The sequence below is a fragment of the Hyperolius riggenbachi genome, chromosome 9 (genome assembly GCF_040937935.1).
Source record: "Hyperolius riggenbachi isolate aHypRig1 chromosome 9, aHypRig1.pri, whole genome shotgun sequence".
Lineage (NCBI taxonomy): Eukaryota > Metazoa > Chordata > Amphibia > Anura > Hyperoliidae > Hyperolius > Hyperolius riggenbachi.
This window is the reverse complement of record NC_090654.1, coordinates 292,962,395-293,013,013: the sequence shown is the minus strand read 5'-3', so window position 1 is coordinate 293,013,013 and position 50,619 is coordinate 292,962,395. Positions and strand designations below refer to the sequence as shown.

Genomic DNA, 50,619 nt, shown 5'->3' with positions numbered 1-50,619 from the left:
CGCAAGGAAAAATGCTGCCAGAATGGGACATACACATCAAACAGCTACCGGTACAATTCCCAGCTTGTCCGATCTCCTTTCCATTAAAGGGGCACTATTGCAAAAATGGTAAAATGTAAAATACATGTAACACAAACAAATGAGAAGTACATTTCTTCCAGAGTAAAATGAGCCATAAATTACTTTTCTCCTATGTTGCTGTCACTTACAGTAGGTAGTAAAGATCTCACATTACCAACAGGTTTTGGACAAGCCCATTTACTCATGGGGTATTCTCCGGGTTGTTTTTTTTTAAAAGCACTTAGGGCTCAGCCAACTATAAGAGCTTTTCTGAGTGCTTTGTGATTAGCGCTTTCTGAGCGCTTTTTAAAAATTACTCTTATTCACTTTGATTAAAATCGCGGTAAAAATCACTGCAATCGTGCATGTGAAAAATTTAAGCAATTTTTCTGCAATTTTAATGAACGTGAATGGGAGTGGTTTTTAAAAAGCTTTCAGAAAGCGCTAATTAATCACAAGCGCTCAGAAAAGCAGTTTTAGTGTGGCTGAACCCTTAGTGAACGGTAGTTGCTCCATCCAACTGCTAAAAAAAAAGTGAGCAGGGAGGCTGGCCAGCATCTTTACATTAATCTGTTTTAGGGAATGTCTTTATTAAAGAATAAAGGCCTTGCTGAGAATCCCCTATGAAGAGATGGACTAGTCCAAAACCTTTCACTTCTGTCAGGTTTCTACTACCTACTGTAAGTGACAGCAGCATAGGAGAAAAGTAATTTATGGCTCATTTTACTCTGGGAGAAACATGCTTCTTATTTGTATATGTTTACATGTATTTTAAATTGTATAGTTTTTCACGATAGTGGTCCTTTAAGATAGAGATTGGTTTTGAGATTGGGATTGGTCGCTGGCAGTCATTAGGCTGTATATATAGTTTTTGCCTGATCCGATCATTTGCCCGATCAGAAATAAGATGTGGAGTAGAGATTGCATGGTGTGTAGGAGGCATAACGCTCGCTGGTATTTAGGATGGAGAAGCATTCATTTCACACGTCATAACTTACAGGGTATCTAATGAATGCTGTCACCTATGTTTGTTTACAAAACTCACTTTAAGGTCATAAATGGATTGTAACCGCCTGGCTACCATGCAAGCCTCTCCAGGCCACAGAGGGTAACAGAAGTCCCTTCAGGGTCTCCAATAGGGATGATCACAGGTATGCAAATTCTTCCGAGTTGATTCAAATTTGTATGCAAATATTTGTATCTTGAAAATGGACCAATCCATTTAAACCTGGGTTTTAATTGATTGGTACGTTTTCAAACTGCATATATTTGCATAAAAATGTGCATAATTTCAGAAGAATTTGCATCTCATTGATCATCGCTAGTCTTCAATTGTCTTTCTGTTTTAATAATAGGATGCAAATCATTCTCACCTGATGCCGGATTACATACATTTTTTATGCAAATTTAAACAGCTTAAAAATGGACCAATCAATTCCATCTTGGTGAGATTCGATTGGTCTGTGTTCAAGATGCATACATTTGCATACAAATTAGGCATCATCCTGCATCATCTCAGAATTATTTCCATTTCATTGAAGATTCTCAGCTCCTCCTATTCAGTAAGGAGTTATTGGGCAAAACTCCATAATGCTGCTACTGACTATAGAGTGCCCCAGTGGTTTTCCTCGCAAGCGCTTTAAGTCAGCCAAGAAAAAAGCGCAATAAAGTATTTGAATTATTTTTGCAAGTATTAATATAGAAAAAACATTTTACTATGAGATTTTTCTGATTCATATAGACAGTCCATGTAATGGGGGTACTTATCCGTTAGCCGGGCGCATCCGGCAGGTGGCGCTAATTACTAGTCCCCCTCCAGGCCAACATGGATAGTAGGGAAAGATGTAACTCTGGCGGAGTTTTGTCGCCACCTAGAGGATGCGCCCGGCTAACGGATAAGTACCGTAATGGGAAATTCTACTTATATTTTTAAAACTGACATAAATATAGATGAGTGTTGTGCAATTTTTATTTTTGTTATTCCTAAAAATCACTAACCATGGAAACCATGCATTGGAGAACAGATGTCAGGAGAACATCTGGGAGCTGAGAATGAGTGCTATAGTGCCCTATGGAGGAGTTATTGGGCACAAACAGGAGCCATGCAGTGTCTGGAGATCTTATACATTATGCATTTATCTCACCTCATGACTGATTGGTCTTGGCTGCCACCTGCAGGTAACTGGGTGGTACTGCACACACTATGATCGTGTCTTAAAATCACAAGTCTGGCTCCTTTTACAAGTTGCACCGTTGTGTCGCAGTGCACAAATATCGCTACATCCCGTCGCAGAAGCAATGATGGCCCTATGGGGCTATCACATGATCGCAGTGCTGCAGGTTCCAACACTGTAACGCTCTGCGTCTGTAAAAGTACTACGAAGGTGTTTACATTGTCAGACATACCTGGTCGCACAGCAATGTGCACTGTGACATTTTGGGAGCAATGTGGTGCGGTTGTAGAATTGACAGGTGCCTGTGAACTAGTAATTCCTCCCTGCCTCCTCTGCACAAGCGAAGTTAGGCCTCTTTTCCACGAACTGTTGAGCTGTGTGCTCAGCAAGCAGTTGCCAGGCAGCGACAAGCAGTTACCAGGCAGCAGTGAGCAGTTGTGAGAGTTTGAGAGGCATCTCACTGCCTAGAAACAGTTCGTGGAAAAGAGGCCTTACACTATAAATGAGTTGCGCATGCACAGAACGCTCCCAGCTACAGGAGAGCGATTGGGGGTGCACGCTGACGTTTTTGTCTGCAACCCAGAACTATTAGAATCTCATTGACTGTCTAAGGCCTCTTTTCCACGGATTGTTCAACCTTGTGCTCAGCAAGCAGTTACAAGGCAGCAACAAGCGGTTACCAAGCAGCAATGAGCAGTAACTAGGCAGCAGTGAGCAGTTATCAGGCAGCAATAAGCGATTACCAGGCAGCAACAAGCGGTTACCAAGCAGCAGTGAGAAGTAACTAGGCAGCAACAAGCGGTTACCAAGCAGCAGTGAGCAGTTACCAGGCAGCAACAAGCGGTTACCAAGCAGCAGTGAGCAGTTACCAGGCAGCAACAAGCGGTTACCAAGCAGCAGTGAGCAGTTACCAGGCAGCAACAAGCGGTTACCAAGCAGCAGTGAGCAGTTACCAGGCAGCAACAAGCAGTTAACAGGCAGCAGTGAGCAGTTGTGAGAGTTTGAGAGGCATTTCACTGCCTATCAACAGTCCGTGGAAAAGAGGCCTTATACTGAAATATTGAGGAATAAATGAAGACTGTGCATTATTAGATCACTGACATTTTCTACAGCCCTATACAGAATACTTTGCATCATGTCGCCAGGCCCACATTTGCACTGTACAAATTTTGGCATCAGGGTTGCCTAACCATCCCTTTGAATACTGACACCTCTAAGTTATGCAGGTTCTTGGGCTATGTGCACATAAACAGTGTCTAAACTGCATCTACCTGTCCACAAGACCTGTATAATTCATGTGTCAGTAATTCAAGAAAATCTGTAACAAACCTCCCCCCCCAGTGGGATACTTAACTCGGGAGGAGGAAGCCCCTGGATCCCAATGAGGCTTCCCCCATCCTCTTCAGACTCAGGGGATCCAGGGCTGGCAGCCCCCTCCAGGGAAATATATACCTACCTATACAACTGTTTGATAAAAATAATGTGCAACTACCAACAATTGATATATGGTGGAAACATCATTGAAGGGTTTGCACTGAACGACCTCAGGAGATATTGATAAACACGATTCTCTGACATGTTGACCAATCCAGCTTTACAGATATTTTTGGGTGATAATCAGTGTTTGTAGTTTGAAAACAAAGGTATCAGCTGATGACTAATGATCAGTCCACTGAAAACCTTTGTGGGTGACGAGCTATATGCTTCCGGTTCCTTAGTTCTGACCTTCTACAGGTCCCATCCGTAGACCATCATTGTACCATTGTTGACTTCAAATGTGTCACGTTGTCGACTTGTTGTCAGACATTGCATCATCGTTGGGGATCGTTCGTTCTCTAATGACAGTGATCGAGAGACTCAGAGAAGAGTCATAAGGCCGTTTTTTCACTTACCCGGGCTTCCTGCAGCCCCATAGCATGGATGCGTCCCTCGCCGTCCTCCTGCAGTCACCCGTTCAGCTGCAGTGAGCTCCGGTAACAGGCCCAGTCGAAGCCAGTCTGGGTCTTCTGCGCATGCGCAGTAGAGCCGGATTGACATCACTGAGCGTGTTCCTGGGGCTCACTGCAGCTGAAACATTTCTCCGCTTTTCTTTACATTCGAGCAAACAAAAGCGTTCAGTCCAAAATGATTCATACCGTTCAGAAACTGTCACAGTCTGTGGGAAAATCTAAAGTTCTGTACCATTTCAAATAGTTCTAAAGCATCCTAATCACCCTGATTAATTGGGAACAGCTGTTTTAATCAACTCAACAGGTGAAAAACAGCAGCTCTCTACAGTTGGTTTGTGGATAGTCATGGCTAAAGGTGCGTACACACATGCGACTATAGTCGTTTGAAACGATCGTTCCCCAATCGTTTCAAACGACGATCGTTTAAAAAAAAGCAGCCAACGACCATTGAGTCTAACGACGGACGAGCTAGATCGTTAAAAACGAACGATCTAGCTTGGCGGATTTTTTCCAACGACGATCGTTTGCAAAAGTAGCACATCGTTGGGAACGGTCGTTCGTACTAGGCTTGACATGCGCATTTCGCTATTTCTCCATGGAACTTTTCATTTTTGTGCGCAAACGCAATAGTTCCTTTACGTGATGTAATGTTCGTTCTAACGATCTGATCGTTACACACTTTTTAAAACTAACTTTACTTAGCTAGTTCTTTCGTCAATTAAAAGATTGTTCGTCGGTCACAACGAACGATCGTTGTCGCATGTGTGTACGTAGCTTAAGACAAAGGAGCTCAGTGAGGACCTGTGGCTGCACATTGTGGCTGCTCACAAGTCAGGAAAGGGCTACAAGGCCCTTTCTAAATGTTTTGAAGTTCCAGTGGCTACAGTGCAAAGTATTATTAAAAATACAAGATGTTCCGCACTGTGGAAAATCTCAGAGGATGTGGTCGGAAGCCAAAACTGACACCTGTGCTGGCCAGGAGGATAGTGAAAGAGGTGAAAAAGAATCCATGAATCACCACCAAGGCCATCCTGGTGAATCTGGGCTCTGCTGGTGGCAATGTCTCAAGGCAGACAATCCAACAGACACTGCATACTGCTGGATTCCACAAATGCAGAACAAGGAGGATGCCACTTCTCCAGATAAGGCCCACAAAAGCTGGCTTGGCCTTGGCAAATGCTGATCTGGACAAAGAAGACTTCTGTTCTTCTGTGTTATGGTCAGATAAAACAAAACATGAATTGTTTGGTCACAATGATGTTTCCTTCATTTGGCGTAAAAAAAGAGAAGACTTCAACCCAAAGAACACCATCCCCACTGACAAACATGGAGGTGGGAACCTAATGCTTCGGGGGTATTTTTCAGCCAATGGACCAGGGAACCTAATCACAGTAAACAACACCTTGAAAAAAGAGCAATACGGCCCAGTGCACACCAAAACCGCTAGCAGATCTGCAATACGCTAGCGGTTTTGGGAGCTGATTTCAGAGCGATTCTAGGTATGTTTAGAGAGGTTTTCTACACATGCCTAGCGGTTTTGCGTGCGTTTTTGTGTAGCAGATTACACATATTGTTACAGTAAAAGCTGTTACTGAACAGCTACTGTAACAAAAATGCCTGGCAAACCGCTCTGAAGTAGCGTTTTTCAGAGTGGTTTGCGTTTTTCCTATACTTCACATTGAGGATGAAACGCTTCCGAAAACCGCAAACGCGCAGCAGGAAGCGCGTTTGCGGCTTGGCAAAAACCTCAAACCGCCGGTGTGCACCATCCCATTGCAATACATTAGCCAAGCGTTTTTATAGGCGGATGCGGCCGGCGGATCGCTCCAAAAACCGCTCGGTGTGCACTGGGCCTTAATGAGGATTCTCAACGACAACATCAGGCAGTCTGCAGAGAAACTTGGCCTTGGGCACCAGTGGACATTCCAGCATGACAATGACCCAAAACACACAACAAAATGGTGAAGAAATGGTTAGCAGACAACAACATTAACGTTTAGGAGTGGCCCAGCCAGAGTCCTGACTTGGATCCAATTGAAAATCTGTGGAGGGAGCTAAAGATCAGGGTAATGGCAATAAGACCCTCCAACCTGAAAGATTTGGAGCTCATTGCTAAGGATGAACAGGCAAAAATCTGGTCTGCAATTATAGGAAAGATTTGATTGCTGTAGCCAATAAAGGCTTTTCCATTGATTATTGAGAAGGGTATGAATAATTTTGGTCTGGACACTTTTTTTGCTCAAATGTAAATAAAAGCTGAGAATTTTTTCCCCCACAATAATGCCTTTTGTACATTGTCTTATTATCTTTTGGGAGACACCTATGTCATTTCCCATCAAAAAATTACTTGCTGGTGGAATAAAAGTAGCTTTAAACAGAACCAGAGATGAAGCACCCTCTTGTATTGTACCTTATAAATCAGTGGGAACATGACAGTAAACACCTAATCTGCTCTTTGTTTCATTGTTCTCTGTTTAATCTGACTGTTATCACCTCTGATAAGAATCCCCGACTGAGCACTCAGTCTAGCTTTGCTACAGAATTATAGCTGAGTCTGTCTTCTCTGGTGTCTTTTCAAGCCCAAGCCTGCCCCCTTGTGGCTCTGCTATAATGACTCAGCTATAATTATTCCCTGCATAGCCAGACTGAATGCTCAGTCCGGGATTCTTATCACAGCTGATAACAGACACTTTTAGCAGTGAGGATGAAACAGAGAGCATGGTAAGTGTTTTCTCTAATGTTCCCACTGATATATATGGTAAAATACACAAGGGTGCTTCCTCTCTGGTTCCCCTTAAGTCAAAATTTGCTAATGCTGGGCATACACGGCACGTTTTATATTATCAATCGAGCCGCTGATGGCTCAATTGATAATATTCAACCGGTCCAATACCCCGCTGGATCGAGACTGTGCTCGATAACGGCGGGGAGAACAATGGGAAGAAACGAACGGCTGATTAGCAGGGCCAGTGGGGACGAGCAGGAATCGATACGAGCGGTGACGCGCCGGCATCGAGTCGCTGACTCGATATCGGCACATAAACTGTCCGTGTATGCCCAGCATAAAGGTATGAATAATTATGGGCACCACTGTATGTATATGTATGTATGTATGTATATATATATATATATATATATATATATATATATATATATATATATATATATATATATATATATATATATATATAGTTTAATACACACACACACCACACACATATGTGTAGTACATACAGTACATATACTGTTAGGCAATTGCTACCGCAAGATCACAAATATTATTATTTCAGTATTTATAAACCGCCAATGTCTTCCGCAGCGCTGTACAGAGTATATTTGTTTTGTCACTAACTGTCCCTCAGAGGGGCTCACAATCTAATCCTACCATAGTCCTATGTCTATGTACTGTATGTATTGTGAAGTGTAAGTATCGTAGTCTAGGGTCAATTTAGGGGGAAGCCAATTAACTTATCTGTATGTTTTGGGATGTGGGAGGAAACCAGAGTGCCTGGAGGAAACCCATGCAGACACGGGGAGAACATACAAACTCTCTGCAGATGTTGACCTGTCTGGGATACGAACCAGGGACTCAGCGCTGCAAGGTGAGAGCGCTGACCACTACACCACCGTACTAAATAACTACAGTAGCAATTGTGTTAAATGCCAGACAACAAATATAGCAATCATTACTCCTCAACTAACAACTGCAGCAATCATATTCCGTGTATCAGGGGCGTCTCTAGTCATTTTGTCACTCCAGGCGAGAAATCCTGTGGCGCCCCCCCCCCCATGAACCCCACCCCCAAGACCCCCAAAAATCATAATGCAGCAGCGTTTCACCAGAAAATACACTTATTGCGGCATGGGTTCACCAGAAAATAGTTGTAATGCAGCAGAGCATTTCACCATAAAATATACTTATTGCAGCATGCACTCACACACACCACACACACTATACACACACGCACACACACACTATACACACACGCACATAGTACACACACACTATACACGCACACACACACCGCACACAACATACACACTATACACACACGCACATAGTACACACACACTATACACACACACGCACATAGTACACATACACTATACACGCACACACACACCGCACACAACATACACACTATACACACACGCACATAGTACACACACACTATACACGCACACACACACCGCACACAACATACACACTATACACAGTACACACACACTATACACACGCACATAGTACACATACACTATACACGCACACACACCACACACACACTATACACACACGCACATAGTACACACACACTATACACGCACACACACACCGCACACAACATACACACTATACACAGTACACACACACACACTATACACACGCACATAGTACACATACACTATACACGCACACACACACACCGCACACAACATACACACTGTACACAGTACACACACACACACACTACACTACACTACACTACACTACACACACACCCCATGTCGTATATGCCAGTAATCACGTGGAGCGCCAATGCGGAAATACAGCAAGGACACTCTGTGAACAGTGTGACAGGTAAAGTACAGGCATCAGGGGGCACAATACATTTTGAGGGACAACGGCCGGGGTTTCCGTCTTGTCTATAATTTGTGGTTATCGCACTCCATGATTATCGCACCTGACAACCACAGTGGCCCAAGATTTCCCAACATCTCAGATTGATACATTCAACCAATTTCCACCGCAAATTTTTTATCCGATTTGCTAATATCAACACGGTTGGTCGATCGGCTGTCAAGTCAACAGAAGTATGGCCACTGTAATTCCCTCAAGGCCAATCCTCCCCCCCCCCCCCCCCCCACACACACACACACACACACACATACACCTACCTATGTCCTCCCCTTCACCACCATCTCTACTAATCCCGGTTTTCGCTACCTTATAGTGTGTCTGAGCCCTTATGCAGAGAAATAATGAGGAGAGAAAAGCTGAAAGAGAGGGAAGAAGAAATTTGCCTCACCAGGATTGCACTTTTATTTAGCTTTCCTGTATGACAAGAAGACACAGCCAGCCAGCACTAGGGGAAGAGGGAAACAAAGGTGAATGAAGGAGGCTGGTGCACACCAAGAGGGCTTCTGTGCACTTTTCAAATTTACAGCGATTTGAAAAGCGCTTGGCTAATGTTACCCTATGAGGGTGTTCCCACAGCAGCGTTGGGATTTTTTTTAAAATCGCAAACATGCTGCAGGTAGCATTTATTGGAGCGATTCTTTCAAAAATCGCTTCACAAAGTCGCATTCGAGAATTGCTAGCGATTGCTATTGCGATTTTGTCGTGCACTAGCCCAGAGAGAGGAGGAGTGGAGTGAGACTGAGAATAGCCTGGGGGGCAGTCCATGTCTGGCTGCTACAGTCTCTACATCCACGCAGTTACCAGTAGAAGAGAGAGAGGGACTGAATGAATCTCAGGACTCAGGAGCTGATGCTGTACTCAGATCCCTGACTAGGATGAGTGCCTTCTCTCACTGGCTCATTCATTACTGTGGTTCTTTGAATCATTGAGCTGAAGGAAATGAATGAATCAGTGAATCAGTTATGAGTCGAGTCAGGCGCTGCTGTTAGCTGCTTCTGTGTAAACTGATACCTGAGTGAGCTGAGAGGCATTTTTTCTCTCACTACTCAGTGCAGCAGTGCCTTTCCCTCCTCCTGTCGCCCTTCCCTCCTCCTGTCACTCTAGGCAAGAATTTATACCTGCCTGATGGCTCAGACGCCTCTGCCGTGTATAAAAAAAATAAAATATGTGACGCCTTGTGTCCCACTTATTAGTTTCCCTTCTGTCCCATTTATGAATAAGTATGGTCCCTGGTGTCCTTTCTAACAAGCATGAGGTGAGGTTTACAGTAGGACATTTCATTGTAAAGTTGCAACGCAGATTAGCGCTGCATTACTGTCACATACAGTAGGTACAGTACAGCATACAGGCAATGAAAAGTATGTTTCTTGCACCTGGTAACGCATGCGCTTAGATGTAATGCACTGCAGCAGTGTTACCATAACGCTACACGTTACCATGCAATGCTGAATGTCCCATAGAATTAGTATTGCAGTGCGATAAGCTGCTTTATAAGATTTTATCATGCAGCACCGCAATGTCCCACTGTATTGTCCCTTCTGTCCCCTTTATTAACAACAGTGGGCTCATTATTAGCAAGTGTTCCTCCAATATTAGGAAGTATAATGGTCAGAAATGCCAATTTCCGCTTTCGCGGAATGTGCAGCTGGCCGCGCCCCCGCAGTAGTGTGTAGGTGCAGAACGCTTCTGGCCACTGGAGCGTGAGAAATATGTGTGCAGGGCGACTGGCCAAATTACCGGGCCTTACCGCGAGATGGGCATTACTAGCCCCAAAGATCGGTGGCACGTGCCGTATCTATTCTGGGGTGCCCCGCATGTCCCCCAGGCAGAGTCAGCTGTGGTGCCTTAATGGCGGGCATGCTGGGAGCTGTGGTGCATCAATCGGAGGTATGCTGGGTGCCTCTATGTGGGCATACTGGGTGCTGTGATGCCTTTATGGGAGCATGCAGGGAGTTGTACTTGTTCTATGTGGCATGCTGGTGCCTCAATGGGAGACCTGTGGGAGCATGGGAGGGGGTTCACTAGGAGGTCAGAGAATGCTATGGGGGAAATGCCAGATAACCTGGAATCAGGCCAACCCAACAAGCAGAAAGCCAAACTAGCCAGTACACAAGACAGGTAACTCTGCCTAGTTCATACCTCCCAACTTTTTGAGATGAGAAACCGGGACACTTAAGCCACGCCCCCGACCACGCCCCCAACCACACCCCCTGACACACCCCTAGTCCAAAAAATTATATATATATATATATATATATATATATATATATATATATGTAGTGGGGAGAAGGGTGAGGGTGCCCATGGGTGTGGAGGTAAACCGTAAAAAGAAGGATCGAGGCGCCAGCCGCGGCTGTGGTGTGCGGGATGCGGGCCAAGCTTGTCCCCCCTCCCTCCGAATGTGCCCCCCAGTGTCCCCTGTATGGCGAGATACGAGCGCAGCAGAGCGGAAGTCTTACCATTCCTCTTCGCATACGGGCATCTCGTCTTCTCCGCTTCCTGTGACGTCACAGGAAGTAGTTGGAAGACGAGATGCCAGTACGCGAGGAAGATGGTAAGACTGCCGCTCTGCTGCGCTCGTATCTCGCCATACAGGGGGACACTGGGGGGCACATTCGGAGGGAGGGGGGACAAGCTTGGCCCGCATCCCGCACACCACAGCCGCGGCTGGCGCCTCGATCCTTCTTTTTCCTCCGCTGCCTCCTCTGCTGCCTGCCGGGACACAAGGGGGGGCCATCCCGGGACAGCGGGACCCCTCCCCCAACCCGTGACGGTCCCGGCGAAATCGGGACAGTTGGGGCCTCTGGCCTAGTTATGTGTAAGTGGCACTGCCTATTTATGTGATATCTATGCTGCATTTATTTTCCATAATAATGGAGAAGGGGATTCATCCAACATTTTGCTGAGCACACATACTTAGACTGCTATGAAGTTCATGTAAATTTGGCTCCATCCATGACCATTCTGGTGCACGGCCATGCCCATTTTCTGGCTGGAGTACCTAAAAGTGCGCCGCATCTCTTATGATCCTATCCGTGGTGCGAGACAACAGAGTAGCCCAGGAGGACAGCAAGGGAGCCAACGTTGTGCATTGGGCTGGAGGAAGCCCAGGTAAATGTCTCACTTCACTCTGTGTTGGTATGTAATATAATATGCCACACCCACCTCCTGACAGTGGGCTGCCCGCCCCCTTTATTCTGCCGCCCAAGGTTGTGCCCTGGTCATTGCATATTATTGCTACTTGGCCCTGCTCTCCAGCATGTAGCATATAAAACCTCTACCTGCCCTCTCCCACCCTCAACCTGCCTCAATGTGTCAGCGCTTATTACATGGCAGCAGCTCACTCATTCCTTGCCCACAACAAAAATGGCTGACAGCTGCCTAAACCTGGCAAACCGCAATGGGAGCGGAGTCTGCTGACAGACGCGGTGACGTCCCATGACGCTGCCCTTCCTTCCCTGCTGCGTGCCGAGAAACAAAGGCCTCAGACGCCGCGCGGCACCTCCCGCTCCTGATTGGTCAGCGTGTCGCTCGGGGCACGATTGGCTGACTGCCGTGAAGCTCTCTGATTGGCCGAGCCGGCGGGAGAGCCCTGTGATTGGCCGGGAGCTCTCTGATTGGCCGTAGCGTTCTCCGGCTGTCCTCTGCCATTGGCTGCTGTAGGTCCCGCCTCACGCGGTGATTGGCGGAGCCGGCAGCAGAGCCCTGTGATTGGCGGGGAGCTGCGGCTGCGCAGTGACGGCTTGTGGAGAGCTGTCTTCCAGCAGGTGCGCTGCTCGGAGCCGGGGAGACACATCGCCATGTTCCGCAGGAAGCTGCAGGCTCTGGACTACCACAACCCCTCCGGCTTCAGCTGCAAAGGTGAGACTCCTCTTCCCACCCCCCGTGTGTGTGGCTGCCTCCAGCATCCCCTCACTGCTGCCATTCATGTCACAGCCGCCAGATCCTGTACATGTGCTAAAGGGGACCTGAACTCAGGACTTCCCCTCTAATCTAAGAGATAAACAACAGCATAATATCCTTTACAGGGAAACATTTCTTTGTTACCGCTGATACAAATCCTGTAATAATATTCAGTCTGACTGCTTCCTGCTTTCATGGAAGCAGACAAAGGGTTAACATCCTGTGCTTACAAATTAGCTATTCTGCCGAGGCAGATGTGATTCCTGAGCTGAGACATGAAATTACAATGCACACATGAGGGGTGATTAGACTGGCTACACTCTCTAATGCATACAGGTTGCATTTCTCTTTGTTGAGTTGGTGTGTAGAGTATTTAATTCTGTATTATTATTTAGTATTTATATAGCGCCGACATATTACGCAGCGCTGTACAGTGTGTGTGTGTGTATATATATATATATATATATATATATATATATATATATATATATATATATATATATATATATATATATATATATATATATATATATATATATATATATATATATATATATATATATATAATCTTGTAACTATCTGTCCCTCAAAGGAGCTCACAATCTAATCCCTACCATTGCCATATGTCTATATTATGTAGTGTAAGTACTGTAGTCTAGGGCCAATTTTTTTTTAGGTGGAGCCAATTAATTAACTTATCCGTACGTTTTTGGAATGTGGGAGGAAACCGGAGTGCCCGGAGGAAACCCACGCAGACACGGAGAGAACATACAAACTCTTAGCAGATAGTGCCCTGGCTGGGATTTGAACCAGGGACCCAGCGCTGCAAGGCGAGAGAGCTAACCACTACGCCACCGTGCTTCCCATTGTATTAAATCAATAAAAGCAAGAAGTTTTGGATTTGGATGATACCATTTATTGGCTAACTTAAATGTGAAGTTTTTGAGAAAATAGATCTTAAATATGCAAAGGATTTTTTTTGACTCAAATACAGTTTAAAAAACCTTTTTTTTCCTTTTGCATTTATTATTTTTTTTTCTCCCTCAAAACTACAAGGTGTTTTTTGACTTGTTCCCAATATTGCCCTTAAAATGTACACGAGCCGGAGCTCTGATACAAAATCAGATACTTACCTTAAGGATACATCCAGGCATATTAAAACATGTGCACAGCGGGAGAGATGGCAGCGCTTTCAGACAGAAGCTTTACCTGAGTGATTTATCTGCATGGATGCACAGAGCTCCAGTATATGGACTAAATTACACACCTAGCACTCAAAACAGGCAAAGGGGGGTGTTCGCTTTAGTAAATAATGTGCATAGATTATTCCCTACTGGATCTAACACTAGTCTAGCGATTAAAAACATAAGATTCCTCAGCTGCTAATCATAAAATGGTATACACATTACATCAGACAGACAAATGACAGCGCTCAAGGCTGCACCAGAGATGTAGACCAACAAAGGCATGCAGAGCCCCTTTGGAGCTAAATACATGCATTGAATGCAAAACTGATGCTGTAGATTTGAAGCAATGAATGCATCTAGCCACTAGTATACTTATGTTCAATTTGCACAGCGGGAGAGATGGCAGCGCTTTTAAACAGCTTTACCTGAGTGATTTATCTGCATGGCTGCGCATAGCTCCAGTATATGAACTAAATTACACACCTAGCACTCAAAAAAACATAAAAGCCACTTACCTGGGGCTTCCTCCAGCACCTGGCTGCCGTCCTGTGCCCTCACCGCAGCTCCGGTGGTTCCCGGTGTCCTCTGCTGCGGAAGCTGACCTCGCTAGGCTTCTTGGTTGGCTTCTTGTATGTTCCACGTGGTCTAGCTGACATCGTCAGGTCTGTACTGCGCAGAACAGACCTGATGACGTCAGCCAGACCATGTGACCCGCGCGGTGGAATGCACAAGAAGCGACCTGGAGGAGGACACCGGGAACCACCGGAGCTGTGGCGAGGGCACAGGATGGCAGCCAGGGGCCGGAGGAAGCCCCAGGTAAGTAGATTTTTTTTTTTTTTTTTTTTTTTTTTTTTTTTGTATATGCCTGGACCATCCCTTAAAGAGAGGGAAGCCTCAGGATCCCAGTGTTTTCCCCAGAATTCTTTTCCAGCTGGGTGGCATGAAAAAGTAGTCGGGTGGGGCGAGTTGAGAGAATGCAGGGCGCAACTGATGACAGCCGGGTGTTCAGCAAAAGTAGCCGGGTGGAGCACCCTGCTAAAAGAGCCTGGGGAGAACACTGGGATCCTATTGAGGCTTCTCTTGCTATTCCGTGGTCCCCCGTTGCTGACAGTCAGAGAACTGTTGTGACTTCCTAGCAGCAATCCCACAAATCCTAATTCATAAACCTGCATTATGGAACCCGTTGGTTATACAGATAATGCAGACCCAGCAAAGAAGCCGAAACATTAGAAAGAAAGGCACGGGAAAAGGATAGAGTCAATGAGAAAGACAAGGACAAACAAGAAAGAGGGACTGGGGGAGCATCGCCGCTACTTTTTTATGCCACCCGGCTGGAAAAAATGGGGAGAACTGACATGTGTAGCAATTTTGATGATGATGGCATGTGTGGGAGCTTTGCTGTTATCCACTCAAGTCAGCATGAAATTGTGCAAAACTACGGTTCCAAATTTACAAACCATTATATTTTGCATTTGGATTTTGCATTGCAATTGTGAACTTCGATGCAAAATTAGGATTATGCAAAATTCATTCCTCACTAGTTGGGACCAATATAATTGATTTATGACGCACCAACATGTTCCGTGGTACTGTACAGAGAAAGCAACAAACATGGGGTGCTTAACCACTTCAGTACCAGCAGCCTCTGGCCCCTTAAAGTGAACCTCCGGACTAAATCGACTCAGCAGCACTGAAAAGGCTTGGTGTTTCTTTAACAGTTTCACAGCATCAGAACTTTGTTTCTCTTATACAAGCCTCATTTTTAGCTGCACAGAGGAAAACGGCCCGGGCTTTTTTTCCCTGCTGCTGTGCAAAGCATGATGGGATTGCTGATGTTGTTGCTCTCGTTCTGCTGTTTTAGTGCAAATATTTTTTATTTTTTTTCTACATTTTGAATTTGACATTTGAAGCCTAGCGTGTGCAGCTGGGAGGGGTTATCAGGACTCAGGACAGTTGGAACTGTCTCTCCTGCTCCTTGTCACCTCCTTTCAACCAAAAAGATGGCTGCCCCCATGAATCACAAACATTTGCCTGTTCTTTTAAAACAGGGTGGGTAAAAAATTATATTACCTATCCTAATTAGCATAACTAATGTAACTTAATGACAGTATGTTTGTTTAGGCTGAAGTTCCCCTTTAAGAACCAGAGGCTGCTGGTACAGTAAAACGCAGCTTCCCAACGAATCGCCGCAAAAATATGCCGGTCACGCTGTTCTGTCCCCGCCGCAGGCTCCCCTCTCTGCCATCGCTATGACGGCAGAGCGCTGTGTGTCGGTCAGGAGCCGCTTTCATTGGCTGCTGACCCTGTCACTCAGTGTAAGCCAATGGGATTGGCTTATAGTAATGACAGGACCAGGAGCCAATGAAAACTGCCCCTGCCCGGCTCACAGTGCTCTGCCGTCATAGAGGCGGCAGGGCAGCTAATTGCGGCGGGGGCAGAGCAGCGTGATCGGCAGGTACGTGCGGTCAATGCGACGTAGAGTTTACGTCCAGTCAGGGGCGCAGCACCACCTGCTGGACGTAGATTCGTACTGCGTCGGTCCGGATTTGGTTAATAGACGGGAGTGTACACATTATATAAACACTGGTGCATAATACAGAATTGGTAGACATAGTCATTATAGTGACACGTGTAAAATGTATAACCGATTCCAAGACACCAAAGGGTGAGAGAACCCTGTCTTTTCCAGCTTACAATTTAATGTAACAGGGAGGAAAGAAGAAGTGTAAGGTAATATGCAATGCTAGGCAATTATGTCCGTTCCAAAAACGGGTGCAAGAATACTGCATACTGCACCCGCTGTGGCTGTCATCAGTTTATGAATCCTCTGACTCCAGGTACCCAACATTTCTCAGACTCCTCCATTCCGGCTCCACAGCCCGGCTATTATCTGAGAAATAGAACCTTTTCATGTTTCTCTCCACACTGCGCGGGGTGTGCAGAGTGTACTACACTTGCCCCGGAGTCTGAGTGGTCCCTGCAAGTCGCAAGCAGGAACTGGTCATACAGTGGCAGTAAAAAAAATGTCCACAAGATGGCCGTATTGCTTTATTATTATTATCATTCTATATTTTAATTGTGCATATCTGTAATTTTTTTGTTTTTCGAAAGGGGGGGGGGGGGTTTATTTATATTCAGAATAGTCCACAGGAAGCATCCCTGGTATGACCAGTCATGGCTGATGTTTGTATCTACTCCTGCAGATGAAACAGAGTTTAGGAACTTCATCGTTTGGTTAGAAGATCAGAAGATAAGACATTACAAAATCGAAGATCGGGGGAATTTAAGAAATATTCACGGTAGCGAGTGGCCCAACCAGTATGAAAAGGTACGTGGATGAATGTTGAATGCCAGGTGCAGGGCTTGCGGCAGTAGGCGCTCGTGTTATGTGTGTGTTTGGAAGATTAGCTGTGGTGATGAGGATTGGATGAAGGGACATCGTTCTCACGAAAGCTTTTCTCTTCAAGAAACTCATTTAAAGGACAACTGAAGAGAGAGGTATATGGAGGCTACCATGTTTATTTCCTTTGAAGCCATACCAGTTGCCTGGCTGTCCTGCTGATCCTCTGCCTCTAATACTTTTAGCCGTAGACCCTGAACAAGCATGCAGCAGATCAGGTGTTTCAGACTTTAAAGAATACCCAAGGTGACATGTGACATGAGATAGACATGTGTATGTACAGTGCCTAGCACACCAATAACTATGCTGTGTTCCTTTTTTCTTTCTCTGCCTGAAAGAGATAAATATCAGGTATGTAAGTGGCTGACTCAGTCCTGACTCAGACAGGAAGTGACTACAGTGTGACACTCACTGATAAGAAATTACCCTTTTAACCTCTTTCCTGCTCTCAGAAGCCATTTTCTGCTAGGAAAGTGTTTTATAGTTGGAATTTCTTATCAGTGAGGGTCACACTGTAGTCACTTCCTGTCCTGAGTCAGGACTGAGTCAGCCACTTACATACCTGATATTTAACTCTTTCAGACAGAGGAAGAAAAAAAAGGAACACAGCCTAGTTATTTGTGTGCTAGGCACTGTACATACCCATGTCTATCTCATCATGTCACATGTTAGTTCGGGTATCCTTTAAAGTCAGATCTGATAAGACTAGCTGCATGCTTGTTTTTCTGGTGTTATTCAGACACTACTGCAGCCAAATAGATCAGCAGGATAGCCAGGCACCTGGTATTGTGTAAAAGGAAATAAAACATGGAACCTCCATAGTCTTCTCACTTCAGTTGTCCTTTTAATGCAAATATGGTGAATCACATAGAGTGCTGACCTTTTTAAACCACACTAAAATTACACTCAGAAAAGGATTCAAATGAAATGGGTCCCTGGGCAAGATAGCAGCTTTTGCCCCCTGCTGTTGGTCACCTGACTTTTTTTTTTTTTACTGAGATTTGGTGGGGGGGGGGGGCAAAGCATCCACATGGCCCCTAGACTCTCTCCAGGCCCTGGGCAGCAGCCTAGGTTTGCCTTGTGGATGATCCGGCTCTGATTTGCACTCATTTGTGACTTGGTATTTTCCTCTGCAGTACTTGAAAGATGTGTCCTGCCCCTTCGAACCAGAGGAGAGGCAAGAAGCCATAGACTGGCTGCTGGGCTTAGCGGTCCGCCTCGAGTATGGAGACAACGGTAAGTAGGCCTGAACTATATTAGGAAAAGATTGAATTGCACAATTTCTCAGAAATTGCGATTTTGATTGACGATTTTCAATACACATTGATGGATCAGCACACCAATGGTGAGTATGATTCTTCCCCCCGTATAGTTTAGCCAGCTGTAGGTGCTGCAGTACAGGTTAGCCATCCAGATCCCCTTTTGTGTATAGATTCCGCCCCCCCCCCCCCCCCCCCACCTTTAGTGTATATGGGCAGTTCGCCCCCCCCCCCTTAATATTTATAGCCAGATCCCCGCCCCCCTTTTAGTGTATATAGTCAGATCCGCCTTTAGTGTAGGCAGAACCCCGCCCCTTTAGCATATATAGGCACATACACTTCCCCTCTTCCCTTTGTATATATGCAGCAGATCCCCCTCACCGCTGATGCATGCTCCTCTCCTGGCCCCCTCCTGCAGTAAGTTCTGATGAGATTCAGCCTCACTGCATTAGATTGTCGCACGGTGAGCCGTGGTGAACAGGCAGCAAGTGTTGCATGGCAACGGTGCCTGCCACCAGGAAGTGATGTCACACTTCCTGGTACAGGCCCTGCGTTACTTGGCAACACTCACTGCCTGTTCATCGCGGCTCACCGTGCGACAATCTAATGCAGTGAGGCTGAATCTCATCAGAACTTACTGCAGGAGGGGGCCAGGAGAGGAGCATGAAACCACCACTTTGACGATCTGAAGATTCTCAAGCCCCTGATCACGATTCTCGGGTTAAAACCGAAAATCGTTCCGCCCTAATGCTAAGTGTTCTGACAGTTTATTAAATCCCGCGATATTTGCAGACTTCTCCTCTGTCAGGAATAGTCAGTAGGTAGCTACCTGCTCGTATCTACTCGTATTGAAAAGTTAAAGGGGAAATGAAGTAAGAGGTATACGGAGGCTGCCATTTTATTTCCTTTTAACCACTTGAGGACCGTGGGCTAGCACCCCCTAGTGACCAGGCAATTTTTATTTATTTTTACAGCTCTGGTCTTTAAAAGGAAATAAATGTCAGCCTTCATATCTCTCTTGCTTCAGTTGTCCTTCAATTACACCATCTTGGGGGGCGGGTGACGGAGGGTTAACTTTCCCAGAAGTCCGCAGGATCCTCTGCGCTCTATTTGCGTCAAAGGCAAAGTGTTGGCTGCATTCCACGGCTCACTACCGCGCTTCCTTTTTATAGCCGGAGGGAGGAAGTGCGGTAGTGAGGTGTGGAACGCGGCCTGTGACTCTGGAATATTGTACATTTTTATAACTATGCATTTTAAACTTCACAATTTTTCACAATAGTGGACATTTAACGCCGATTGTGTAGCGAGAGCGAAGCTTCGTAGTTGAAATGAACACCAAGTAGTTTGTAGCAGACCTGCGTCCAGCTATGTATGGAGTGAGACTCAGACCTGAGCTGTATATTGTGCCCACCCCTTCCTGTCTGATAGCTGCTCCCATTGGCCAGCTGCCACTAGACCACTGCCCACTAGTGCTTTCACCAGTATCGCATGACTAGAGAAGGGACAGTTGGCCAGTGGGGGCAGAGCAAGAAATGGGGGACACTATATACAACTCTGGCCTGAGTCTAACACCATAAACAAACGGACACAGGTTTTCTTTAAATGGACTCCGAGCACCTCTCATGGGCATGCCTTTAAGCCAGACTACTTCCAACAAAGTCGTGCTATGACCCCTCTGGAGGAGCCTCTTGCAATGGCCATGCGTGTCACTTCCTCTTCCTGCTTCATTCAGTGATGCACTTCTCTAACAGAGAAGACAGGGGTGACCCGGAAGTTATAACATAGCCAAGATGGCAGCTGCGATTTTTAAACTGAAATCGAACGAAAACTATGTGATTTAGGACGGCGATTAAAGCATCAAATGAAAAAGGGGAGCACGAGCTACAGCAAGGTATGCATCTCAGTACTTTGCAGTACTGGTCGGAGTCTTGAAGGCATGCCCATGAGAGGTGCTCGGAGTCCCTTTAATTTGGCCTGACTATCTGCAGTGTAGCCCTCTGTTATGCTTAGGAATGGTCAGTCACATGGCCAATCACTTCAGCTGGTTTGTATATTTTATGCAAATTACACACCACTTGGAATTGAGCCAATTAAAAGCACTTCCTGCTTATTTTGAGTAGCCAAATTATAAGTTGCAGGCAATTTGCATTAAATTTTCATGCAAGCTGGGATGATTAGACTCTCATTGGCCATCTCTGGTCGCAGTAAATGACCCTGGTAGAGTGTTTAGGAGGGACGTCTCCTGTGTGTAATCCACATATCTTCTCTACTTCCAGCTGCCAAATACCAGAACGCAAAGCCCATGAATAGCGACGCCAGCAAGAGCGTGGAGCCCCTCGTCAATCTGGATGGTACGTCCCGCCGGCCAGGGTCATGGTTGGGAACTGCCGGATAATCATTTATGAACTGGTGCTAATTTTTGTTGTTTAAAGGGAAGGTCTGAGCACGCTAAGAATAAAAAAAATCAATTTACTTGGGGCTTCCTGCAACCCGTGGCAGCCGTCCTGTGCCCTCGCCGCAGCTCCGGTGGCTCCCGGTCCCCTCCGGTGCAAGTGCCGACCTCGCCAGGTTGGCATCTTAAGGCTCATACACACATCAGACCATAGTCTTTGGAAAATGAAAGATCACGGACCAATTTTACCCCCTTCCATGTAGTATGAGAGCCATACTCTACACAGTCTTTTCTATGGAGCTGAACTCCCCATCAGACAGAAATCTTTGCAAGATGCTGCACACACAGATGCTGTACAGAGACAAAAGATCAGTATCTGCAAAAGATCCGTTCCTGCAAAATGCATTCATAGTCTATGATATCTGCAGATCATAATACACACCTTGTTTAACTGACATCCATCTGCAGATCATACAATCGGCAGATCTGAAAATCCATCCTGGTGGATCTGATCTGCAGAAGAATGTCTGTTAAACAAGGTGTGTATGATGATCTGCAGATCTCATAGACTATGAATGCATTTTGCAGGAACGGATCTTTTGCAGATACTGATCTTTTGTCTCTGTACAGCATCTGTGTGTGCAGCATCTTGCAAAGATTTCTGTCTGATGGGGAGTGCAGCTCCACAGAATAGACTGTGTAGGTGTGGCTCTCATACTACATGGAAGGGGGTAAGATTTCTGTCTGATGGGGAGTGCAGCTCCATAGAATAGACTGTAGGTGTGGCTCTCATACTACATGGAAGGGGGTAAGATTCCTGTCTGATGGGGAGTGCAGCTCCATAGAATAGACTGTGTAGGTGTGGCTCTCATACTACATGGAAGGGGTAAGATTTCTGTCTGATGGGGAGTGCAGCTCCATAGAATAGACTGTGTAGGTGTGGCTCTCATACTACATGAAAGGGGGTAAGATTCCTGTCTGATGGGGAGTGCAGCTCCATAGAATAGACTGTGTAGGTGTGGCTCTCATACTACATGGAAGGAGGTAAGATTTCTGTCTGATGGGGAGTGCAGCTCCATAGAATAGACTGTGTAGAGTATGGCTCTCATACTACATGGAAGGGGGTAAAATTGGTCTGTGATCTTTCATTTTCCAAAGACTATAGTCTGATGTGTGTATGAGCCTTTACTGCGTTCCAATGTGTGGAGTCGCACTGACGTCATCCGTGCTGAACTACTGCGCACAGGCGCAATGGGCATCTTGTGCCAGTGGGGACCTTGGGCCACCTGCAGGGAGCGGAGGTGGAGAAAGCCCCAGGTAAGTTGATTTTTTTTTTTTTTTTTTTACATCTTGCTATCTAAAGTGAGGAAGGGGGCCACATAACACCTGGGGGTACATTTTACTATATATACTTGGGAGGGGGCTACATCTAGCTACCTATACTAGACTGTGTGCCTGATTGTGGTTGTTTTGTCGCCCGTACCATAGGCCTGTTCCCTGCCCAATCCAATTTGCTGAAACACCCCGTCGACTTTTTTTTTTTTTATTTGCTGGCAATCGCTAGCGTTTTGAACTGCTACTGCAGTGTAAAATGTATGGCAGTGTTCAAGCTTTGCAATCGCCAGCGATTTGCTGAAATCACAAAAGCGCTGCATGCCGCATTGCAATGATTGCATTTCAATGTTATGGAATCGCAAATCTCAATTGCTCCAAAATGGCTTTCCTGTAAATCCTGCACAGTGAAAACCTTGCTTTGCAGGTGATTTTGTTGCATTTTGCGATTCCCAGTGTGAAGGACCCTGTTCCTTATCACTCACATTGTATACTACTTCTGCCCTCTGTGACAATCCAGCCCCGTGATCCCGTCGAGATCTGCTCCCGTTAGCGTACGCAGGAAGTACGGGCGCAGACGGACAACGAGACCGGTTGCTGGATCGTCAGAGGAAAGAAAAAAGAAAAAGCAACAGCGTGCCAGTCCCGTCTAATCTGCTCCTGTTCGCATACGCAGGAAGTACGGTGAACCAGACTGACAAAGATTGGTCGCGCAGCTGCCGACAATATGTAATGGGATAAACATCCACCAATCCTGTATTACTAGGCCACTGTTGCCATGCAGGTCTCATGCACTAGAGACTGCTGGAGGCAAATTCACTGTGTACGTAGTAAACGGTTAAGATCGGTTGGAGGTGCTCATACATGTACAATTCTGATTGTATATACAATCGGTAAACTAAAAATATCGATTTCGCGCTGGAAATCGGGTAAATACACTGCCACCACTGCCTGATTGGATGAATGGAGCAGACAGTCTCCAACTAGGGCGAAGAGACCCCAACGCTATCATAATACGGTAGCCAGCCCAATCACGTTCAACACGCTCCAGTCACCGTTCGGGGAATAGTCACTTCCGACGGCTTAAAGACTGTGAGCAATGTGATGTTAAAGAAAGGTTACTGGGTCCCTATATGATGCAATCTCGAATTGTATTTACAATTGAGAAACGAAAGTTATCGATTTTACACAGGAAATCTGGAACTAGCTAATCCTAAAAGGAGGAAACGGTTATTTACAACCTAGCTAGCAAATCAACAAGTTATAAGCAAGTAATAAAACAATGCGGTAGTATGACTGACTCTTCAGAGGGCAGATTCGTTATAGCAGCAATCAGATGACCAGAACAGGCACAAGACTGAACGATAAAAATTGTTAGTTTATTTCTAGACTACATACACACAGCTTTATTTTAGAACAGATTGATTTGACAGAGAGAAGAGATGAAAAGAAACAGAATGTCCGAATATACAGTTTAAATACCGTGATTGGTAGTCCATGCGGCAATCGCAAGTCTTTGGCGTAGAGTCCAAAATGGCGGTTGCCATGCAGCCAACAAGCCTTTGTTAGAAATGGTTCCAAGATGGAGGTTTTGGCCTGTGTCCTTGCGGGCTGCCAGGATGTTACTTGGCATCAGATTGAAGGTAAAGGACCTGGACTTTTGAGTCATGTGAGTTTGTTCCTCACTGTAGGTGGGAGGAGTTATGACACATACAAGTCCAGCTTTGTGCAATTTGAATAAGGCAGTGCCTCCTTAGGCAGGGAGAGGTTTGGGCCAATTCATATTTTGCCCGCTCTCGGCATGCCCGTGGGTAATATCAAGAACCCGAAAAAAAAATTCATAATCAGCGCAAGTGTGTGAATCTGCTGATACCAAACTTGGGGGGTTTAGAGTGAACGGTGATCCCAAAATGCATATCTCTGCTTTGGCAGGGCTTACCGTTAATTCGGTAACATCCAACTGTGTGGTTTGTTCCGAATTTCATAATAAGCGGGTTCTAAAGGCCGTTGCCTATTTGGAAAGTCATCTTTATAATAAAAGGTGGATATCATATTTGTGAGGTCACAGATAGGTTTCCTACTAGTCGCTGAGAAAGCCAGCTGTGGTCTCTAAGTGGCTTCTGCAGGATGTTAGCAGGACCTCCTGTGGCTGCTCTTTTCATGTACGGAGATGAGGAGCCACCAAGTCGGGGTTAGGCAGAGGAGGTGTGAGATTTCCCTCTTTCTGCCTGGTTAGGGGTCCCTGAATGCCCAGGACCCTTTGTCACACGGAGGTGCGAAAAAACTAGGTATTAAGAGTCAGCATTTGCTACATTTGACCAGGGAGAGGAACTGTTAACCCCTGGCTTCCCTGATCTTTTTGTAAATTAAGCCTTTCCCTATCTGTCACTTTTTTTAATAGTGGCGACAGGGAATATTTTATAAGGCTCTAACTACTTTTTTAGGACGAATAAACGTTGATTCGTCACACCCTCCCTTTGCCATCAGTGGGTGGGCAGCGCATGGCTGTTACAGCTGCTGTCACCCCCGGTATGTTGGACAGAAGGGTGCAGTCATGTGGGGTCAGTATGTAGGTTTCTGGGACTCTGCGCTGGGCTGTGGGAGATTTGGGACAGCAGCAGACCGAGGAGGCTGCATGTGGGCCGTCTGTGCAGAGCTGCATCAGAGTGAGGAGGAGGCTGGATGCGGGCTGTCTGTGCAGAGTGAGGAGGAGGCTGGATGCGGGCTGTCTGTGCAGAGCTGCACCAGAGTGAGGATGAGGCTGGATGTTGGCTGTCTGTGCAGAGCAGAGTGAGGAGGAGGCTGGATGTGGGCTGTCTGTGCAGAGCTGCACCAGAGTGAGGAGGAGGCTGGGTGCGGGCTGTCTGTGCAGAGCAGAGTGAGGAGGAGGCTGGAAGTGGGCTGTCTGTGCAGGGCTGCACCAGAGTGAGGAGGAGGCTGGATGTGGGCTGTCTGTGCAGAGCAGAGTGAGGAGGCTGGATGCGGGCTGTCTGTGCAGAGCAGAGTGAGGAGGAGGCTGGATGTGGGCTGTCTGTGCAGAGCAGAGTGAGGAGGAGGCTGGATGTGGGCTGTCTGTGTAGGGCTGCACCAGAGTGAGGAGGAGGAGGCTGGATGTGGGCTGTCTGTGCAGAGCAGAGTGAGGAGGAGGCTGGATGTTGGCTGTCTGTGCAGAGCTGCACCAGAGTGAGGAGGAGGCTGGATGTGGGCTGTCTGTGCAGGGCTGCACCAGAGTGAGGAGGAGGAGGCTGGATGTGGGCTGTCTGTGCAGAGCAGACTGAGGAGGAGGCTGGATGTGGGCTGTCTGTGCAGAGCTGCACCAGACTGAGGAGGAGGCTGGATGTGGGCTGTCTGTGCAGAGCAGAGTGAGGAGGAGGCTGGATGTGGGCTGTCTGTGCAGAGCAGAGTGAGGAGGAGGCTGGATGTGGGCTGTCTGTGCAGAGCTGCACCAGAGTCAGGAGGAGGCTGGATGTGGGCTGTCTGTGCAGAGTGAGGAGGAGGCTGGATGTTGGCTGTCTGTGCAGAGCTGCACCAGAGTGAGGAGGAGGCTGGATGTGGGCTGTCTGTGCAGAGCAGAGTGAGGATGAGGCTGGATGTTAGCTGTCTGTGCAGAGCTGCACCAGAGTGAGGAGGAGGCTGGATGTGGGCTGTCTGTGCAGAGCAGAGTGAGGAGGAGGCTGGATGTGGGCTGTCTGTGTAGGGCTGCACCAGAGTGAGGAGGAGGAGGCTGGATGTGGGCTGTCTGTGCAGAGCAGAGTGAGGAGGAGGCTGGATGTTGGCTGTCTGTGCAGAGCTGCACCAGAGTGAGGAGGAGGCTGGATGTGGGCTGTCTGTGCAGGGCTGCACCAGAGTGAGGAGGAGGAGGCTGGATGTGGGCTGTCTGTGCAGAGCAGACTGAGGAGGAGGCTGGATGTGGGCTGTCTGTGCAGAGCTGCACCAGACTGAGGAGGAGGCTGGATGTGGGCTGTCTGTGCAGAGCAGAGTGAGGAGGAGGCTGGATGTGGGCTGTCTGTGCAGAGCAGAGTGAGGAGGAGGCTGGATGTGGGCTGTCTGTGCAGAGCTGCACCAGAGTCAGGAGGAGGCTGGATGTGGGCTGTCTGTGCAGAGTGAGGAGGAGGCTGGATGTTGGCTGTCTGTGCAGAGCTGCACCAGAGTGAGGAGGAGGCTGGATGTGGGCTGTCTGTGCAGAGCAGAGTGAGGAGGAGGCTGGATGTGGGCTGTCTGTGCAGGGCTGCACCAGAGTGAGGAGGAGGAGGCTGGATGTGGGCTGTCTGTGCAGAGCAGAGTGAGGAGGAGGCTGGATGTGGGCTGTCTGTGCAGAGTGAGGAGGAGGCTGGATGTGGGCTGTCTGTGCAGGGCTGCACCAGAGTGAGAAGGAGGCTGGATGTGGGCTGTCTGTGCAGAGCTGCATTGCCGGAGAGAAGGAAAGAGACACCTTTATTTGGTTCCAATGGACATCACATACAGCAGTAGCACACAGTGGGGGTTAGGTGAGGCCTGACAGCCGTTTCGCGTACTAACGCGTCATCAGAGGCACTATTAGTGCCTCTCTTTCCTTCTCTACGGAAATATTGCTTCTTCATTTGAGCAGCACGTGTCCTCCAGCACCAGCGGCTCCAGCCCACCTGCCGTGTCTAGTGCCAAGCCCTCCGTCTCTGCTTTGAACAGTTCTGTGCAGAGCTGCACCAGAGTGAGCAGGAGGCTGGATGTGGGCTGTCTGTGCAGAGCTGCACCAGAGTCAGGAGGAGGCTGGATGTGGGCTGTCTGTGCAGAGCTGCACCAGAGTGAGGAGGAGGCGGGATGTGGGCTGTCTGTGCAGAGCTGCACCAGAGTGAGGAGGAGGCGGGATGTGGGCTGTCTGTGCAGAGCTGCACCAGAGTGAGGAGGAGGCGGGATGTGGGCTGTCTGTGCAGAGCTGCACCAGAGTGAGGAGGCTGCAGCAGCTTTGTAGTGCCCAGAGCTCGCAGCTACGGAAGTGGGAGTGATGTTATATCCGATCTCTGCTGAGCCATGTAAAGCCCCTCACACATGCTAGATGAAACTCTGCCAAGGTGGCCAATAACTGTCTGCCTCTGAAAATCTAGCCTGAGCACTGTAGCCCTCGAGAACTGTAATGCAATGGCTAGAAGCACTGTCCTCCCCACTTACCCTGCTGACCGTGTGGCACACTCCTCCATACCACATGGCAACAGAACATGCCGCTAGCCTGGACGGCCCTCCAATGTTGCCTAAGTGCTGATTCCCACTGAGCGACATGCCTCGTACAACGCGTCAGCCTTAAAGTGTACCTGAGATGATACACTGGCCCTTATTTACACTTACCTAGGGCTTCCTCCAGCCCATGAGGACTGTGGCCTCCCTCGTCGTCCTCTTCTGCCCCTCCGTTCTGCTGCTGACTCCTGGTAATCCAGCCAGTAGTGGGTTTTGGCGCATGCAAGGCCATGCTCTCGCACCCGCTGCGCTCACATCCCCAGGAGCGTTCTGCACCTGTGCAATACTACTGTGCAGGCGCAGAACGCTCCAGGCCTCAGGAGCGCGGCGGGTGCGCGAGCACGGCTAAACCGCGCATGCACAGAAGCCCACGACTGGCTGGATTACTATGGAGTCGGCAGCAGAACGGAGGGGCTGAAGAGGACAACGAGGGAGGCTGCGGTCATCCATGAGGCTGGAAGAAGCTCCGGCCTTGAGAAAGGGAGACCCTGCGAGGCTCCCGAAACAATCGTCCGATACATTTGTGGAATTTGCACAATAATAGTGCGCTGACAGACTCTGCTTCTTGGATGTTCCAGTGCTACTGCCTATACCACACTGCTGAGCACCCAGGCTCCCCGATGCTGTGCCTACTCTACCCTCCATTGCAGGGTAATCATCCCACCTAACAGCCTATGGGAGCCTAGCTAAGGCCACTCGGCACTGGGTATCCGTGATGCCATCCCGCTATTGCACCTGGTGGGGGCATCACATCGCACTATGCATGGAAGAGGGGGGAGGGGAACATAGACTAGCAGGGCAGTGGTGAACAAGTCAGAACTCGCCCAGCTGTGGTGTTTTACATTTGGGGTTTAGGTAGATTTTTTTTTTTTTTTTTATAAAGGTTGTGCATGAACTCTGGATGCATCACAGCTGTCTGGGGAATCGGCATTGGACATTGGCAGCCTTCACACCTCGTCATTTCCCTACACCTGCAAATACGATTTTTGGCTTAATATGTTTAATGTGTTTGTTTTTTTTGTTTTTTTTACAGTGAACAATCCAGACTTCAAAGTGGGAGTGATGGCGCTAGCGAACCTCCTGCAGATCCAGCGGCACGATGACTACCTGGTGATGCTTAAAGTAAGTGAAATCCCTTTTCTGGATTTTATTGTCCTATAATGACGGGAGAGGGGTCTACCTTCCATGTGGAAGATCTGATCCTGGGAAATGTCACATCACTGCATTGCATTGTGGTCCGTACAGTCCTGTAATAATGTTATCTGGAGCCTGCAGAGACGGGCAAGAGGACACATGATTACTATTTGGGGAGGAGTAGTTAAAGGACAACTGATGTGAGCGGGATATGGAGGTGACAATATTTATTTCTTTTTAAAGGATACCAGAGTTGAAAAGATGAGGAGAAACTGGGAGAACAGGCATGTATGGGGAGCTGTCCTGATGGCCACTGCTCCCCCATTCTCTTCTGTCCCCCTCCTTTTGTAGCTAAATGACCCCCGACAGCCTTTTCTGGGTCTCCGGAGTCGGGCATCAGTGCAACACAGGAGTTGGCCTGCCTGTGCGCATCCTGCAGCGTGTGACCACGGTCAGGAGCTCTCTATCCATGACGTCACAATTACATCATGTGCAGAGTGCTTCCGGCTGTGGTGGTCACGTGCTATAGGAGTCCGGTGACCTGGAAGAGGCTGCTGAGGGCGATGAGAATTGGGGGGGGGGGGGGGGGAAGCAGTGGCCATCAGGACAGGTCCCCATACATGCCTGCATGTCGTTCCACCTCACACATCCTCATCCTCACACCAATGCCCCCCCCCCCCCCCGGGTCTCTTAATCTTTTCGGCTCTGGTATGCTTTAACTACTTGCCGACCGCACCACGCCGATTGGCATGAATGCGGCGGCAGCCCCAGGACTGCTCAACGCACGCCAGTTGGTGTGAAGTCGTGGGGCGGGGTTTTGCAGGAGATTGCGCGCACATCTCTGCTTGAATCTCCACTCCGTTCCGTCATCAGTCTCCCAGCGGCGATCGCCGTCTATTTACAACGTACAGCGCTGCGATCTACGGCAGCGCTATACTGGGGACAGCCGTCACGCGGCTGTCCCCTGTGGAGGCACAGGCTGTTGACTATGACAGCCGATCGCAGTGACTGGAAAAAAACACACATACTGGCAGGGATCAGAGCCCACCAACAGAAATCTCTGTTGGTGAGCAGAAAAGGGGGTGGGGGGGTCGAGGGAATCACTTGTGTGCTGAGCTGTACGGTCCTGCAGTGAGCCCTAATGGCTTCTTCACACTACAAGCGCTTTTTTCTGAGCGTGTTTTTTTTTTTTTTTTAAAAGCTCCTGCTAATGTTATCCTGTGTGTGTGTGTGTGCACAATGGAGCGACGCGATTTTGTAAAAATCCTCCATAGCATTGCGTTAGCAAGAACTTTTCAAAATCGCTAGCGCTTAAAAAGCTCTTGTAGTGTAAACAAGCCCTTAACCCCCTTGGCGGTATGATTCCTTCCGGATTTTGTCTGTGTTGGTGCATACTTGGCTGTAGATTAAAATCGGGCCAATCCAGACGGATTGATTTGATTGATCGTGTGTCAAACTGCAACACAAACTGCCTGCAATCAAACTTGTTATCACTTTGGAAACCTTTTTATTTCTGTGGTCGTTGCTACTCCCCAGTTAGACCAGCAGGTGGAGCTCTGTCACAGAATATGCAATCCTACAGAGGCACACTGTCATCTCTGATCATTCCTGAAGTCCAGGCACTGAAGTCAAAAGTCAAAGAAGTGGTTTTTTTTTTTTTTTGTTTTTTTTATTTGTGTAAAATTCTGAAAATCTTATCACATGGTTTCTCCAATGCCTCAACCGTTACCTGTTCAAAACCACCAGAACTCTGATACCATTGATGATAGTCTCCGGAACTTGTTGGGGGCTGAGGGGGGTCAGGCATTACTTACATTTGGGAAGAGGTGTGCGCTCCAGCCCCGTCTTTTGTTACACTGTTTTTATTACATTTTAAGGTTTTTCAGAATCAGTAAAGAGGAAAATTGGACAGATGCACGCACGCACATAGTGTAAGGTAATACATAGTTTCAGGGAATGCATTTCCCCCCCCCTTTAAAGCAGTATAACCAGTAGATTATCAGAACTTAGATAAAATGGTGATGCTCAACCAAAAATAGAGAACTCGAGGGATTGTATTGTGATCAGCGCAAGCTTAAGGTGCGTACACACGCGCTACCGCCGCCAACGACTGGTCCTTCAGACCCTACCGCTGGGCGGACGTCCAGCCGACAGTAGTGCGTGTGTACGCGCTGTCGGCAGACTGATAAGGCCGTTTGTGAGTGGATCGTTCAGAAACAGCCTTATCAGTCTGCCAACAGACTGTACACACGCACTACTGTCGGCTGGACGTCCGCCCAGCGGTAGGGTCTGAAGGACCAGTCATTGGCGGCGGCGGTAGTGTGTGTGTGTGTACGCACCTTTAGAGTTCTTGATCAACAAGGAATACATATAGAAAATAGGAGTACAGTGTTGAGGGAGAGGTAGAGATAGTAATAGAAAAGAGGAGGAAGATGAGTTAGCTAGATAGGATAAGAGAATTGGAGGTCATATAGGTCAAGTTGACACCATACAGAGAGGTGTTGGTATAAAGATTAAGAACAGCCAGGGCCTTATGATGGGAAAGAAAAGAGATGAGGTAACTATTAGCTGAAATCGCAAAACCTCTCTTGAACCTCCTCTAAGGGATGATTTGCTGGAAGCAATGACCAATATTGTAGCTGTTTAAAATATGGGTAATCAGTCGAACATGTGGAGAGGGAGTGAAACCTCCAGTAGTAGACGAAATACGTTGTTGAACCTCTAGCCATAAAGGTGGAATTTGGGGGCAGCCCCCTGTCTTTATAGTGTCATCCATCATCTCCAGGGAGACCCGCACACTGACGCTCCTGACAGTGTCGCACATCCTTGACCACCACAAGGCATGCTGGGAGACCCAGAGTACATCTCCCAGCATGCATTGCGGGAGTGCGATACATGCTGCGGGTGCTATAAAACTTGCAGCTGCAGATCTCCCTGGAAGATGATGGAGGCAACCTTACAGATGGGTAAGGAGCTGCCCCTGATGGTAAGTAATGCCAGCCAAAGTCCCCCACAGCACACTCCATTTACTAGCCTTTAAAGGATACCAGAACTGAAAAATGATTGCTGCAGTGTGTGTGGGGGGTTAAAAGTACATACCATCAGCTCCTCCTGCCCCCATCCGTCTGCCACCGTTAGTGTAATATCCCGGTGTTCGGCGACTTGCTTGACCCCTCACCCGGACATACTGTGCCCTGTGTGCGCAGTATGTCCTCCCCTCTTCACTTCTGGCCGGCGCATAGCGAGCAGCTCAGAAGCACACTGATCCCTCTGTCTCCTCTGGGCTGCGTGTGCGCTCCACTACACCAAGCGTCACATGAATCGCTCTGTAAAAGCGCTCAGAAAAGCACAGGGGAAAGCGCTTTAAAAAATACTCAATAAATCACCCAGGGCTTGCGATAGCGCTGTCTATTATGTGGACAAGGCCTATGTTAGTGTAACCATAAATGTTTCATCTTCTGTTCTGTCCCCCATTTAGGCAATACGAATTCTTGTGCAGGACCGATTATCTGCAGAAGCCATCGCCAAATCCAACAGCTCCAAGGAGGTGAGATCTTATTCCGCACACGTTCTGCTGACTCCAGTTGCATGCTGGGAGTATGAGGGTCTGACACGTGAGCTAACGCTCTACATAGTAAACATGAGCTTTATGGGGGATATGTCGTCATAGTTTTAACTAGTAGACGTTTAAAAACGGGCTCTAGATCTATCTCACGGCCGCAGGTCATGGTGCACACCCGCCTGCTGCGCATGCACTCGCCGCTCATGCACGCTGCTCGCCACACATGGGCAACCCTAGATTATTCATAGGCTTCCCTCTTCAAAGTATCTATTTGGCGCTTTTTCCTGACAAGTACACTTGAAACTAAAAGGCAGTTTTACTTTAACCGCTTCCAGACTAGCAGTCTCTGAATCCTTAAAGGGCCTCTGTCGCGAAAATATTAAAATGTAAAATGTATGTACACATACAATTGAGAAATGTTTCTTCCGGAGTAAAATGAGCCATCAATTACTTTTCTCCTATGTTGCTGTCACTTACAGTAGGTATTAGGAATCTGACAGAACCGGCAGGTTTTGGACTAGCCCATTTCTTCATTGGGGTGTGGGGGGGCGGGGGGGTGTGGTGTTACAGGAATTTCTTTATTTTCAAAATGCACTGAGTGAATGACAGTTGCTCCGTCCAACTGCCAAAAAACATGTGCAGGGAGGCTGGCCAGCATCATTGTATAAGTCTTTTTTTCAGGGCATGTCTTTATAGAGAATAAAGGCCATGCTGAGAATCCCCTATGAAGAGATGGACTAGTCCAAAACCTGTCGGTAATGTTAGATTTCTACTACCTACTGTGAGTGACAGCAACATAGGAGAAAAGTAATTTATGGCTCATTTAACTCTGGAAGAAACGTACTTCTTATCTGTATGTATTTTAAATTTTTTACGATTTTCGCGACCGTTCCTCTTTAAGGACCAGGGACTTTTTGTTGCGAAAATGGGGCTCACCAACCTACCGCCACAGGGACCGGCCACTCTTGCATTGCTGCAGTCCACTCGCCCCGCTGTCGGCATGACGACAGATCTCCAGGAGTCGGTCAGGAGCCAATTCCATTGGTTCTTCACCCTGTGATCACTGTGAGCCAATGTGATTGGGCCCGGAACTGGTTAAAAGAAACCAGAGCTGAAGATTACTCAGTTTTATACATACCTGGGGCTTCCTCCAGCCCCATCCACACGGCTCGCTCCCACGCCGCCATCCTCAGTCTTCTGCACCGGTATCAGGTCCCGTAACTTCAGCCAGTCTGCACAAGAGAAGTGCGCCCTCTACGTATCTCTCCGGAGTCTGCTGGATACGTAGAGGGCGCACTTCTCTTGCCGCAACTGAAGTTATGGGACCCGCTACTGGCGATCGAGAAGGCTGAGGATGGCGGCGTGGGAGCGAGCCGTGTGGATGGGGCTGAAGGAAGCCCCGGTATGTATAAAACTTTGATTAATCTTCAGCTCTGGTACAGTTTAAGGCTGGTTTCACACATGGTGTGATCCGGGGGTGGCAGAAGAGCCAACCACAGCGCAGCGCACCATTGCATGCAGATTTGTCCCTGCGGCCGATACCGCTAACAGGGAAAATCTGCATTCCCCAAATGTGTACGTAAGTGACGTCCCTTGCTTCTAACCCCTCAGTCACATGCACACCTTGGACAAGAAGTACATCACATGACCAGCCGCTATGCACATGCTGCTCCTGCGTTAATGAGCAGTACCGCAAGCACACGATTGCATCGTTTTGAAGTAATTCCGTCACATTGTGTCTCACCACGTGTTCTGTGGCCACGGGAGAGCAACGCAATGCTGAAGTGTAAGAGGAGCTTAAATTGTGGCGGAGGAATAACCCGAGAGACCATTTCCTGAGACTGGAGTTACTGGAGGTGTCGGCTTCCTCCTCTCTATTGTCTCCTCCTCGTCGCCCCGTAATATCTATTTTCATATTTCCCCTTTGCCTGAATTAGATGTGAGACAATGCAGAGAACAGACTTCCATCCGCTGTACTTTGTGTTCATGGAATCATTATAGTGCATTGTTTATATATCGCGCTTCCTTATTAATGTTTACATCTAGCGATGAAAATAAATCTTCATAACTGGCGACTCCCGGGGTCAAGGCTAAACGTGCGCTACTTGGAGACATGTTCTAAATGTTTGTTACTGGTTGTAGGACAGTAGTAATAGGGGATTCAGACGTTGCCACCATATTGGGTGGGCCAGACCAGAACCATCCTTCTACCCCTGTATTGGCTCTTTATTGATACTATGCTGATAGTGATCACTGATGTCTGTGCTTTGAATTGTGGTAGTAATTATCCAAATGGTTCCCACCTCTGACGCTGCAGCTGTCCCCTCCCCTGCTTACACCTCTCTGACGCTGCAGCTGCCCCCTCCCCTGCTTACACCTCTCTGACGCTGCAGCTGTCCCCTCCCCTGCTTACACCTCTCTGACGCTGCAGCTGCCCCCTCCCCTGCTTACACCTCTCTGACGCTGCAGCTGTCCCCTCCCCTGCTTACACCTCTCTGACACTGCAGCTGTCCCCTCCCCTGCTTACACCTCTCTGACACTGCAGCTGTCCCCTCCCCTGCTTACACCTCTCTGACACTGCAGCTGTCCCCTCCCCTGCTTACACCTCTCTGACACTGCAGCTGTCCCCTCCCCTGCTTACACCTCTCTGACACTGCAGCTGTCCCCTCCCCTGCTTACACCTCTCTGACACTGCAGCTGTCCCCTCCCCTGCTTACACCTCTCTGACACTGCAGCTTTCCCCTCCCCTGCTTACACCTCTCTGACACTGCAGCTTTCCCCTCCCCTGCTTACACCTCTCTGACATTGCAGCTTTCCCCTCCCCTGCTTACACCTCTGACGCTGCAGTTGTCCCCTCCCCTGCTTACACCTCTCTGACGCTGCAGTTGTCCTTGGCAGGAGTTTGTGCTCCATATTAACTTATCAAAAGGGCCCCCCAGCCTCCATCATGGGATGGGAGGGGGGAGCAAGTCAGGAGTTTTGGAGTCCTGTTCATTCCTGTACATAAGATGGAACGTTTATACATGACCTGATTTGGGGGGAAATACCTCTCTCTTCACTTTCTCTTCAGTTTGCAAATGTCCTGCAGGCAGCAAAAAGTATTAGGGCTCGTTTCCACTATCGCGAATCCGCATGCATCCAACGCATGCGAATTCGCACATGGTATGCAAGTGGATGGGCCTGTTTCTACTGTTGCGTTGGTGATGTGCGTTTTTTGAGCGGTGAAAAAACGCACAAAAGCCAACGAACTGGCCTGAGAGTGGAATGCATGCGAATCGCATGCAGTGTATTTAATAGGGAAATTGCATGCGGTTTTGCCGCGAATTCGCATAGGTACCGATTTAAATTCACACAGGCAGTGACATGGTTAAAATCGCATATACCCTTACCTATGCGAATTTGCGGCAAAAAACGCATGGGGAATCGCATCCGCATGCGATTTCATCAGCGGTGGAATCCAGGCGATTCCGCACCGCAACAGTGGAAACGAGCCCTTAGAGGCAGAGGATCAGCAGGACAGCCAGGCAATGTGCATTGTGTAAAAGGAAATAACTATGGCAGCCTCCATATACCGCTGAGTTGAGGTGTGCTTTAAGTTTTGGCCACCACAGTCCACTCACTGCCGTCATGAAGGATTCTTGGTATGTTGGCATTTTTGAACTTGCAGGTTATCCTTTTCATACTGGAGGTGGAAGAGGTTCAGTGGGAACTGGAGAAGCACTTCCTGTTTGGGAGGGGGGTGATGTCACCTTTTTCTCCATTTGTATTCTCATTTCTGTCCAAAGCAGAGTGTTGTGTGTGTTTTTTTTTTTTTTTGTTTTTTTTTTTGTGATTCATTTGCGGAAGTTACAAGTACAGAGTTTGCTGCAAGAGGCAGAGCTGCTGGGAAAATGCATACGAAGCAGCTTAGAGTCCTGCAAACTCCCCACATCAGGGCTTCATTTATTTCCTGTGTACATCACCTACATCTGACCTCCATTATACTTCATGCCTGTGCGGATGTGTTCTCCATACGGCTTCATTGTATGATGAGGTTAAGAGCTGTTCCTCCAGCCCTGTATATATTGTCTTGTCTGCTCCAGGCTGCCCACCTTCCTGCCGGAGGCCGCTAGTCGGGTCTGTGAAACTGCTTTTCCACTTGTCGTGTCTGGAGCTATTAACTCCGATCCTGCCGCAGCAGTCTGCATTTGTAGAATCTTGAATGATGAATATTTGACCCGTATGATCCAGTGCTGGTTGGTCTGTACTAATTACTGTAAATGGAAGACAGACAGAGTACTCTACAACGTAGTATGTTAATAGTAAACAACGTTTCCGAATGTCGCAGCAAAACTGTTCAGTCTGATTAGGAGCGCTGCCAAGTTTTTGCTGTTCTGTAGAAAATGTGTAGACCATTTATGGCTTGCAGCTCCAGGTTTACACGGTTTCAATTGCTAGTGGTTAGGACTCTTACATGAGGGCACATCATCATGGCAGATTCTAGTATTGAACAATCTGTGCACAAACTGTTTCTGGAAGCTAACGTCCTCCATTTGCTGCATCTGTTTTGAATGCAAGTTGTATAATCTGCCTGTGTGTGGGCTCTGCACCTCCTATGCAGCTGGTCAATTTGGGTGCAGCCTGTATCTGGAAGTGCTGCCATTACCTTCTGTCATAAGTTTTAGAATGAACAATAGAATGATACTCACAAATGTGTTACCCCAAAGGCAAGCCCTGTGTACAGCAGGTGGCGAGAATAAACTGACCTCACTCAGGTGAAGATGCTCTCTGTAATGTAGAAAATTTGAGGAGACACCCCTCTCTCCAGGGTGGACAACAGATATTGATATCAAAAGAACATAAAAAGTTAAAAAGGTGGTAGCGGTGGGCTTTCCTCTGAAGAAGGACACAAAAGGTATCCTTCAAAGAACAAAAAAACTTTATTTGGACAAAAATACTAGACCTTTTGTCCAAATACTTTTTTTTTAACAAATTTGTATACTTTTTTTGGGCCTTTGGCTTCAATTATTTTTGATATTTCAGCGAGTTTCTGTGGTGGGAGTAGTTGGATGATGACATCATCAGCTTCAGAACGGCACTATCCTCAGTGCACATATGACATCATCAGCTGCAGAACTGCTGGGCACACTGGCTCTGCTCTGTATTGGGGCCAGCAGTGATGGGTACACCGACTCATGAGGAATAGTTTTTATGGAATGGATACATACATAGTAGCAACAAATACTGTATACTGAAAATGTGACTGTATTCAATAAGCGGTGGTTTTCATTTCAGGGTCTTCCGGTCTCCCTGGACAAACACACACTTGGATTTGATACCGGAGGTAAGAGATCCTTTGTTTGGGTTTAATCACCTGCAATGTGACTTTGTGATGGGATCACTACTCAGCATTTTCATCAGTAATTCCTCGCAGACCTTCTTCTTTACCGTTCTGTAGGTAAAGTGATACCTCAGCTGAAGCATTTGATTCTGCCATTTACTAAAAGCAGAGGCCAAGAATGGTCTTTGCTGGATGCCCCTCCCTCCCTGCCTTCCTCCTGGACACGCCCCTCCCTGCCCTCCTCCTGGACACGCCCCTCCCTGCCCTCCTCCTGGACACGCCCCTCCCTGCCCTCCTCTTGGGATGATGGGATAGTGGGAGTGGTTTGGGCAAGTCAGTCTAACCAAGCTACATCTGATAGTTCTGTAAACACAGCCTGTAGGGTAATAAGAAATTAACCTTGCAAAAACTGTTTGTGTGCTGCTTATTCTGATAGATCCACTATAATGTACTAAAAGACAACCAATGCACCCACCCCCCATAAATTTGCATAATCCTGCCTCAACTTTGGGTTGTTTGGGGGAACCCACCATTCTGAACCCGTACATATCTGTTGATTCAGGGGAAGGCAAAAAAACCTTACAAGGCCTGAACCAATTAGCCTTAAAAGGGAAAAATTCCTTCCCGACACCAGATGGCAATCAGATAAATCCTTGGATCAACTCTCCTGTGAATTACCTAATAATTATAGCCGTGGATGCCCTTCAATGCAAGGAAAGCATCCAAGCCCCCTTTAAATGCAGATATATAGTTTGCTAAAACTACTTCCTGAGATAAGATGTTCCAGATTGTAACCACTCACTGTAAATAGATGGCAATACCTTTTTTTCCTCCATACGCAGATCATGTCCCCTTGTCCATCATACAACCCCAGGGACAAAAAGCTCACCTGCCATGCTCTTGTATTGCCCTCTGATGTATTTGTACATGTTAATCTGCTGTGTGTTTCCTCAGACGCCGTCTTGAATGATGCCGCCAGAATCCTGCGATTACTTCATGTTGAAGAACTTCGAGAGCTTCAGACGAAGATCAACGAAGCCATTGTTGCCGTTCAGGCAATCATTGCCGATCCCAGGACTGACCACAGACTGGGCAAAGTGGGGAGATGAGTCGGGTGTACTCTCTACTTCTCACGTTACCTCTCGTCAGCCGCCCCTCGCATGCAGCGCCGCCTTGTAACGTTCTAACAAGGTTCAATAAAAAACAACTTCCTGATTTTTCTTTCACAGCATCTCCTCTCTCGCTTATTTCTGCTCCGTCGTGTGAACTTAAAGGGTGACTCCACTTTCACTAACCACTCTGCAGCTGCCTAACGCCGATTGACATCAAGTCCTGGGGACAGATATTAGCAGGGAATGTGCGCGCATGCACGATCGTTCCCTGCAGTGTCCATGATCAGCCTGCCAGCCTGAGATCGTGGCTGGCAGGCTTAGACAAAAAATTTATTTACATGAACAAAAAGGAGGGCTAATAAAAACTGCACCCTGCAGAAAGAAAACAGAGACAACAGGAGCCCAAATGGTGTATGTCACGGGACCAGAAGTATGTGAGATATGCGGATGGATGCTACTCTCAAAGGTGGGTTGCAGAAGGGAGGCCGACCATCAGCAGGTGGAGATGTATAACCCTGACTCCACTCGGGTGACCAGACAGAGCTGGTGATGGTCGCACTCTTGGGAAAAAGCAAACCTCAAATGACCTGAATTGGTCAGAGGATTGATCCCCCTCCAAAAGGAGGGTGAAGGCACAGGGAAAAGGGGGCCAGAGAAGATAAAATTCATTAAACACAAAATAGTGAGGCTGTTACCTCAATGAAGGCAAATTCACATATTGATAGAATTTTATTGCACTGGCAATGCGTTTCGTGGGTGCATACCGACTTCCTCAGGCCAAATAGCAGTGCCTAATAGTGCTTGTAGCCACAAATAAAGGTGCATCTCGCCACTACAAGCATTATTAGGCACTGCTATTTAGCCTGAGGAAGTGGTTATGCACCCACGAAATGCGTTGCCAGTGCAATAAAATTCGATTAATACGTGAATTTGTCTTCATTGAGGTACAGCCACCTCACTTTTTTTCATTTTGTTTTTAACGCATTTTATCTTCTCTGGGTGCCTCTTTCCCCTTTATCCAGTTTATTCCCATGTACAGTGCTGCGATTTCCTGCAATGCTGTACGGGCGACAGCTCTATCACTAAGCTGTCCCTTCGAGCAGCAGGGAAACTGATACCTCTCATAGGCTGATGCCTATGAGAGGCAATCTCTGTGATTGGATCCTGGAGGGAGGGTAGGCGGGTAAAATAAATTGCACGTTATTTAAAAAAAAAAAAAAACGCTAATTGATAAAAAAAAATACAAATTGTAGCAGCAATCAGATGCCACCAACCAAAATCTCTGTTGGTGGCAAGAAAAGGAGGCAATATTAATTTGTGTGCTCAGTTGTATGGCTGTGCAGCAAACTGTTAGAGACACAGAAGCAAAAAAAAAAAAAGTGGTGATTTGTATGTGTAGTACAGCTAAAAAATAAATAAAACATTAGGAGCAGAGACTAAGTCTAAAATTGTTTCCAGTACAGGAGTTATCAATGCAAAGAGCCATTGAGCTCCACAACTTTCAAAGTCGCAGAGAGCTCTGTCTTCTGAGGCTTGTTATCTCAACTGTCTGACTACTTTCTTTTTCTCTGCATGGGGCAGGTCAATAGTTCACTGGCCTGCTCTGTAAAATCATTTAGAATGCTGAGTAGTGTATAAACTGCAAATATTAGAGAATAATGCAAAGTTATAAACACTATATAACTAATGTTCTTGTTATTGACTGTACTACACAACCAAATTACTATATTTTAAGCCTGTGGCCCTCAAGCGGTAAAAAAAAGGGGTGTACATCAAGCCTACACAAATCCCTTTACAATTGAATGCACTTAGGCTGGGTTCACACATACATCTGTACAGCTCTGTTCCAGTCCTGTCAGTTTTGCATCTGTTTCACCCGATAGGAAGGGAACTGTACATCTTGTATGTGTGACCCCAGCCATAGAAAACTGATACAAAACTGACATGCATGGAACTGCACAATTTGTGTGACCCCAGCCATAGAAAACTGATAGTAAAGGAACTGTACACTGTGTGACCGCAGCCATAGAAAACTGATAGTAAAGGAACTGTACACTGTGTGACCGCAGCCATAGAAAACTGATAAAGTAAAGGAACTGTACACTGTGTGACCGCAGCCATAGAAAACTGATAAAGTAAAGGAACTGTACACTGTGTGACCGCAGCCATAGAAAACTGATAGTAAAGGAACTGTACACTGTGTGACCCCAGCCATAGAAAACTGATTAGTAAAGGAACTGTACACTGTGTGACCGCAGCCATAGAAAACTGATAGTAAAGGAACTGTACACTGTGTGACCGCAGCCATAGAAAACTGATAGTAAAGGAACTGTACACTGTGTGACCCCAGCCATAGAAAACTGATAGTAAAGGAACTGTACACTGTGTGACCCCAGCCATAGAAAACTGATAGTAAAGGAACTGTACACTGTGTGACCCCAGCCATAGAAAACTGATAAAGTAAAGGAACTGTACACTGTGTGACCCCAGCCATAGAAAACTGATAGTAAAGGAACTGTACACTGTGTGACCGCAGCCATAGAAAACTGATAAAGTAAAGGAACTGTACACTGTGTGACCCCAGCCATAGAAAACTGATAGTAAAGGAACTGTACACTGTGTGACTGCAGCCATAGAAAACTGATAGTAAAGGAACTGTACACTGTGTGACTGCAGCCATAGAAAACTGATTAGTAAAGGAACTGTACACTGTGTGACCCCAGCCATAGAAAACTGATAGTAAAGGAACTGTACACTGTGTGACCGCAGCCATAGAAAACTGATAGTAAAGGAACTGTACACTGTGTGACCCCAGCCATAGAAAACTGATAGTAAAGGAACTGTACACTGTGTGACCGCAGCCATAGAAAACTGATAGTAAAGGAACTGTACACTGTGTGACCGCAGCCATAGAAAACTGATAGTAAAGGAACTGTACACTGTGTGACTGCAGCCATAGAAAACTGATTAGTAAAGGAACTGTACACTGTGTGACCCCAGCCATAGAAAACTGATAGTAAAGGAACTGTACACTGTGTGACCGCAGCCATAGAAAACTGATAGTAAAGGAACTGTACACTGTGTGACCCCAGCCATAGAAAACTGATAGTAAAGGAACTGTACACTGTGTGACCGCAGCCATAGAAAACTGATAGTAAAGGAACTGTACACTGTGTGACCCCAGCCATAGAAAACTGATAGTAAAGGAACTGTACACTGTGTGACCGCAGCCATAGAAAACTGATAGTAAAGGAACTGTACACTGTGTGACCGCAGCCATAGAAAACTGATAGTAAAGGAACTGTACACTGTGTGACCGCAGCCATAGAAAACTGATAAAGTAAAGGAACTGTACACTGTGTGACCGCAGCCATAGAAAACTGATAGTAAAGGAACTGTACACTGTGTGACCCCAGCCATAGAAAACTGATAAAGTAAAGGAACTGTACACTGTGTGACCCCAGCCATAGAAAACTGATAGTAAAGGAACTGTACACTGTGTGACCCCAGCCATAGAAAACTGATAAAGTAAAGGAACTGTACACTGTGTGACCCCAGCCATAGAAAACTGATAGTAAAGGAACTGTACACTGTGTGACCCCAGCCATAGAAAACTGATAGTAAAGGAACTGTACACTGTGTGACCGCAGCCATAGAAAACTGATAGTAAAGGAACTGTACACTGTGTGACCGCAGCCATAGAAAACTGATAGTAAAGGAACTGTACACTGTGTGACCGCAGCCATAGAAAACTGATAAAGTAAAGGAACTGTACACTGTGTGACCGCAGCCATAGAAAACTGATAGTAAAGGAACTGTACACTGTGTGACCCCAGCCATAGAAAACTGATAAAGTAAAGGAACTGTACACTGTGTGACCCCAGCCATAGAAAACTGATAGTAAAGGAACTGTACACTGTGTGACTGCAGCCATAGAAAACTGATAAAGTAAAGGAACTGTACACTGTGTGACCCCAGCCATAGAAAACTGATAGTAAAGGAACTGTACACTGTGTGACTGCAGCCATAGAAAACTGATAGTAAAGGAACTGTACACTGTGTGACTGCAGCCATAGAAAACTGATTAGTAAAGGAACTGTACACTGTGTGACCCCAGCCATAGAAAACTGATAGTAAAGGAACTGTACACTGTGTGACCGCAGCCATAGAAAACTGATAGTAAAGGAACTGTACACTGTGTGACCCCAGCCATAGAAAACTGATAGTAAAGGAACTGTACACTGTGTGACCGCAGCCATAGAAAACTGATAGTAAAGGAACTGTACACTGTGTGACCGCAGCCATAGAAAACTGATTAGTAAAGGAACTGTACACTGTGTGACCGCAGCCATAGAAAACTGATAGTAAAGGAACTGTACACTGTGTGACCCCAGCCATAGAAAACTGATAGTAAAGGAACTGTACACTGTGTGACCGCAGCCATAGAAAACTGATAGTAAAGGAACTGTACACTGTGTGACCCCAGCCATAGAAAACTGATAGTAAAGGAACTGTACACTGTGTGACCGCAGCCATAGAAAACTGATAGTAAAGGAACTGTACACTGTGTGACCGCAGCCATAGAAAACTGATAGTAAAGGAACTGTACACTGTGTGACTGCAGCCATAGAAAACTGATAGTAAAGGAACTGTACACTGTGTGACCGCAGCCATAGAAAACTGATAGTAAAGGAACTGTACACTGTGTGACCGCAGCCATAGAAAACTGATAGTAAAGGAACTGTACACTGTGTGACTGCAGCCATAGAAAACTGATAGTAAAGGAACTGTACACTGTGTGACCGCAGCCATAGAAAACTGATAAAGTAAAGGAACTGTACACTGTGTGACTGCAGCCTTATGACATTACTTGTGCTGTAGTTTTGCTTCTTGCGGAGGTGTGCTGTCTCATGCCTAGTTTAAAGTGAACCGATCATTTTTAACACCCAGTGCAGCTCTATAGCAAATTAAAAATGCATTCTAAAAATGTGGTTTATTATTAAAAAAAACCTTTCGTTTTACCTCATCTTTTTACATTTAAGGGTTAAAATACACACTTGCGTCCGTGAAAGGACCTGCGGACGGAGATCAACAGATGCTGGAAGGCTGATAAGAAATCACCTCATTAGACTTAATTGACCACAAACAAACCCTCAGGCCCCGTTTCCACTATCGTGAATCCGCATGCGTCTTGCGTATGCGGATTCGCATAGACAATATAAGTGAATGGGCCTGTTTCCACTTATGCGTCTGCGGGAGCGTTTTATTGTGCAGAGAAAATCTGCACGGAACACCCTGCAGAATTCGCCTGCTTGTGGAATGCAGGCGAATCGCACCCAATGTATTTTAATAGGGAAATCGCATGCGGTTTCCCCATGCGTTTTTTGCCGCGAGTTCGCATAGGTACCAATGTAAATTCACACAGGCAGTGACATGGTTAAAATCTTATATACCCTCACCTATGCGCATTCGCAGCAAAAAATGCATGCGGAATCGCATCCGCATGCAATTTCATCAGCGGTGGAATCCAGGCGCTTCCGCACCGCAATAGTGGAAACGAGCCCTGAGCCTTCCCCATTGTACTTCAAACAGAAAACATAAGACGCACTTGCAGAATTTCACACCTAGCCTGGATAAGACATTGTAAAAGCAGCAGGAGTTTTTGAACTCCTGAAACATGGCAGCCCTTTCAGCTATTTGAAGCCAGGAGCTGCTTAGATCACTTTAAAGGGGAGCTTCAGCCTAAACAAACATACTGTCATTAAGTTACATTAGTTGTGTTAATTAGAATAGATAGGTAATATAATCTCTTACCCACCCTGTTTTAAAAGAACAGGCAAATGTTTGTGATTCATGGGGGCTGCCATCTTTTTGGTTGAAAGGAGGTGACCAGGAGCAGGAGACACAGTTCCAACTGTCCTGTGTCCTGATTACCCCTCCCAGCTGCACATGCTAGGCTTCAAATGTCAAATTCAAAATGTAAAAAAAAAAAAAATGCACCAAAACAGCAGAACGAGAGCAACAACATCAGAAATCCCATCATGCTTTGCACAGCATCAGGGGAAAAAAGCCTGGGCAGTTTTCTTCTGTGCAGCTAAAAATGAGGCTTGTATAAGAGAAACAAAGTTCTGATGCTGTGAAACTGTTATAGAAACACCAGGCCTTTTCAGTGCTGCTGAGTCAATTTTTAGTCCGGAGGTCTTATATCCTTGAATATGTCAACCTTGTGTATGAGTCTGCTCCAATATTTGACCTCGTTAAGCTGGAATTTTTTTATAGACTTAATTATAAGTCTACCCGGCAAATTTAAAGCGGACCTGAACTTCCTCTCTGCTCTAAAAGATAAACCGCATAATAACCTTTACAGTAAAAACCATGTCTTTGCTACAGCTGATACAAATCTTAAAATAAATCTGTACAGTTTCTACTTCCTGATTCATGGAAGCAGACATATTGGTAACATCCAGTGCTTTCAAATCTGCTTATCTGCCATCTCTGCCATAGGCAGTCATGTGACATAGCAGAGATCATATTACAACTGGTGACTAGATACAAATGAGGGTGAATTAGACAGCCAAAACTCTATAAATACATACAGGGTGCACTTCGCTACTTCTCCTTAGTAAGCACTGTAGCCCAGTATTTTCCCCTTTTCTTGTTAAAGGGGCACTACAGCGGAAAAATGACATTTAAAATATGTACAAACATATACAAATAAGTAATTTTTTTATTCCCAGCATAAAATGAGCCATAAATTACTTTTCTCCTATGTTGCAGAAATCTGACAGAAGCGACAGGTTTTGGACTAGTCCATCTCTTTATAGGGAATTCTCAGGGATAGATTTATTTTCAAAAGCACTTAGTGAATAGCAGTTGCTCTGCCCAACTGCCAAAAACCTGTAGGGAGCAGGAAAGCTGGCCAGCATCATTGTATAAATCCTTTTTAGGGAATATATACAGAATAAAAGCCTTGCTGAGAAGCCCCTATAAGGAGATGGACTAGTCCAAAACCTGTCACTAATGTCAGATTTCTACTACCTACTGTAAGTGACAGCAACATAGGAGAAAAGTAATTTGTCTCATTTTACTCTGGAAAAAAACGTACTTCTGATTTGTCGGTTTGCACATATTTTAAATTTTACAATTTTTTGCCGTAGTGCCCCTTTAATTGCTGCAGCCTCGACTTGCAGACTTGTGCTTTCTTGGCATTCCTTTATCAAAAAATTGTCACCACTGAGTAAATTACTGCAGATGGGAATGTCTCTATTAGTACACACATTACTCAGTGCTCAGTGACTTGTGTATAAGTCGACCCCTCTACTTTAGTATAGTTTTTGAAATTTAGGTCTGACTCACTTGAGTAATACGGTAGTTAACTTAAGTGAAAATAGACATCCGTCCAAAACACTAAGTTGCAGGACTAGGGGCACATTGCTATAAAACCCAGACAGATGCATGGATAGTAACGAGACAGATATTTTGGAAAGTTGTTTTATTGGAACTAGCTGTGAAGTTTGATTGTACAGAGGCCACAGAAACGGCGAATGTATACAGTTACTCTATAGCTGGTCGGGTTTGGCTTGGGTAGGACAGCCATATACAGTTAGCTATTTCACAGTAGACAGTTTGTTTTATAATATAAATTGTAAACTACATATTAGGAGATTAAAAAATTATTTTTAAAAAATCGGCACCATTAAAATCTTGAGTTAAAAAAAAAAAGTAAACATCGATACAGATTTAAACTGAACCCCGTTTGGCCGGAGAGATTAAATTATGGGTTTCTGACAATGCCTTTCACATCTCTGCGGCTAAACGGGTTCACGGACGCATCTTATTAATCTTTACAGGTACAAACATTTCTTTTAAAAAATACAGTAGTAAAAATTGAGGTAAAAAAAAACTTTACACATACAAATTTTTTTTTTCTTTTCATTTTGGAAGAAAAACGTGTTCATTTTTTTTCATTACAATTTATGTAGCCTTTACATGGCTCCTCCTGTTCCTGGATCCTTCTCAACGGAGCCAAACAATAAGGGGTGAGGGTGGGGCCCTCACAGCTGTACTGCTCTTCACTTAGCAGTGACATCACTTCCTTCCTGCAAGAAATTAACGGGAACTTGTTAGCCACACCCATCAACAGTGGTTATTTCACACATGTATGAAGTATGGATGTTGGGGGTTGTAGTTTGCCTAAAATTGTAAAGCTCACCTGTATTAGACTAAAGTAGATTTGTACTTCTGTGGAGCTTTCTCCGGGCCCCTATGTATTTATTGTATTTATAAAGCGCCAACATATTATGCAGCGCTGGGCATTTCACAGACTGAGGCATCTAACTCCCCCACACACACTTCAGGTTTGCTTTACTGCTGTATTCATTGGGGTGAGTATAGTAATCCTTTCTGTGGCTGGCTAGAGGACTGCTGAGGTACAGAGGAGGGGGCAGGGTTTTGTTTTTCACATTGGAAAAGGGGGGGATTTATATTTAGGGAGAAATACATTTTTAGGTTGTAGACATTGCTGTAGGCATAAGGCATGGAAAGGGAATGACAAATTATATTAGGGTGAGGCAGAAGTGTTTGGACATCCATGGGAAATGATCCCTGCCCCTCATATTAAAACATTTGTTGACGGCTAGTGTTGAAACAAACTGTCAAAGCACTAAGGCCTGGTTCACATTAGCGTTCCCTGTCCGGATCCAGACCGTATACTGTACAAACGGAACGTACGTTCCGCATAGCAATGCAAAGTCTATGCGGACGTTCACATGCGTACGTTCCGTACAGTACGGAGCCGGATCGGATCCGGACACTTTTCCAACATGCGCTATTTTTCGGGTCCGGTCATCCGGCCCATGCACCCTGGATCCTGACCCGAACATGCGGCCATGCTGTGCAATGAGAAATGGATGTTTCTCATCACACTGGCAATAGGACCGGATGCTTCCAGCACCGGTCTTATGCCACTTGGGGGGCCCGGATTACACGCCGGTATCCCCCATGCTTGCGGTGCCTTTCTGGCACTGCAATGTATCTAGTTCCGGCTACTTTATTGTATACATTCCGGATCCGCAACTTTTGGCCACTGCAGAGACCCGTACGGTCTCTATGCGACCCCCGGACACTTGCGGACTCAAACCGCAAGTGTGAACGGGGCCTTAAAGGGAACCAGAGACGAAGCACCCTTGTGTATTTTACCATGTATATCAGTAAGAACATTAGAGAAAACACTTACCATGCTGTCTGTTTCATCCTCACTGCTAAAAGTGTCTGTTTTCAGCAGTCACAAGAATCCCAGACTGAGCAATTAAATCTGGCTTTGCTGGGAATGATTCTAGCTGAGTCATTATAGCAAAGCCACAAGGGGGCAGGCTTGGGCTTGAAATAACACCACAGAAGACAGACTTAGCTATAATCTTTCTGTAGCAAAGCTAGACGGAGCAGCCTGACTTCTCAGTCGGGGATTCTTATCAGAGGTGATAACGGTCAGATTACACAGAGAACAATGAAACAAAGGGCAGATTAGGTGTTTACTGTCATGTTCCCACTGATTTATAAGGTAAAATACAAGAGGGTGCTTCATCTCTGGTTCTCTTTAAACATCAGTGTGTAACATTTTGTAAAGTGCTTTTCCCTGTATACTGTCTATTGTCTATAGCAGCGCCATTTGAATCTAGAGGGACAAGGACTCCTCGTCAAATTTAACACCCCAGATAAGATGTAGGTGTAAAAGAGGGTGGGGGAAACATTTGGGATTTTATGTACTTTCTGGTTGACAATATAACATTTATATACTACATCCCTAATGTCATCCTGATGCCATTCTAACTTAATTTGCTCCCCTGTAGAGATTTGAGCACCCCCTGTCTCTCGTACATTTCATCATTAGCAGCAGCCTCTATGCAGGTGTCGTGTGGATCCTCCTCCTTTCTGTTCTCCAGACTCCCACTACTGATGGTATTGCTTATCTGTGATCTGCTGATCAGCCTGAGCAGTGCTCTGTCAGCACTTCCTGCCTGTCTATGCCTGGATCAGACCTGACATTCATCTAGCTGATCACAGATATGGGATTCACATCACTTCCAAACCCTGTAATGGTAAATTTGGAAGGCAGAGGATGTACTCTGTGGTCACATGACTGCTGGAACAGTTACACAGACTGCTGGCAGTGGATAAATGGGTACATTTTGGGCAGCCAAGTCCTCAGATCTTGGCAGGGGTACAATATCTGCTATAGATTATTCCTGCATTATTCATCAGGGAACAGTCCGGGGATGATTTAGCATGCTGTATTATAAATAGGCTTTAATGAAAATAACATGGAAACTTACCAGATGGGCAATATGGGTATACTGCTGTTATGCCATAGAGGTGTGATCGCTGTTCTGGGAGATATTCCTCTGAGACCTGTCCATTGTCTTTATTTACTGATATTACACCGTCCCTGGAAAGACACGAGAGAGGCTGTCTGTAAAATGCTGCTCTATGACAGAGCTGACATTACCACGGATCACCACAAGGTGGCAGCACAATGCTTCCAATATAAATGGCAGTCACTGGATGCTTCACTGTCCCAAAAGAAGGGTCAGGTTATTATTATTATTTATTGTATTTATAAAGCGCCAACATATTACGCAGCGCTGAGGTTAGGAGAACGTATTAAAGCGGACCCAAACCAAACATTTTTTTAATTCAAAATATTTAGTTGCACCACTGACAGATACAAAGATAAATAAACACTCCTTTAAGCCTATGAGCATTTCAGTGCATGCTTTTCACCCTTCTCTTTTCATACCTAAGGTTATACAGGTGGCAGCCATTACTTCTGAGCTTAGTAGGAGGTTTTAGATCATGGGTGTGTTTATCATCAGCTACCCTCCCTCACAGGGGCGTGGTCTATGTGAAATCTTACACAAGCTGAGATCACCTCCCCTGTGACATCATCAGTAGCAGCCTGTGTTTTGTTTTCTACCTCCTCCACCAGTCTGCCAGATTCTGTCCCGGCAATATGAAAGGAAGGGAGGGCTTCCTCCAATAAATGTAAAATATTTTATATTTGTCATCATGCAGCTGAAAAAAAAGCTGCTATTTATTATTATAAGTTACAAAATAGATTTTATTTCTGAAATCTTGTATTTTTAACTTGGGTCCACTTTAAGTGGTCACCCAGTGATTTGGGCGCAGGGTGCGCGGAATGACAGTTCACCCTACAGCCGCCGAAATTCTAGGCGGAGTTAAATCATGTTCCCTCTGTGACTCGTAGCAACTCGGAGAGACAAGTATCTCAGGTGCCAGCGGAGTTCAGCTATCAGCAGCACCCAAATTACATTGAAAAACCTTCTGCACCGCTATAGCTGTAATAACATTATGTCTATGGTGGCATCCAAGTCAGGCCAGTCCAAAAATGCCCCATCTTGCAGGCTAAAGCTTGCTTAGTGTTGCAGTCACTGGTTACTGCTAGGTTAGCCAGTTAAAAGTCATTATGCTCTAGCGTATCTTTCAAAACAGAGAGGAAGTTTTGAGTTCAGGTCCACTTTAAAGGCAAAAAGGGAATCCAGGGTAGAGATTTGCATAGAGGAGCAGCAGTAGATGAGGAGTGGTGGGAGGAGCCAGTGTAGAGATTTTTAGTGAGAAGAGTGGTGGGAGGAGCCAGGTTAAAGATTTGCACAGTATAGGAACAGATGAATAGTGGGAGGAGCCAGGTAGAGATTTGTACAGAGTAGGAGTAGTTGAATAGGAGGAGCCTGTGTAGAGATTTTTAGTGTAGTGGTGGGAGGAGCCAGGGTGGAGAGTTTTACTAAGAAGCAGCAGGGGAGGAGTCAGGGAAGAGGTTTTTTTTTTTTACAGAGAAGCAGCGGGTGAGGAGTGGAGGGAGGAGCCAGGGTAGAGATTTGTAGAGGTTTTTTTTTATGAAAGCAAAGTCTGGAGTCCCCCTTTAAGCTTACACATATAACAGACCCCTATGAGAGCGCTGGCCTTACCTCCTCC

General features: G+C 46.3%; 2 protein-coding genes across 2 annotated transcripts in view; one reads left to right on the top strand and one right to left on the bottom strand.

Annotated features, from left to right (window-relative positions):
- The first annotated feature begins 12,538 nt into the window (after positions 1–12,538).
- RTRAF (RNA transcription, translation and transport factor) lies at positions 12,539–38,745 on the top strand. The gene is made up of 8 exons (XM_068252449.1): positions 12,539–12,683; positions 17,116–17,240; positions 18,449–18,548; positions 20,848–20,922; positions 28,537–28,625; positions 32,116–32,184; positions 37,474–37,522; positions 38,474–38,745. Exons 1-8 carry the CDS (start codon positions 12,623–12,625, stop codon positions 38,626–38,628), a joined length of 723 nt encoding a protein of 240 aa, XP_068108550.1. The 5' UTR covers positions 12,539–12,622; the 3' UTR covers positions 38,629–38,745.
- Positions 38,746–46,108: 7,363 nt separating this feature from the next.
- Positions 46,109–50,619, bottom strand: part of NID2 (nidogen 2) — a 121,622-nt gene continuing 117,111 nt past the window's right edge. Inside the window, exons 19-21 of the mRNA XM_068254761.1 lie at positions 50,613–50,619; positions 48,963–49,075; positions 46,109–46,730 (exon numbers count right to left, since the gene is read on the bottom strand). The exon at positions 50,613–50,619 is cut by the window's right edge and continues 117 nt beyond it. Of these exons, the coding sequence (XP_068110862.1) occupies positions 46,720–46,730; positions 48,963–49,075; positions 50,613–50,619 (131 nt within the window). The 3' untranslated portion in view covers positions 46,109–46,719. The remainder of the gene's footprint in view (positions 46,731–48,962; positions 49,076–50,612) is intronic.

What these genes read in the sequence shown, in the direction of transcription:
- RTRAF (XM_068252449.1), top strand. Translation starts at nt 12,623, where the DNA reads ATGTTCCGCAGGAAGCTGCAGGCTCTGGACTACCACAACCCCTCCGGC. An exon ending in CTCCGGCTTCAGCTGCAAAG is followed by an intron (nt 12,684 to 17,115) that starts GTGAGACTCCTC and finishes CTACTCCTGCAG; the next exon opens with ATGAAACAGAGTTTAGGAAC. An exon ending in AATCCAACAGCTCCAAGGAG is followed by an intron (nt 32,185 to 37,473) that starts GTGAGATCTTAT and finishes TTTTCATTTCAG; the next exon opens with GGTCTTCCGGTCTCCCTGGA.